At 40.3% G+C, this 72,089-nt stretch overlaps 3 pseudogenes; all 3 read left to right on the top strand.

Annotated features, from left to right (window-relative positions):
- The first annotated feature begins 35,462 nt into the window (after positions 1-35,462).
- LOC148015434 (cysteine proteinase 2 pseudogene) lies at positions 35,463-36,374 on the top strand (annotated as a pseudogene).
- Positions 36,375-37,638: 1,264 nt separating this feature from the next.
- On the top strand, positions 37,639-38,469 carry LOC148015433 (thiol protease aleurain pseudogene; annotated as a pseudogene).
- Positions 38,470-39,622: 1,153 nt separating this feature from the next.
- Positions 39,623-47,045, top strand: LOC148015432 (thiol protease aleurain-like; annotated as a pseudogene).
- The last annotated feature ends 25,044 nt before the right edge of the window (positions 47,046-72,089 follow it).

Raw genomic sequence — 72,089 nt, 5'->3', positions numbered from 1 at the left:
GTTAAAATCATAATTAAATTGTAGGTTGGAGTTCTATAACCTATGCAATATTGTCTTTGTATAATGATATATCATAGCTCATCTCTTCTCCTTATTTCTTAAAATTAAATATTAAATTGAATCTAAGGGATTTTGAAGGTCTTTCATATTTCTTTTCTTAAAAATTTTCTATATTTTTTGTAGATGGACTTGCATATACTCAGCGATACAAGTATATTCAAGGATATAATAATATAGAACAAAGCATTTGTCTGTATGAATAATTTTAATGGTTACTTTAAAGTATTGAAATAAAGAAACTAAGGTAAGAGTTTTAATTTGAAACTTTAGTGTTAAAAAGGAACCTTTATTTAAAATCCAGGATACATAAAAGCTATAACTCCAAACTCATTTTCACTTTCATTCTCTACTTCCCTACACTTGTGCTCTCCTCCCTTCTCTCTTTGTGTGCCATGGCTACCACTCCCGCCTTCACCGCATGGATTAGCTCCACATGCTATACACACATAGTAGATCAGATATACCCTAGATTTTGAGCGACCTTGAGTCTAGAGAGCTCACTTTCAGTAGTAGACCCTAGCTCTAGTATACTAGCATCGTTTTGTGATGCGCCGAACCCTCTTACATGCTCTATTCCGAACTCTGCTCTCATATGGGCCCCCATAGATTTCCTATATAGTTTACATGCTGGATCAAGCCATGGAAAGATAATAAATCGAGCCCTCCTGCATGTGGGATAGTATCTCTGCACCAGAGTAGTGCCCATCTCATCCCAGGACCATGCCATGATGGATCTCATCGAGTGCGATGCAGCATTTGCCATATATGTTTTGTGCACTGAGATGCAAGAGGACAATGAGGAAGACATTGACACACCCTCTCGACCAGAGCTAGAGTATTTTGAGAGGGAGCCTGAAGAGATCACACTTGATCCGAGAGTAGAGGTCGTACAAAGCTTAGCCATTGTGCACCCACCTCCTTGCCCTATTGAGATGCCAACAAGCGATGAGCCACCCCTCGCTTCTCTCCATGCTATCATCATCGAGGGGGTGGAATATTTACTTATGTAAGATGTACTAGAAATTTTGAAGCTAAGGGAAGAAGAGCTATATTGTATCATGGTGCATGATGCACTTGATAATTTTATAGATTTTGATATACAAGATGCGCTAGCACATGTTGATGAGGTGGCTCGATATGATGGCACGAGTGTTGATGACATCTCTGCCATTGTGAGCATCCAAGAGCAGATTGAGAATGCGGCGCCATAGTATGAAATCTCACATGAGGAGTTCGAGCGGTTGCAAGAAAGCATTTTTGGACCTCAACCCGACTACGTAATACCTTCCTAAGAGAGAGACAAGGGTGGCCCAGCTGCAGGAGCAAACCTAGATGCTCCATTACAACAGCAGATAGATGATACAGAGAAGGTAATGTTATTGGATTAATGTTATTGAATTTGTGTCAAAATTTACCAGTAGGGCCTTTAGGGCATCAGGAGTATGCACATCAAACTTTTCCGGGATCGAGCCCCCAGAGCTGCCTTAACTGGAGGCTCACGTTTGGGGGCTTGAATCTGCAACATCAAATTTTGTCAGGATCAAGTTCCCCAGAGCTGCCCTGGTCGGAGGCTCGCGTCTAGGGACCTAAATTTGGCAACTCTGGGGTCTCGATCCCAAGAAAATTTGATGTGCATATCCCCTAGGGCATTGGGAGTGTGCACAACAAATTTTGCCGGGATCGGACCCTCAGAGCTGCCTTGGCCAGAGGCTCGCATCTAGGGGACCTGAATCTACACCATCAAAATTTATTATGCACACTCCCGATGCCCTAGGGACCCTACTGGTAAATTTTGACGCAAATCCGATGTATATATCTTTACCACACTCCATGCATAGTGAGTTTGACACAGTGAGTTTGACACTGAACTTATGTGATGCAGGACATTGTCTATATAGATGAATTTTCATCTAGACAAGGTGGCCGATCTGGTAGCCAAGGAAGGGTGCAGGACTCGGCATTGAAGGAGTATATCGGCCAACTTATTTTTTGTATTCCATAAGACATACTCTCTGGCTTTTTCTAAGAACTTCTTGAAGTTGAGGGCACTAACAAAGGCTGGGCCCTTTAAGACAATCCCAACAAACTCTAGCTTGGAGAAAGTAGTATTGCTTTGATGTTCAAAGCTCCTCTACTTATTCTCTAGTACTAGGTCTGGGCCACTTTTTTCTATGGTGGCCCATGGCATGGTTACTAGTGTTGAAGACCCCAATGTCATTAGGCAGGAACTACTAAGGCAAAATGTGTTGTTGCCTATGATCAAGAATAGCTGTGACCATGGGGAGTCTAGCTCAAAGAAGACTTGGAGAGAGTAGATGTACTTAGTGCCAAATGATATCTCATCACCAATGTAATGTAATTTGTAATATTCTCTTGAAGTAATGAAAACCGATATTTGTTGGATTTGCATGCAATATAGTTTGTCATACGCGTCGTTTATTATTGTTTTTTACTTGAATATTATGTTTATTTATCATATTTATGTGCAACACGATTTGTACCCTAAATTTAATACGTAGTGCTTTATCAAGTTCGTACACAAAATGTATTTGTTCGAACGCATGTAACGATAACTCAAAGACATAAATAAAACAAATAACAAGTGAATAAACAAAAATAAGACGTGCCAAAAGAATTGTATTTATATTCATAACATTTTACATGGGATCCATTACAACCAGGGTTTTACAAAATCTCTTTGAAAGCTACATTCCGTATACTATGTTTTGGTAGTACACCCCTATCATTGTTGATCTCCGCGAGGACTATGCTTCCATCGCCAAAAGAACCTCACTATCCGCAAATCCCTATCGGTGACGGTGACTCTCCTTGCATGTACTGCTACATAGACCGAGTCCCTGAACAAGTCGATGGCATAATCTTTGGCAGCTTCCTGTAGTGCAAGGAGGGCTTGGGCAGTCCAGTGATCGGGTTGTTGCAAGCGTGTTCCATCTGGAAAGTGCCTCCTGCTGTTTTTAATGAGTATGCCGTCCATAATCTCACGCACTAGCTTATGGAATGGAGCCTTTGGTATCAGGAGGTGCGTGGTCTTCTGGTAATAGCAAATCTCACAAAGAGCCAATATGCCTGGCTTCCATCGATGCTTGTGACGCTTGCGTGGTGGTGGTGGTGGTGGAGCTGGCGGAGGTGGCCTTTGCATAGGATTTCTAGGGGGGTGTCTTCAGGCTGCTTGCTTGGTGCGTGCCATATCTTCTAGGAGAGAAAACCCAAAACTCAAAAGTGAAATGTGTAAAATGAGGTGAAACTTTAAACTTATAGCAGAACTTTCAAAAAACCCTTAAATCTGAATTAATGTATCCAGGCTTTGGAAAACTATGACCAGTGATCTGATTGATGTGAAATTTTACATGTGGACTCCTTTATGGTGCATCAACTACAAAAAAAAAATCCCTCATCAAAAGTCTCTAGGACACCTGTCCAGAGGTTGGCGTCTGGGGCCATGAATTTGGGGATTTAGGGCCCCAGACGCCAACCTCCAGACAGGTGTCCTAGAGACTTTTGATGGGGCCAATTTTTAAATATCCATGAGTTTTTATGATGCCCGGCATGTGGGTGAAGTTTCACCAGATTTTGATTCATTTAATTGACGGTTCAATCATTTTTTGAAAATGCATTAACTCGATTATACTTCATTGATAAACAGAAAAACTCACCACTGCACCGAGTGTACACAACTGCATACTAAATGTGTTGTCAACCAAACTATGTGGAATATTAGAAACTTAAAAATTCACAAAATATAAGTCATGGGTCAAATGGAATATCGCATATCGGATATAGTGTTGCCAAATCATTAAATACAGTAAAGATATAGTGCATCAGCCCATGTGCAATTCATCACTGATGTGTGTGTGATTGCGCATTGAACTTATCCTTATGTAATATCTCCCCCGTACCTTCCCCATAAGAACCCCCCCTTAAAAAATTTTAAATTTAACTCAGTTTTTTTTACTCTCCCTCTCTCTTCCCACCAAAAGCATGTCGGGGGGAGAGAGAGAGAGAGAGAGGGAGTAAAGAGAGAGAAGGGGGGCATGCACCCCCCCAGGTGGAGGGGTGACGGCCGTTAGACTTCCGTCTCCCCCCCCCATATACCACCCCCTCCCCATTATTAAGGGGAGCCCCCCCCCTCGTCATCTTTAGCAGCCCCCCCTCCCCCCCGTGATGATCAGCAGGCGCCGCCCCCCTGGGCCGTGATTTCAGCCCTCCCTCCCTCAGCTGTGATTTCAATGACACCCCCCCTCCCCCCGTGATTAGCAATGCCACCCCCCTTCCGCCTGATAGCAACCCCCCCCCCCCTCTCCTCATCATCATCGCAAGGAGTCGCCCCGGCACGCTGCTCTGATGACAAGAAGAGAGAGAGAGAGAGAGAGAGAGAGAGAGAGAGAGAGAGAGAGAGAGGGAAGCTTTTGGAGGGTTCTTGTTCCCCCCCCCTTAAAGAGAGGTCATATGCCCCCTCTAATATTTCCGAATATACATCCCCCTTTCATTATCTTTTCTCCACTCAAGGAGAGGCTGCAAGAATTTACTTAAAGTTGCATAGGAGAGTGCGAGAATTATATCTCTCATATGCACATCTTCGAGTATGGCCCTAAAGCGTAGATCTACAAGGATAGTCAAAAACCCTGCAAGAGTGAATGGCGGCTTGAATCAAGACGGTACCGCAACCACGAATAGTCTATCATTAGGCGTAAATACCACTCAAATCAAGACATCACTCCAAACCCAGATTGCTCTATTATTAAATCATAGATTATAATTATCATGGTGAAAATCATATTCACATGCATCACATTGATTGCGGATTGATGGGTAATTGTCTTGATATGAATTTAGTTGTGATGTTTGTAACAAACAAGATAAATTTCGTTGTAAGATGACATCATAATAGGTGAAATTGATTAGGTAATTGCATCGTAAATTTCCCCAAAAAAATTCTTGCATGAATTCTTGCATAAAGTGCATTGCTCCTTGCACAAGTTCTTGCAAAATACATTTCAAAGGACATCGAAAGAAGCAAAGTGCATCTCCATATCGCAAGATGGATTCTAAGGTACATGTAATAAACTGTAGAAAAGATTAAAGTACAACTAGACTCATACAATAATCACATAAAGCTATAAAGATCAAATAATTCAAGAAGGTTATAGATCGTGTAAATAATTACATAAAGGATAATGTTAAGATTGCATGCATAGAAAATACCTTCGCATGTGTGGCATAAAATATCGTATGGATTATATCAATATTATAAGCATTGAAATGAAGGCATGGCATTACGTTGCATGCATTAAAGTTATTGGAAAAATTCAACGTTGTTTATAATTTACCAAATGGGACTGAGATCCATGAGTCCCATGTCAAAGTCCTTGGTGACTTCAAGAGGGATAGGTAAAAGCTTAGTACATGTGAGCATTATTAAGAGGGCTTAAGAAGACTATACTTAAGACGGAGTAAGAATTGTTCTAAACAGAACCTTCTTGACCAATCATGGTCAAGGGAATAGAAAATCTTGATCAATTAAGATTAAAGATAAAGGTACATCGGTACTTTAAGGGATCTAGGAGATAACCAGCAAGTTGATCAACCGAGGACGACGGGGTTGTTCATGATCTATTTTACAAGGAGACCTAAGGTAAGGATAATTAGGGTTGGTAGGGTACAAACCCTAACCCAAAGAAAAAGGGGAAACAAGCAACCTAGCTTTCCAAGCCCTTGGAATCTTGCCAAATCGCGAACGATCCAGGACCGAATGCTGGGAGCATTCGGTAAGAAGGAATCACACCTTAGCATTTGGTTATACGAACGACCACAGAAATGATCGTGATTGTGTACTTAGGTACATTGTTTGAACTTCTTTGCTCAAGGAACTAATTCAAGGCCAAACACTTAATGCTTCACGTTAATAACGTGGAGGGAGAGGCAGGTTCAGTTACCTTTGGCTGTCTGCCTTGTCCTATCCAAGAGGGTTGTTAGCCGCGCCGAGTACATGGACCAAACTCGCCGCGAGAGGTCTCTTCGTGGGTACTGCTTGGAGCGGAGGACGCTTGTGTGTCAGGGGAGGCTCTGTCCGTAAATTCATTTCCTCCAGATCCTGCACAAGAGGACGACGTGACTCGAGATGGGAGCTCGAGGATCATGTACTAGTCTATGGGCAAAACTTGGAGCAGCAATCCTATTTATTGTTGGGATAGCCTTCGGGCATGACACTTGATGTATTAAAATCAGATATTTGAAAAAGGAACTTGCTTGACATTGTTTTTGTGTCAGTGCCTAAGTTGCGTGAAGAAACCAGTGTTTAAATTGGGTAATTAAGGAAGCTGCTTTTGCATGTCAAACAGAAGGATGGTCTCGATTAGCTAGGAACTTTTCTCAAAAGAGGTGATAACGAAGCTGTGAAGTCCTAGAGTTAGTAGAGTTAAAATCCCGATTTATGGTGTTTTAAGGGAGCAGAATGGGACTATGGCTTATGGGCAGAGAGGTTGAGCTTTGCATCCCTCTCGTTTCCCATTCTCCATGAACCAAGTACAGTATAAATCCGCTTCGACTCTGTTATTCCTACTCAAAGTGGGTCTTCTGGAGCTCAACGCTAACTACTTCCTAGAGACTTGGCTGATAGAAAAGAAACCCTGACTTCAGGTCTGTCCTAAGTGGGAACGGCCGGATACTTCCGCTTCGGGGTGAACTCGAGGAGACCTAGATCGCGAACCCTGTGGCATTCCTTGCATGTGCTAGGTGGCACTTTCTAGACTCCGCTCCCGATGGGCTGCTAAGACGTGTCCCACGGTGGACAAGCGAACACGTTATAGTTGGTATCAAAGCGAACCAACGAGATCTAAAGATTACAAGGGAACTTAATGGAGGAAAATAAAGGAAATAAGGGGATAAACAGGGGAAGGTGAGTAGAATAGAGTAGTGTTTTCTATTGAAATCATTTCTTTACTCACTTATGGATGCTAGATTGCAGAGTCACGAAGCATGGAGCAAGTTCTTGGTGTTCTAGGTCATGTTCATGACTGCAATGTATGCTTCAAATTATCGTCAGAGGCTTGGCATGATGAATATTCTGGACCGCATCTATAATCCTTTAACCCTATATGCCGAGCGGAGATGGATGGGAGACTTAGGAATATACTACATAGCAGCCCACCGACTCGCGTACCTTCAAACCAACTTGAAGAGAATCAAGTGGATGGAGGATTTAAAGATCGTGAAGCTGTTCATCTTTGTCGAAGCTCGCGTAAACGCAACTTTGCACATTAGCGATCGACAAGTCAAGCAGAACAAGTATGTCTATGAAGAAGTAACCCGTGTGATCTCTGCTGAACAGAATCAAAGTGTTAGGGCACTATGAGAAGAACGGGTATCAAAGGAAGGGATATCCCAAGCTTCCTATGACTTACCATTTCCTGAAAATCCATGACCCCACTCCATATTATTATTCGGTCCCTGTAGCTGATTGTAACACAATCCTATTTTCCCTGATGTATTAATCAGCCAGTTCTACTTATCCAAAATAAATGCACTCAAAGGGATATTCCCTCATGAATAAATAAGACTTTTTACAATTGTCTATCTTGATCATAAACGTTAACTAAGGTGTTAAGTGATTAAATCACTTAGCTAAAAAGCTGTGCTAGCCATATTAACATAATATGGGAACGTATGATAAGATGTTAACATAAGGAATCTTATTGTTTAGATGCAATCCCAAGCGCAGATTCCAAATCAGACTCCTGCACTAAGTCTAGCTGTGGCTCAAGAGAAGAATTTCCTTCTCAATAAATTAAGCCACCCAAGTTTGATGGCAAGGGAAGGACTTTTCAAGCTGACGCCAAGATCTGGATTGTGTCCATGGAGGACTATTTTGAGACAGCAAGAACTGCCCCTTCTAACCAAGCCATGCTCGCCAAACTTAAGCTTACCGGCAAAGTGAGACTTTGGTGGAAATAGTGGTGCAGAGACCAAGCGATCTCGGAAGGGACAGTCACTTGGGATAAGCTTAAGGAAGTTGTGCGAGGGAGGTATCTACCACCTGCCTACCGGACACAAAAGATGAATGAATTCTATGACTTAAAGCAATTAGGATTATCCCTTGAAGCATATTATTTGAAGTTCGTTTCACTCCTAAAGTATGCACCCCCAATGGATATAACATAGCTGGTGTCAAAATTCTATATTGAGTTGAATCCAGCCATAAACACTCGATTGGAATCAATGCGCACAACAGACCTACAAGACGCACTCATTCGAGCTGCTCCAATAATACATGAGGTGCAGACCAAACCAAGGAACAATAGGATTCGGCCTTACAAAGATCAAAATAAGGGCATGTCTAAGGCTCAGACTAAGAGAGTGCACGGTCAGAATAAGCATTAGGGGAGTTTTGAGGTCTCGAAAATGCCTTTTAGGATGTGGAGAGAGAGTGCTCTAGACCAATAAGAGCAAAGCCTCCGTAACGGAACTTCTATTAAAAAAATTAAAAATTTATTTTAAAAAATATATAAATATAATAATATTATGAATTTGTATTTTTATTATGTTTTCTTAGTCTCTTATATTCGTGATTATGACATCTTTTGCATTAATGGCATAAAGTCTTGGCTTTCAAATTGGTGAAAAGCATGGCGCTCAGTTTTTTCCCTCCTTTCATTTATTCCTCTATTGTTTTTCCCTCTGTTACGGTAGCCTAGTCCTCTCTCTCTCTCTCTATGCATGTCTCTCTCTCTTCTACCATGGATACAGAAATTCGACCTTAAACAAGGCGTCCAAGCTCCCAAATCACATCCATATCAGTGTTTAACTCATTCCAAACTGATGGAAGATGGATTCCTACTATCATTAGCAAAGGTAGTTGGATCACCATGCAACAAGCAAAACGTGGAAAAAGGCAACAACATGAGAGCTCGTTTATCTCTGCTTGGAAGGGCAGAATCCGAGATTTTAAGCTTGGAGCAAATAAGAATAGCATCAAAGAGGTACTAGTGCAACATGTGCTCATGCGTAGAGAGCTGTGTTTGAAACATGGATCTTCAAAGCTTCCAATGCATAGACCAAATTGTAAGAATTTGATTCTTAAAGTTTTTCATGTCTTAAACATGGTTTAGGTTTTTCCATTATAATATTTGTTTGTCTTGTAGATGTTTATCCCTCTAATCTTGAGGAATGGCAACTAGTGGAATCTATTATTGATGTTATTGATATTATACATGGTTCAATTGGAGAAGAAATATATAGAGGCAGAAAGAAGACAGAGCTTGCAGAGAATGGAATATTCTTTTATGACCATTCTTATGTTATTCCTATGCGTCGGCGTTGCCAATGGGGATCAATAAAACTCCTTCCTTTGCCAGATTTTTCAAGCTTTGAGTGGCCTTTGCCAAGTCCAGCTACTAGTGAGGGCTATAGATGTAAGATATTTTCTGAGATCCAGAAAGCACTAAAATCTAATATCTCAAGTAGGATAAGCAAAGTTACTTTATTTATGCCTATTAATATATTTATTGATTTCTTCTCTAATATGGAGATAAGAATAACAAAAACCATGCTTTCAGTGAAGAGACTAACATATGATCATATCATACAATTTGTTGATGAAGGATGGGATACAAGGACAGAAGGAAAAATTATATGTAAGATAGATCAAGACTCTATAGCTTGTAAATATATGATTGCTACTCAAAATTTTATCCTTAGCTTTTACTATAGTCGATGGCATTTTGTTGGTAGTAGTCTAGTTGCTTTAGACCAAAATCTTAATGATTTTAGCAAAGATCCTATAGTGGACCTTGATATTTGGTTCAACGAGGATATTATTGCAATCTTAAAGATCAGAAAATCATGTACGCTACATCAAGTGAGGATGGATTTACAAAATGAAGACATTGAACTACCATGCTCCTTTGTATTCCAACTTGACAAGAAACGAGTAAGTTTTCACATCATATTATATCTACCTAGATGTATATCAAGATCTCACTTTCTAACTAACAAACATTTGTAATTTATTTTTTGCAGATATCGAAAAGGAGAGAAAATAATATACACTGCAAGGACATTCAAGAAAATATATATTTACTATCAATATAAAATATATGTACAAATTTTGTAGCAGATGTCTATCTGCTATCTCTATGAGATATACAAGGGCTGAAGGGTAAATTTCTATATATGAAGGCTTACAAGGCGATATGGCAAAGCTATTTCTTTTTTGGAGAACTATCCTTTCTAGGAGTCCTTTTGCCTTTCTTTGATGTCTTGGGTATAGAAGGTGTTGAAGCTGTGGCTTCGCCTTCCATGGTTATAGGCACTGCATCTCCTTCATGGTGCAAATCCCCACCAATCTCTGTTGTTGGATGTATACAATTGACCATTATATACTTCAAGAGCTTTGCTTTGATGTACCAAACATGCTCAGATGTATAGCAATCCTTCAAAAACTGTCACACATTTATAGAAAAAAGTGTTTTAGTTCATTATTGTTCTTACAATAGACTATATTTTTATCATCAATGGACTATTTGCAATTAATATCTATCTTAAAGTTTAGCATCTTTCATATTACCTTTACATGTTTATCATCATTAAGATAAACAAAGTTAACCATTCTTCTAGCATTTGCAATCACCCTCCAGCACAAGAATGGCTATCATCCTAATGGGGACACCACAACCACCAACACAAAGTAAAACTATAAAGAGGACGGATGGTAGTTCATAGAATAAACTCATGTTTCAATTATTTTAATGAATAACTTACCGCAACTTGTCTATATTGCATTGTTGCAAGCAAATCAGACAGCATAGGGGGTCTTTTCTCTAGCTCTTCAATTAATCTTTTGGCACCTCTATATATAAAATATGTTGAAATTTAGAGTACTTAAAAAAAAAAGAATTGAAATATCAAGGAGCCCTTGGATAATATAACTTACAATTTAGCATTTCCATGGCTTCCTTTCATAGAGTTGATTAAAAAAATTGCTTATCCACAAGGTCTATTGCAATCAAGCTCCAATGAGAACTAAAAGCAATCATATCTCAACAAATTAGTAGGATAAAATATCAAAAACTCTAATAGAATATTGAATCACTTACTTTTCATTATATGGAATTATAAGGAGCTCCAAAGTATCGAAGTCAATCAGATTGAACCAATGCTCAATAAAACTTGTATCAAGCTCGTTCCTCATAAAGAATGAGATAGATGGATCAAGAACCTCAATTTTTTGTTGTATATCCAAAGGAAACTCATGCATTATACACCTAGAAAAGGCATAGAAATAGTGAGTATAAACAAGAAAAATCTTATTGTTAAAAAAATATCAAAAAGTATAAGTAATTATGGATGGATATACCTTAGGCCAACAAGAATAATACTGTCATTTACTTCTCTTCTTTTATCCTTAAGAATTTGAACACATACAGCATCAAAGGATCAAATAACCTCAGTTCTTTTGCCTAAGTCACCAGGTAAGAAACAAAACACACTGAATCCTTTTGGATTAGCTGCTTCAAGAAGGGTGGCTAGCTCATTTTCAAAGGACTCTAGTTGCTCTGTTTCCCTTTCTTCAACCCTTTGCCTCCTATACTCTTTCCATTTATCTGCCTGTTCCTCTTTAGCTTTCTCCTCTTTTTCATGTTGCCTTGTATCCCTCTCATGGGTGACATCCTCAACCCTGAGACCAGAATCATCTTTCTTTCTCCTAGCTGGGGGCACATTAAGGATATTAAATGTCTTCAAATCAGTGAGGGGAATTGGCTCAAGGACCTTTGAAAATCTATATCTTAGTCTCCTAAGAATTACCATATCCTTGTCCATGAGTGTGAGCCTATGAGCATGAGCAGCACAAATATAGGCATCTTGAAAAAACTCAACTAAAAAATCCTCTATGGCTTCTTGTATACAATTAAGAGCTGTTCTTGTCCATCTGAAACTATCCAAACTATATTTGTCACAAATTTCCCTGACAAGCCTCTGAAAAGACAACTTTGGAATTGCATTGTCAGGAGCCTTTATTGCCTTCCTAATATCCCTTAGGCACCTGACATTTTGAGAAAACTTTCTCTTTGGCTTTGACTTTCTAGAGAGCTTCTGAGGCTTTGAAGACTGATGAATCTTTGTTGTTAAATCCCTAGGATCAATCTTCTCCTTTCTTGTTGTTGCCTTAGTCCTAGCCATCTGCCAAAAAAAGACATGTTACTTCTTCTCCAGCATGTCCAGCGAAATGCGAGTCTCAGACAAGAGATATCCATGATGCATGTCGTTTTCGCGCTTCAGCTGGATTTTTCTCGAGCGTGTCCAGTGAAACGCGAGTGTCAAGCAAGGCGCCTCCTTGCAGCTGCTTCTTTTCGCATTTCACCGGACAACTCATGAATAGCAAAGAAATCGACAAAACCAAGAAAAAAGAGCTTTGATCTAAGGAAAGCTTTTAAAATTACATAAAATATCCACAGAATTAGGAAAGAAGTTTGAAGATTTCCTTAAATCTCCACAACATTAAGAAATGCTCCCACTGTGGAAAAAAATCTTTTGTAGTGCTAATAAGCTCATAATAGCATAAAGGATTAAGGAAAAGTATCAAAAGAATGCATTGAATGGAGCCTGTTATTGAAAAGCAAGATGTAGAAAACCATACCTTCTTTTTAGCTTATTCTTCACAATCTCAGCCTAATGATGAGAATATGCTCGAAGGTTTCCTTTGCTGGGGAAGCAGTGAAATGCTTGGAGATTGGAAGGAACACCAAAGGTAAAGGCGGAGTAGCAATGTTTTCTGCTTGCTGGAAATGCGGTGAAAGGCGAAGGCGGTGAATTTGCATGGACTCAAAGTTCTTGGCAAAGTGTTAAGTAACACATGTGTGACGTATTCTCGCTTACCGGAATGTTTTTATCTATGGTACAAGCATTACTTGGAAAAGTGTTATGTAACACACGTGTGACGTATTTTTGAAAAAAGGGAGTGTGTACATCTTCTGAGGAGTTTGATACGATGTGTTAAGTGAGACATGTGTGCACGTATTCTGAGGCATTTCGTGCATGCAAAAATATTGGAAATTTCATCCAAATTTGTGGTCTCGTTTATTTTTCCATCATTACACGAACTTTTTCATTGGAACTATCACCACATGCTTAACGGTCAATATAAAAGCATTTCGAAGCCATTTCTCCGACATTGTCTTCTTTTCTGCCGAAATTTCGTCTCAACTTCCCTTCAAGGTCCTTGCTTCCTGTGTGACGAGGAGTTCAAAAATCTTTAATAGGTAACAAATTTTTTTTATTGCAAGTATTTTAACAAAATAAATTTGATTAATATAGAAAGATTTTTTAATAACACTTGAATAATTACAGATGTTATGTGCTTTGTATCTATTAAAAGTAGCATAGCTTTTCCAGAAATGATTTTATCATAAATTTCTATGTTTCCATAGAATTAATTTATAGTTCATGTTTCTCTTCTTGATTTGCATCTTTTAACCGGTGAAACGCGAAATAATGTCCCTATTAGTGATATTTTGCTAAGTATCGCATTTCACCGATGAGATATTGAAATAATTTTCATCTTCAAGGTAGTGTCCGGTGAAACACGATTTCTTCACAGGAATTTGCCTTGGACAATTTAATTTTCGCGTTTCACCAGTCAACTAAAAAATTTTCTCCTTTTTTGATTTTTTTGTCTTGAAAAATGCAATTTTGGGGCCTCTTTCCATGGTTCCATCTTGTTTTATTGGATATTGTTGTTATTCTGCTTTGTTTTCAGGGATAAATCTTTTCCTGGTCAAGATGACAAAGAGGAAGCTATCTCTGGAAGGAATGGATGAGGAGGAGCTAATGGAGACATCTGATGATAGGCTCTTTGATTTCTTACACACCACTGGAAATTCTTCCAAGTTTGACTATATCAGGGAAATTTTCAATGTTCCTTTTGATTTGAAGGAGTTATTGGAGGATCTTGAAGATAAACTTAAGGAGTATAGATGTTTTTATGATAGACATGTGCAAGGTTTGGAAGTCAATGGATTTGTTCATTATAGTGATGTCATGGGAGCCACCAGTACATCCAGGTCAACTTTGCTAGGCAGGTTCAACCTCATTGATGAGGAATTCAGAAAGAAAGAAACATGTTGCTCTTTCCACAGGTATCAACACCAATGCCTTCTGATCCACAAGGACGTTGGATTTATTGTGTATCTTCAGTACATGGAAAATTCTTCTCCAGATATAGACCAACAGGGAAAGCTAGAGGATATTGCAAGTATGGATAAGGAGGTCGAAGAGAAGGAGGATATGTTCCAAGAAGATGTTGAGAATCAACTTGTCCAAGGTTTTGATGTAGGTTTGTTCAAGAGTGACAATATTACAATGGTGGAAGAAAAGGAGATCGAGCCAAGTGCACAGGTTGATGAAGAAGGTCCTCTTGCATGTGTTCCAACATTTTCCACTTATCTTATCAACAAGAAGAGATATGTGTTGCTAAATGATATTCAACATCTTTTTGATCTTAGAGAAGATTATTGCTTAGCAATCCTTGCAAGTTGGGGCAAAAATGACATGAATTTTATAGGTTATGAACAAGAACCACTAGCAAGTCTTGATGTTGAGGGAGAGAATTTCCAAGATAGCTCTATAGCCTTACATACATGTATTAATCAGATCATAGAATACGAAAAGGGGGGGCTACCTACAGAAGAAGAGTTCTTGCAGGTCTAGAAGAAACTTCATATTGATGATGTAGGGTATGAAGAGAGATTGAAGTCTCCATTAGATGAGAAGCCCAAGAGTTCAATAAATCTTTATGATGATAGTCTTCTTGAAGAAGACGAACACCCTAAGGTATGAAATATAATTCAAAGTTACCTAGTGAGTTTATGTTAGACTTTATTATGCATTATAGATAAATATCTTATATCTTGTACTGTTGTGGTTTGTTCTGTAGATTGAGATTGAAGATCTGGACAACTTTCTTGGAAGGGCCAAGGGCTCTAGGCCAATGAAGCTTGGAAAAAATCAAAGCCTTGGCCATTATATTGGAAACTTAAACAATCAAACAATTGCAATATATCATAGTAGATTGTCAAGCTCTCCAAGTCTACCAATGATGTCTTTGAGAGCTATCTCAAAGGTAATTGGATCTCAAGTTTTGAGCAGAGGTTTGGACAAGATCATTTTAGTGGACAAGGAAGAAGCCATAAGAGTTTTTGGCTTCATGCCTGGATACAGTGGATCTAGAGCTGGATATTTTGGAGTTCTTGGCTCCTATTTGCTCTCTTATGTAGGAGATAGTAAGAATTTGAAGCTTCTTCCAGGCTATCAGAAACAAGAGTTTTTGAAATACAAAGGTCTTATTGAGTGGGATGAAACAAAAGATTCCTCTAGAGGCCCTGTCGAGCTACCTAAAACCAAGGACTTCTCTGAAGGCCCTGTTGAGGTGCCTGAAACTAAGGACTCTTCTGCAACACAATCAGACTAGAAGATGCCAAAGATTAAGGGTTTCTTGAAACCCATATTTTCCCAACTCTTTGTTTGGTTTGTAACCATTTTGTAAATCTTTGCTTTGCGCAAGAATTTAAATATCTATCTTTTCTTCTTTGAGTAACAATTTGTATAGTCCTTGCTAAAGATGATGTATTGCTTCATGTGGTTGTATCTTTAAGCTTTAATTTATGCCAAATTTGTCGATAGAACCATTGAAAGACCTCTAATAAACTATTGCCTTTGTGTCTTCCACCTCCATGTCTTGTGTATCTGAAATATTTTGTTCTTGCTTGATAATGTGATTTTTCAATACCTTGGGTTGACCAGATAGATAGAGATCCATATTGTTTAATAAAGTATGGAGCATGGTTGTATAGAATATGTTGCATAGTCAACAAATAAATAAAGATATTAAAAAACATTATATGAGTTTGACAATGAAGAAACAAAACATATACAAACTTCTTACCATATAGTGAGTAAAGTGTTGATCACCCCAAGCTTCTGTCATCACCTTTTTAAAGTCTTTGAGATCATCATCATTCCATTCAGTCTTATCACAATAAAAAAACACTTTATCTAGTGTTTCCCAAACTTTAGCTTTTCTATTTCGAGCTTGTCCATTATCAGTGTGATCCTTAACTGCATTATGTAGGGATTTCCATTGATTAAATTTAATAGTTGAGCCACCATTTCTCGAGTTTATCTTGCCAAGTCTTCCATGAAAGCCTAGAAACCTTCTAGCCTTCACTCCACCAATAGATGGTTTTTTTGGGACACAATTACCATCCTTAGACTTTTGAAGATCTGGTTCAATAACAACATTGCCACCATGCAAACCAATTGCAGAGAGAACTTTTTCAACCTTTGTTATAGCATTTGTTCTGGTTGATAATGGCTTCAGCTTCCATGCAAATCCTATATAGAGATGAACAAGCTTTTCAATTATCCTGCAAAGTGCATGAAGTGTACAAATATGGGCATTCGCTAAAGGAATGTCCAAGAATGGTTTAAACTGTGGATCCTTATTGTGCCTAGAGGGAGCTCTATTCCAATTGCTTGAGTTTAACTCTGCAGCTGGTGACATGCAGTATAAGCAAGGAGATCTCGAGTTAGCTCCCTTTGATACATTATACATATATTTGAGTGTCTTTAGGTCACCAGCTATGTGCCACTCAATCCTGTAGTTCCCAAATCCTTCAACAAATAGCTCTTCTCCTGCTTGTTGCCTTTGAATAACATTAGGTATTGATGTTTGATGAAAAACCCAATATAGTATATCAAAATTCTCAATATCTACCTCAAATGCTCCTAGCCACCAGATGTTATATTCAGATTGAACACTAAATGATGTTGAGTGATTGCAATGACCTGACGAAAGTGCTCTATTCATCAAGGTGATAGAGATTCTCTCCAATTTTTTACATTTCAGAATCTCACTTTCATCAAGTTTAATCACAAATCTAGCCACTCCCTGTGCCTCTGCTACTGACAAGTCATAAAATTTGATCATTAAGCATTGTAGGGTGGGCAAGTCAAGGAAAATATTGTTAAATTCATTGAATGTAACCTCTTGTTTCTTGCCCTTGAAGCTAGCCTTGATATGAAAAGGCTCACCTAGAATCTCCATCGCTTTGTTATTAACTCTATGTCTGATAGTCCTAACCACAAATGGCTTCGGAAGCATGCAATTGCGTACCTGTCCTTGCTTCATATTTGATTGTAAAAGCTGGAAAAGTTGCATATAAGCATCTCGACTGATACCAATACTATCCAGTGTCTTCTGTACTAACTCAGAATCCAAAGGATGATCCTTTATAAATGACTCCAAGCATTGTTTCTTTTCCTTTTTGAATTTCTTCTTCTCCAAAATATCCTTTGAAACTACTGAAGGAAGAAGATGATAATAAAAGTGAGCTACTTTTAAAAAATAATCTCTTTCACTTGCATTTGGTTGTAGAAGATATCTAAGCAAAATTAACATCACAAATCAATGCAAGTAGTTTAAATAAAGCCATATTTAAGATTTTTCAAGTGAAAAAAAATATACCTTGCTGGTTGGATTCTTTTACCACAGCCTCCTCCTCCTCGTTTGAGATTCTCAATATTTTTAAGAGCTCTTTGTCGATTTCGAAGGCCTAATAAAGTTTTCTTTCGTTGATAAGCTTTGATACGCTTTTCCAATGAATGAATTTTTTGTTGACAATCCTCGAGCTTCTGCAACAACTCTATATTGTGTTTCATCAAAAGATGATTCTCTAGTCCAAGGATATCCTTTTGTGCAACAAGATTAAGTGTATAACCTAAAAATCCATTGTAGCCATCACCAATAAACCTCATTAATGATAAGCTATTATAGAAAGGAGGAGTGCTATTTGTGCTAGGATCTTTAGGATATAGTTTTCCATCTAACCAAAGATCAATATTCTTCTTTCCTTCAAACCTCAGTATATGTTTCATAGACTCTGTAACCGTGATAGATTTTGTTCTCTTTCTTATTGGTTCATACTCACTATCCAACTCAATATGAAGATGATAGAGAGGTCTTTTATGAGAGCTACAGAGATCATTAGATGATTGATCCATAGCTGAGTTACAGAGATCATTGGGTGATTGATCCATAGCTAAGGATATGATTAGAAGCAAGAATGAAAACAAAGAAGAGACTACTAAGGAGGAGAAAAAAAGAAGAGAGAAACGATGGAGGGAGGCAATCAAATATCCACCAAAATTCAAATTGAATATTACTTTTCACTTTAATGAGGAGAGGTAAGATCTTCATTATGACAACCTTGCCAACTTTATGGCGACCTAGATTTCTAGGTTTGATGTGACCACGAGAATATCATGACAATGACTTATTAACGAATTTTGATATTTTAACTTACCAAAATATAAACCTTTTAAAAATTCTATAAAATAATTTTATTTTTTAAATTGTTTTCTCTCTCTAGGATCTCTTACATGGCATTTTCGAGACCTCAAAACTCCCCTAATGGGCCAAAGAAAGAAAGCTAGAGTCAATGCTGTTAACAACTTTATTCTAACACTAAGCAATGATCGCAACCCACGTTGCTTCCATTGCAACGAGCCCGGACACTTCAAGAGGGAATGTCCCAAGCTTGGTAGAGGGCATCGCCAAGGGCAATTCCAAGGTCAAAACAAAGCTGCTCATGGCTAAGGAACCACCGTTATGGCCAGAGGGAGAACCTCTAGTGTTTCCAACAAGGAGCTAGACAATGAAGAAGATCCACCCATGGAAGCTGACATTGAGAGGGTATCGGTTCATGCCCCTGTTCACAAGAAGGGTCCGAATTGCCAATTCTCGATTATTCAAACTCCATCAGAATATTAAGGTAAAAGCTTTAAAACCTTGATTGACTGTGGCCGTACACATTCCTTCATCTCACCAATTTGTGCAAAGAGATTAGGGATAGCCACAATAGATGCACCTACTTTACTTGTGGAATTAGAAAATGGTCGTGAGGTCACTTGTACTAGGCAAATTGCTAAGGTGAAATTCCTAATGGGTGGGAAGCCAACTTCTGTGAGATTCAGGGTAATGAACCTAGGTATCCACGAATGTTTACTCGGAATGGATTGGATAATACCCAATGATGCCCACATCCACTGTGGGAAGGGCCAAGTCTCCTTCCAAAATTTTAAAGGGGAACTAGTCACGACTCAAGGTGAGGCTGGTAAGCCAAAAATACAGTTGGAAAAAGCAACACGGATAATAAAAGGTGTTCAAAAGGGTCTACCTGTCTATTTGATTAGACTGAATAAGCTAGATTAGAATCAGGAATCTGGAGAAGAACCTTCATGGTTAAAGGAATACGCAGGCATATTCCCTAAAGATCTGACAGAACTTCCTTCCCAAAGGGAAGTCCACCACAAAATCAAACTTGTGCCAGGAGTTGCACCTGCAAAGAGGCTGTATAAGATGTCCATTCTGAAAGCTATCAAACTAAAAGAGTAACTCAAGCAACTGTTAGATCAAGGCTACATCTGTCCTAGCAGTTCACCATAGGGAGCTCCAGTGTTGTTCCAAAAGAAGAAAGATGGAAAGCTTCGCCTATACATTGACTACAAAGGGTTGAATCAAGCAACCATAAAAAATAAATACCCCATTCCAAGAATAGATGAATTACTTAACCATTTTCAAGGGGCGAAGATCTTCTCAAAGATAGATCTCAGATTTGGATATTACCAAATAAGGATCAAAGAAGAAGATATCTCGAAGACTGCATTCAGTACAAGATATGGACACTTCGAATTCCTAGTGATGTCATTCAGGCTGACGAATGCTCCTGCTACCTTTAACAGATTAATGCAGGATATCATTAGGCCCTATCTTGATGACTTCGTACTTGTCCTTTTTGACTATACCCTAGTCTACTCAAAATAGGAAAATGATCATGAACCCCAGCTTCGTATTGTTCTTGAAACAATGAGAGCACACAAGCTTTATGCCAAGAAGAAGAAGTGTGCATTTTTCAAGCGACAGATTGAATATCTAGGATTCATTGTATCAGCGGAAGGAATTTCAGTAGATCCAGCTAAGGTCAAAGACGTTTTGGAATGGCCAACACCAACTTCTATCAAAGAAATACGAAGTTTTCTTGGGTTGACAGGGTGGTATAGAATTTTCATCAAAGATTATGCTTTGATTGCAGCACCTCTAATTGATCTACTAAAGAAGCAAGTAGCAATTGTATAGTCACCTACTAAATAGACCAGCTTTGACAAACCAAAGCAAAGCTTAGTATCAGCACCCATCCTGAAACTTCCTGATCTTAGTAAGGAGTTTGAAGTGGTAACTGATGCTAGCTCACTTGCTTTAGGATATGTACTTATGCAAGAAGGTCATCCCGTAGCATATTCTTCAAGAAAATTGAAGAGCCATGAAAGGAATTATGCTATCCATGACCTGGAGCTGTTGGCTATCATCCACGCTCTCAAACTTTGGAGAAATTACATGCTAGGTAACAAAATTTTCTTAGTAACGGACCACAACAGTCTTAAATGGATTTTCACCTAGAATTAGCTCAATCTGAGGCAACGTCGATGGATCGAAGCCCTAGAAGAATATGATTTTGAAATCAAATATAGGCCTGGAAAAGAGAATGTAGTTGCCGATGCACTCAGTCGCAAGGCATTTCTAAATTCTCTTATTTTGCAAGATCCATGAACAGCAAGGTCTCTAGCCACAAAGGTATCAATGCCAAACAACCCGATTCTTGAGCTAGCAAAAGAAGGGGTATATCATGACCCAGTCTATCAGAAAATGCTAAGGGAGATCCCCATCAAGGATCAAGACCCGAAGCTAAAGACGAAGTATCAAGAATTCTCCATCAGTAGTGGGCTTGTCTACTTTAGGACAAGATTATGTATCCCTTCAAGCCAAACTCTCAAGTAGAAGATACTTTGGAAAGCCCATGACTCCCCTTTCTCAAGACATCCTGGTTATGCCAACACCCTTAATACAATCAGAAAGAATTATTATTGGGAAAGATTCAAGGGAGACGTACTCAAATATGTCACAGAATGTTTGTCTTATCAACGCATTAAGGCAAAACATGTTAAAATCCCTGGGAAATTACAACCACTTGACATTCCACAAATGAAATGGGAGTTCATTAGTATGGACTTTATTGTTGGCTTACCCCAAGTTTAGGGAGGATATAATGTCAAGATTGTGGGAGAGAAGGAAGGAGTCTCGCTTGAAGCTTTCTTGCTTGCACAATGGGGGAAGACACACAAGGGTGGAGGCTGAAAACAGTTTTCCTCTTCTTAGTTGTGTAAGCCAAAAAGAACTCTAGTACAAAGAAATAGAAGAACCCTATATATGGGTCTCAAACCAAACTCAACTAACTAAGGTGGCATACTAACTGAGCCACGAACTAGAGTAGATAAGGATAGCTATCATGTAGCTATTATTCATGGGCGGTGTACCAACCGCGTCTACAACTGACAAGTCGGTGACATAAATGCACAATGGTCACCCTGGCATATCACGAGTGGAGCTCGATATCTCAACACTCCCCCTCGAGCTCAATCCCAATTCCTGCACACCAAGCAGGTCTCTGAACTTGCACAGCTTCTCTGCGCCCAATGCCTTCGTGAATATGTCAGCTACCTGATCCTCTGTGCTGACATAAACTAGATCAATAAGACCTAGTAAAACCCTCTCTCGCACATAGTGATAATGCACCTCAATGTGCTTTGTTCTAGCATGATAGACTGGGTTATTGCCCAAGTATATACTACTCATATTGTCACAATAAATGACAACTGGTCCATCTGTGGACTGATGCATATCATAAAGTAGCTTATGCAACCAAGCTACCTCACATGCAGCCATTGCTGCACCCCTGTACTCAGCCTCTGTGCTCGACAAGGTAACTGTAGGCTGTTTCTTGCTGCTCCAAGTGACTGCAGCACTCCCAAAAGAGAACACATATCCACTGGTAGATCGTCTATCAGAAATACTACCAGCCCAATCAGCATCAGTGTATCCATGCAACTGTATCTGAACCCCAGTCTCATAAAATAGTCCATACTGCAATGTGGACTTCACATACCTGAGTATGCGTCTAGCCGCATCCAAATGTGGTTTCCTTGGAGCCTGCATAAACTAACTTACCAATCCAACAACATAGCTCAAATCTGGCCTGGTAATAGTCATATAAATCAAACTTCCTACTATGCGTCTGTACATAGTAGGGTCTTCTAGAAGCTCACATGCATCTGTGCTCAGCTTCACATTCTGCTCCAAAGGAACTGAAATAGGCTTACAGCCTGTCATCCCATATTTGGACAGCATGTCCAATCCATACTGCCTCTGCAAGAGCTGTATCCCACTTGGTGATCTAATCACCTCAATGCCCAAGAAATAACACAGCTCTCCCAAATCCTTCATCTCAAACTTCTGCTTCAATAGCATTTTCACATGAAGGATATCTTTATCACTGTCACCTGTCATAATCAAATCATCAACATAAATGACAAGTAGCATAATACCTTTCTCTGTTTTTCTCACATAAAGTGAGAAATCTGCCTTGGAAATCTGAAAGCCAATAGTGGCAAGATACTGTCCTATCTTGTCAGACCATGCTCTAGGTGCTTGCTTCAAGCCATACAAGGCTTTCTTCAACCTGCAAACAAACTCAGGATGAACAGCATGCACATAACCTGGTGGCTGCTCCATATAGACCTCTTCTTGCAAATCACCATGCAAGAAGGCATTCTTTACATCCATCTGATGTAAAGACCATCCCTTTGATGCAGCCATAGCAATGACTACTCTTACGGTTGCCATCCTTGCAACCGAACTGAATGTTTCTTCATAGTCAATGCCATATGTTTGTGCATACCCCTTGACTACTAATCTTGCCTTATATCTATTCACAAAACCATCTGCATTGTGCTTCACCTTATAAACCCACTTACAGCCAATTGCATTTTTACCTTTAGGCAAAGATACCAATTCCCATGTAGCATTTGCTTCCAAGGCATCCATTTCTTCATCCATAGCTTTCTCCCATTTTTCTTTTCCCATGGCTTCCTCAAAAGAAGTGGGTTCTGGTTCCTGTATCACTTTAACCATATATGCATAGTGAATGGCTGTAAATCCATCATATTTCAGCCTATCCACAGGATACCTAGCTCTCGTAGACCTGCGCAAAGTAGGTTCACTCCCAGGTGCTCTCAAAACATCCCTAGTCTTCCTTACTCTAGGTGTAACAATAGAAGGAATACCCAACTCATCATCAATGATCTGTTCTGAGCCACTGGATTCACCATCCACATAAGAGTGACCTGCATTCACATCAAACATGGGCTGATCAACCTTCTCTTTTCCTTTTCGTGATACCTGCATACCACTATCTGCATTACTTTGAGAAGATTCTCCTGATCTCAATCTGCCTGTCCATGGCGAAGAATGTGAACCACTACTAGAGGACGCTCCAGGTCCACTAATATTTTGTGACTGCTGCTGTGAATTTTGTGCAGCATTACCATTTTGTGCATCTACATCATCAATCACATTTACTGGTTTATACCAGCTACTCATCTCATCAAAAACAACATCTCTGCTCACTGTAAACTTACGAGTAGAAGGGTTATAGCATCTATACCCTTTTTGCTGCAGAGAGTAACCAATAAAGATGCACTTCTCAGCTTTTGGATCCAACTTGGATCTCAACTCATCTGGCACATGTACATAGGCAATGCAACCAAAAATTTTCAAATGAGAAATATCTGGTTTCCTACCAGTATACCTCTCCTCTAGAGTCATTCCATGTATTGCTGCAGTGGGAGTCCTGTTCATTATGTAGACTGCTGTAGCAACTGCTTCAGCCCAATAAAAATTTGGCAAGTCTTTTTCATTGAGCATGGCACGAGATACCTCTCCAATATGCCTGTTTTTTTCTTTTTGCAATTCCATTTTGTTGTGGGGTATGACTGCATGAATATTGCTGCTTTATGCCATGCTCCTGCAGGAACCTTGCAAACTCATTTGAGAGGTACTCTCCCCCTCCATCTGACCTTAGGCATTTTATCTGCAAGTCTGTTTCTTTTTCAACCATAGATTTAAGAGTTTTGAAATGCCCAAAAACTTCACTTTTCTTTTTCATAAAATACACCCAACTTTTCTGCTATAGTTATCAATAAAACTGACAAAATAATGACAGCCTCCAAGAGATGCAGCTTTAGTTGTCCACACATCAGAGAAAGTGGTATTTGACCACACAGTCACTTCCTAGTGACGATTTTGCATCAACAGGCAATAGGGATGATTCTGTAACTCCCAATGTCTCTGCGCACAAGCATACAATGCAATTTTTACAGTAACTATTCACCAACCTGTAGAACAGTGGCTGCATAGCATAAAACTGGGCCTTTTCCTGAGTGCGTGCAGAAAACTTCCACCTCCAAAACAGGCCCCGAAATGGCCTCAAAAGGCTCTGATACCATGTCAAGATTGTGGGAGAGAAGGAAGGAGTCTCGCTTGAAGCTTTCTTGCTTGCACAATGGGGGAAGACACACAAGGGTGGAGGCTGAAAACAGTTTTCCTCTTCTTATTTGTGTAAGCCAAAAAGAACTCTAGTACAAAGAAATAGAAGAACCCTATATATGGGTCTCAAACCAAACTCAACTAACTAAGGTGGCATACTAACTGAGCCACGAACTAGAGTAGATAAGGATAGCTATCATGTAGCTATTATTCATGGGCGGTGTACCAACCGCGTCTACAACTGACAAGTCGGTGACATAAATGCACAACGGTCACCCTGGCAAATCATGAGTGGAGCTCGATATCTTAACATATAACTCTATTTTGGTTGTAGTAGATATGCTCACCAAGGTTGCACATCTCATCCCTGTCAACACGAACTATAAAGCTTCAGACATCGCAAGATTATTCATGAAGGAAATATTCAAACTTCACAGGTTACCCAGAAGAATCATTAGTGATCGTGACTCTCTTTTCATATCACACTTCTGGAGGGCTATCTTTGAGGCTATTGGATTTGGAACTCAACTCTGTTTCAGTACAGCTTATCATCCCCAAACTGATGGTCAAACATAACAAGTCAATCAAGTAATTGAATATATGCTTAGGGCATACTGTTGTCGCGAACCCAAAAAGTGGATTCAATACTTACCACCACTAGTTGAGTTTGCTTACAATGCTTCTTACCAATACAGTATTCAGATGACCCCTTTTCAAGCATGTTGGGCATGATTGTCGTACCCCCTTGAACTTCTCAGATCCAACTTTGAGGGTAGAAGCTTCAAGACTGATGCTGGAAGACATGGATAATCAAATCAAATCATTAAGACAAGACATTCAAGCTGCCAAGGATAGACAGAAGGCTTACGCTGACTTGAAACGGCAAGACAGATCCTTTATCGAAGGTGATATGGTCTTCATCCGTATATGCCCTAAAAAGAGTTCACTATCCTTGGGAGAGTACAAGAAGCTAAGTCCAAGATATTGTGGACCTTATAAGATCATCAAGTGCCTAGGGCCTAATGCTTACAGACTACAGCTGCCCGCAACTCTAAAGATTTATAATGTATTCCACGTTAGCCTATTGAAAAAGTATCTATCTAATCTGAATCATGTACTTGACGATCAGCAAATTGTAATTCCTAGCTAAGGAGTCCTTGAGCTACGGCCTGATAGAATCATAGATGTTAGGGAGAGGCATTTGAGATTAAGGACCTTGAGAGAATACCTCATCCAGTGGAAAGATTATCCAGAAGAGGATGCCACCTGGATGGATGAAAATACTCTCAACCAACAATACCCCTAGGTCTTCTCGAGATGAGGACATTTCGATTCCTCTAAGGGGGAGAGGATGTAATATCCCCCCCCGTACCTTCCCCATAAGAACCCCCCCTTAAAATTTTTTAAATTTAACTCAAATTTTTTTACTCTCCCTCTCTCTCCCTGCCGACAGTATGTCGGGGAGAGTGAGAGAGAGGGAGTAAAGAGAGAGAAGGAGGCATGTACCCCCAGGTGGAGGGGTGGCGGCTGTTAGACGGCCGTCTTCCCCCCCCCTCCCCCCTTCGCCTGACAGCAATCCCCCCTCCTCATCATCATCGCAAGGAGACACCCCGGCATGTTGCTATGATGGTAAGAAGAAAGAGAGAGAAAGAGAGAGAAAGAAAGAGAGAGAGAGAGAGAGAGAGGGATGCTTTTGGAGGGTTCTTATTTCCCCCCTTAAAGAGAGGTCCTACACCCCCTCTAATATTTCTGAATATACAGCCCCTTTCATTATCTTTTCTCCACTCAAGGAGAGGCTGCAAGAATTTACTTAAAGTTGCATAGGAGAGTGTGAGAATTATATCTCTCATACGCGCATCTTCGAGTATGGTCCCAAAGCGTGGATCTACAAGGATAGCTGAAAATACCACAAGAGTGGATGGCGGCTTAAATCAAGACAGTACCGCAACCACGAATGGTCTATCATCAGGCGTGAATACCACTCGAATCAAGACATCACTCCAAACCCAGATTGCTCTATTATTAAATGTTAGATTATAATTATCATGGTGAAAATCATATTCACGTGCATCACATTGATTGCGCGATTGATGGGTATTGCCTTGGTATGAATTTAGTTGTGATGTTTGTAACAAACAAGATAAATTTCGTTGTAAGATGACATCATAAAAGGTAAAATTGATTAAGTAATTGCATGGTAAATTACCCCAAAAAATTTCTTGCATGAATTCTTGCATAAAGTGTATTGCTCCTTGTACAAGTTCTTGCAAAATACATTTCAGAGGACATCGAAAGAAGGAAAGTGCATCTCTGTATCACAAGATGGATTATAAGGTACATGTAATACTGTAGAAAAGATTAAAGTGCAGCTAGACTCATACAATAATCACATAAAGTTATAAAAATTCAGATCATTCAAGAAGGTTATAGATCGTGTAAATAATTACATAAAGGATAATGTTAAGATTGCATGCATAGAAAATACCTTCGCATCTGTGGCATAAAATATCATATGGATTATATCAAAATTATAAGCATTGAAATGAAGGCATGGCATTACCTTGTGTGCATTAAAGTTGTTGGGAAAATTCAACGTTGTTTGTAATTTACCAAATGGGACTGAGATCCATGAGTCCCATGCAAAGTCCTTGGTGACTTCAAGAGAGATAGATAAAAGCTTTGTGCATGTGAGCATTATTAAGAGGGCTTAAGAAGATTATACTTAAGACGGAGTAGGAACTGTTCTAAATAGAACCATCATGACCAACCATGGTCAAGGGGATAGACAATCTTGATCAATTAAGATCAAAGATAAAGGTACATAGGTACTTCAAGGGATCTAGGAGATAACCAGCAAGTTGACCAACCGAGGACGACGGGGTTTTCCATGATCTATTTTACAAGGAAACCTAAGGTAAGGATAATTAGGGTCCGTAGGGTACAAACCCTAACCCAAAGAAAAATGGAAACAAGCAACCTAGCTTGCCAAGCCCCTGGAATCTCTCCAAGTTGCAAACGATCCAGGACCGAATGCTGGGAGCATTCGGTAAGAAGGAATCACACCTTAGCAGTTGGTCGTACGAACAACCATAGAAATGATCGTGATTATACACTTAGGTACATTGTTTGAACTTCTTTGCTCACGGAACTAATTTAAGTCCAAACACTTAATGCTTCAGGTTAATAGCCTGGAGGGAGGGGCAGGTTTAGTTTCCTCCGTTTATTTGCTTGGCCCTATCCAAGGGGGTTGTTAGCCGCACTAGGTACATGGACCGAACCCGCTGTAAGAGGTTTCTCCGTGGGTGCTGCTTGGAGCCGGAGGATGCTTGGGTGCCAGGGGAGACTCTGGCCATAAATTCCTTGCCTCTAGATCTCGCACAAGAGGCCGTCCTGACTCCAGATGGGATCTTGAGGCCCGTGTACTAGTCTACGAGTGAAACTTGGAGCAGCAGTCCTGTTCATTTGCTGGGATAGCCTTCGAGCATGATACTCGATGTATTCCAGGACTATGATAAATAAAGACCAGATATTTGAAAAAGGAACTTGCTTGACATTGTTTTTGTGTCAATGCTGCCTAAGTTGCATAAAGGAACGAGTGTTTAAATTGGGTAATTAAGGAAGCTGCTTTTGCATGTCAAACATAATGTGGTAAGTAATTAGATAACTAAGCAACCCGAGGAAAGTGCGATGGACATGACTTGGGTCCATCCTACGGAAGGGTGGTCCCGGTTAGCTGGGAACTTTTCTCAAAAGACATGATAACGAAACTGTGAAGACCTAGAGTCAATAGAGTTAGAATCCCAATTTATGCTGTTTTAGGGGAGCGAAATGGGACTATGCTTTATGGGCAGAGAGGTTGAGCTTCGCATCCCTCTCGTTTCCCATTCTCCATGAACCAAGTGCAGCATAAATTCGCTTCGACTCTGTTGTTCCTACTCAAAGTGGGTCATCTGGAGCTCGACACTAGCTACTTCCTAGAGACTTGGCTGATAGGAAAGAAACCTTCACTTCAGGTCAGTCCTAAGTGGGAACGGCCGGATACTTCTGCTTTGGAGCAGACTCGAGAAGACCTAGATCACAAACCCTGTGACAATCCTTGCGAGTGTCAAGTGGCGCTTTCTAGACTCCCCTCTCAATGGGCTGCTAAGACATGTCCCATAGTGGACAAGCGGACACGCTACACCTTAATAAAACTACTTTCAAAATTAAAAGCTTAGAAATATACACAATGCAAATCATGGAAAAATAGAATAACAAATATCAGATTTGGCATTACGAAACCATGAAATACATGGTAGATAATGCATTGTAAGAAGTACAACTAGAGCTGGGAAAAATTCAGCTCCATTTTGTAGACCACTACTATCAAATATTTGAAGGTTTACTGGAAAGATAAACCAAAACTAAGCTCCTTACAATCTATAACCAAACTTGTTGTGGATCCTACGAAAAAAAAACCATATCTATGGGCTTAATAGTGATACGTCGGGCATGAATGGCTAAAACTTGAGAATCACCCATTAGATCAATCAAGTAACTTTCAACTGCTTCTTGGAGAGCAAGCAAGGCTTAGCTTGACCATTGCCCCACATTCCTTGCCTGGTTCCTTGAAAAGAACTTGTGATGATGCCCTAACTACAGATCTTGCAGTATTTCTTGCACCAACCTAGAGAATGGTGCCTTAGGAATAATCAAGTTGGCACTCTTTTGGAATTTCCTTATCTCACGTAGCGCAGCTGTGCCTGGTCTCCATCTTCATTTCTTATGTGTTGGAGGACGTGTATTACCAGCTGGAGCAGTAGTGGGAGGTGGAGCAACTGGAGCACGTGGACCACCATTTCTAGACAATGGCAAACCATCATTATTGACCACACTAAGGCCACCATTGTTGGACATAGTAGCATAACTATTATTAGTTGCAGTAGGGCCACCGTTGTCGGCCACCAAGGGACCTTTGTCACTCACAGTATGCTCATTAGATTCAAAAGAGTGTTGAGCTCTTGCTGTTGCAGGCGCCTTCTTGATAGGAAGCTTGGAATGTGCCATGGTTGTGATAATGAAGGATAGAAAGGTGGAGGGTAGAGTGAAGAGTAATGGGAAAAAATGAAAGGAGAGACTTGACTTAAGTATGGAACTTTTAAACTTACTGTAGTGTAAATGAACTTTAAAATTAAAAAACATAGTTTGAAATCAACTTTGAAAAACATAGTGACAAACCTTCAAAATTTTAAACAAAATTTGCAAGACATCTCATGTTAAAGATAGGAGTATTGATGTGGCATATCATGGGTACCTATGCTCTCTTGTGGACTCTAAATGCATCAAAAGTATTATCTTTATCTAGGTCTCCATTTCTTGCCATCTCTCTCTTGGGTTGCCAACCATTCTGCCTGGCGTTGTCTAGCTGTGTTGTTTTCATATCTTGCTTTTATCACTTCATATATTGCCCTACTTATAATTTTTTCTTGAGAGGTTTTGGACTTCTTTTCTTTTCCTCGTATCGTATCTCTAGTCTCCTATATTACCATTGTAATAATTGCCTCATAGAATTGGAATCATTAATGCCGCCTCCATGATCAGTTGCCTTTTGAAAAGCATAGTGAGCTTGCCAATGAGATCATTCCATGCCTTGAGTTGACCATACTACCAAACTTCCTTGATCTGCAAAGTATGGACCATGTGCTTCAAGTATATGCTACACAAGAAGAGATATTAGAAACACAAAATAATTCCAAATGATGATCTTTTTTTGTAATGGTGACAATACTGACCATTGTAGTGTGTTATACTATATGTAGTCCATGCCTCCACTATGGACTTATGAAATTTAGCAATTGTCTCTTTAAATGTATTGGCATCACCATCCCTAAACCTCAACTTTTGTAAAAGACCTGCTAATCTATCTAGGTGTATCCACACTTTTGCCTTAGCAATCCTCATTTATCCCCCATTGCTCCAATCTGGAACAACAAGGTGCAACTTTTTCCATGCTTCATACTTCTTTGGTTGTTTTACAAGTATATTGCCTTCCTCATCTCGAGATGGAGATATAAACTTCCTAGCCTTGGGTCCACCAAAGCATGGTTTACAAGGGATATTTCCACTCTTTCCTAATTTTATCTCGTCCTTTTTTATTTCTACTTGGCCCCCGTGCAATCCAACTTCAGAGAGGACTTGTTCTACCTTCTTGCATATAGTATCAGCTTCTGACACAGGCTGCATCTTGTATGCAAACCATATATATTCATATACTAGCTTCTCGATTATTCTAACCAAACAATGCAATGTGCAAAAGTGAACCCTTGTTAGTAGTATTTCCAAAATAGGGCACCAGTTTGGATCCACTGGAACTAGCATTCCATTTCTCATGACTTTTTGATCACGTGTTGGAGCACCTTGTTGTCCTGCCTTGGCAAGCCATTCTTTCTTTCCATCTTTCCCTTTCTTCCTAGTTTGCATGTAGTATATGCATGGAGATTTTTCATTCGCTGCATTTGATAAACCAAACATACACTTCAATGTTTTTAAATCACCTGCAAGATGCCATTCAACTTGATAGTTCCCAAATCCCTCGATGTGTAAAATTTCTCCATTATTTTGCTATTGAATAACACTGGGTATATTTGTGAGGTTTAAAAAAACTTTAAGTACTTCATGGTCCTCCTTTTGTACTTCAAATGCTGTAAGCCACCATATTTCATTCTCTTACTGTACACTGAAGTATAAAGGATGGTTTTCATCGATGTTGGGATCCAATGCTTGATTCATAAGTGTTATACTCACACGTTCAAGTTTTTGCCCCTTAATAATCTCACTCTCATCAAGTTTGAGGACAAACTTAAGCTTGCTTCTACATTTTTCCATAAACATATTGTAGAACTTGACCATAGCAATCTGAACCCTACATATATCCAATACAAAGTTGTTGGATGCATTCAATACAAATGCAACTTCTTTGGAACCATACTTCAATATGTGTGTATTTTCTAGATGCGTTGGCTCACCAATTAGTTCTAAAAATTTCTCATTTAGTTATTTTCGAGCCTTCTTCACGTGAAATGGTTTTGGCAAAGGCATTACTCGCTTAGTTTTGAAGACTTGCTTAAATCATGTATCCAATTATTAATAGAGCATACTATATGACTCAGAACTCATTCCCACCTTGTTACATAACACCTGAGCATCTGTAGTAGTAAATAAGTTGCTCACATCCCTAAGATGTTCACTTGTGACACTATCTACAATGTCTGTGAATTTATGATTTTCCAATGCATTTTTTACCATATCCTTGCTTAGGACTTTGGCAATTGTATCATTCTCTACATGAGGGAACATATTTCTCATTGTAGCAAATTGAGCATATATCTATCTATGATATTGTCCACTTATTTTGGTTAATTGGTGAATTGGTTTAACTAATTGAATGCGCTGACGTGCTTCTTTGGTTTTTAAAATGGGCCCAATCTCCAAAGTTTTTGTGAGCTTCCTCTTTATGTTTTGATTCTCCTTCTCCAAGTCCATAACTTTAGACTATAACTCCATATTTTGCACGTGTGTAGCCTGCATAGCATCTTCAATGACAAACATTGCTTGTTGTAGGCTCTGGTTCTCCCTATCCTTCTCAGTCAATAATCTATTCTTTTCCATCAAAGACTGCATATTCCCTTGTAATCTTGTATGCATATTTGTCAAGGCTTGATGAACCCTTGCTAATCCTTATGTGACAAGTCTGCATGTGTATCCATATAATCCTTCATTGCCTTCACAAATGAACTTTACAAATGATGTAAGTCCCTTCAAATTGTGGTGGCCTTTGTGTGACTGGATCGGGTGGATAAATGCACCCATCAACCCAAAGGTCCACATTTTTTTTCCTTGCATTTCTTTCTTGTTGCATCTTGTATCTTATTGCATCATCGTTTTTTACAGTTCTTTTGAATATTGGTGCATATTCATCCTCCAATTGAAAGTGAATATCTCTCTTTCTCTTGGTACGTCCTGCACCTGCATCCTGTAAAGAAAAATATATGCCAATTTTAACAATACATAATTACACCCCTTTGATTAATAGTAAGCTAAGGAGTCGATGCCAATTTTCTGATCAATAGCAAGAACATCTAAATATCTTGGAGTAGTAGGTCAGCATCAATCTAGCAACATACAACTAATTCTGGATTGGCTCAAATCACACAATTACACCTCTTTGATTGACTATATCTGTGTTCTTTTTTACCTAGTTGGATCTTGTCTCTTTCTCTTGATTTCAGTCATGATAGACCCTAATCAATCCCTAATCTGCTTGTAATCTTAGCTTTTAATCTACCTCTAATCAGCATCTAATCTTATCTTATGTTCTATCCAAAATACACACACACACACACACACTCTCTCTCTCTCTCTCTCTCTCTCTCTCTCTCAAAAGAAGAATTGATCAAAGATATTTAAACACATTTATACAGAAGCTTGGCTAGTGGAGAACAATAACATCATCTTATCTTCTACCCTAATTTACTCTCTGTCACTCTATCACTTATTTTCCTAGTTCATCTCACACAGTCCTCTCTCTTTCCCCCCTCCCTTCTCTCTCTCTCTCTCTCTCTCTCTCTCTCTCTCTCTCTCTCTCTCTCTCTCTCTCTCTCTCTCTCTACGAATTGACACTTAAGGATTAAACAACAACTATGAAGAATAAAAACATCACAGAGATTAAAAAAATAAAGATACCTCCATTATCACTTGATTGCTTGCAGTATAGAGTGTTGAAGAGGAAGATATCTTATAGCACAGTACTGAGGAGGGAGATTGCTTGTAGTAGGGTAGAGAGTGTTGTAGATAGAGATTATTCACACAGTCCTCTCTCTTTCCCCCCTCCCTTCTCTCTCTCTCTCTCTCTCTCTCTCTCTCTCTCTCTCTCTCTCTCTCTCTCTCTCTCTCTCTACGAATTGACACTTAAGGATTAAACAACAACTATGAAGAATAAAAACATCACAGAGATTAAAAAAATAAAGATACCTCCATTATCACTTGATTGCTTGCAGTATAGAGTGTTGAAGAGGAAGATATCTTATAGCACAGTACTGAGGAGGGAGATTGCTTGTAGTAGGGTAGAGAGTGTTGTAGATAGAGATTATTTGATTTTAGCAAATGCTATCAAAACCACTCCTCAGATTGCTTGTAGCAAGGTAGAGAGTGTTGAAGACAGTACTGAGTATTGCTTCAGAAGAATTCTTATGCAAGAAACCATATTCTGGAGGGAAGGAGAAGAGTACACAAAATTTCAGACAAAACTAGAGCTTTGAGAGGGAATGAAGAAATGCCTAGAAATTGGCATATATTTTTCCAAAAACAATAAAAATTTACAAGGAAAATCTCGAGTCAAAAAGGTGTCTCTAGGTAAAAAATAATCTGAAAATATGATGTGTACGTCATTTTATATTGTTTTTTAACTTCTGCCCTTTTAAGAAGCAAGAATGAGAATGATTCTAATATATTTTCATGTTGAAAAGTCATGAGGGCATTAAAGAGTCGTACATTAATGATTGGCTCTGTTTTTACAAAAAATGGAATTGTATTTTTTTAGTTATGAGGATTTTGAGAAAAAGTGACCTTATCCTACAGTTTGAGAATACAATAATAGGTGAAATCTATTGAAAATAAAAATATGAGATTTTCTTGATTGTAGAAGATCTCTTATTCTAATATTATTTTGGAATCTCTTTTTAGAGAGAGAGAGGTGAGAGAAACCCCTTAAGGGAAAAAAAAGAGAGTCCATATTTCTCCTAATGCGGATGTAATGAGATGTTGTTTCAATGCACATTCCCTGGATATCTCAGTGGCAATTAACTCCTCAGCTACTTCGGAAGCCTTAATGAATATGAATTCCGACTCCTTCCAAGAGACAAGGAGTGTACACACTTCTGTTGCTATAGGCTCTTCCAAAAGATCTAAGTCTAGTCGATTGTAGCTTTTAGCCAGTGTCATGAAAGTAGCATCCAAGTGTCTAAGGCAAGCAACCAAGTCATCCCTCGTATTTTTAGCTAAGCTCATGCCCAAAGTTAGAATTCATCACCGCTCATAAGTGTTGAGAATAGCAAATGATTCTTGTATGTACACCCATAAAGGCTTGCCCATAAGTGACTTTGTATGAGAGTGAATCAATGATGAATGCTCTAGAAAGAGATCTCCAAAATCCCATAACCACGATGAGAAAGGTGGTACTTGACACTCATTTGAATTAAATGGTACTTTTCAGTTTGACTCAAGATTGTATTTATGAGTCCAAGCTAATCTATCTTGGAACCTAATTCACTCGAGTTACAATTCTTTATCTCAATTATGTTTTATGTTTATAATCTTCATCCGCCATAGCTAGCATAGCTCTAGATCCTTATTTCCCAACATGGTATCAGAGCCATGGTGAGCTATGACTAGCTTCATTAGAGTAGAGTCCTTCTTTAGCCCTATTTTATTATGAATGGATAGTAGGAGTTGAACCTACCTTAAGGCCTTTGTCTTATCCATACCTTAGGCCTATTCTCCATCTCATATCCTTCTCCTCACTTAAAAACCACCTAGCTCCCCTCCCATCTTCTTTAAAACACACAAGAAGCTAAAGCAAGCATCAACATGTCTCTTTTCTTCCCTTCTTCATTGACCCTCCTCCAAGCCACTTACGGTCTATCCTAAAGATAGAGGATTATCAAACATGTCAGACAAGGTCATCGTTTGAATGTTGTTCCCACTGCAATGGTGCTAGGACTGGTGAAGGCCCATTTGACGGTGCCACCAAAGTCCACTAGCTCCTCAAGAAGAAGGGTGACGCCCTTATTGTCCAAACAAATCATGAATGGATTGTCTTGGCAAAGGAAACCATGGGAGACTCCCTCAAAGCAGAGACATGGCTGCCTCACAGATGAAGCTTCTTTGCAGGATGCTCCTTCTACTATTTTTTCTGATGTTTCATCTTCGCAACTATGAGAACAAACATCTCTTCGAGACTAAGAAATATGTCGATATATCAAGCATCATTTGGGACTCTAAATTGGCACATCGATTCGCATCCTTTGCACACACGAATGAGAAGCATTACAGCTTTACCACCGCAAAGGTCTGCGATTGCTTCTCTGCATTTGTATGGAATGTTAAGCTTATCAATTCCACCAACATCAACAAGCTCCCATACACTCTCATTGTTAATCAATTTGCTGATATTACATGGGACGAGTTCAGGAACACCTACTTGAGATCTGGGCAACAAAATTGTTCAGCCACCAAGGGTACCCACCTCCTGAGGAGCTTCTCTACTGACCTTCCTACATGGAAAGATTGGCGTGATGATGGCATTGTGAGCCCTGTCAAAAATCAAGTGCACTGTGGCTCCTGCTGGACATTCACTACCGCTAGTGCTTTGGAAGTTGCACATGTTCAAGCCACTAGATAGATGGTGCTACTTTCTGAGTAGTAGCTAGTAGATTGTGCAAGAGATTACAACAACTATAGATGTAATGGAGGCTTGCCCTCTCAGGCATTTGAGTATGTCAAGCACACCGGTGGCTTGGAAATCGAAGAAGCATACCCTTATAAGAGAGAAGATGATGTGTGCTAGTTCAATGGAGACTCAATGGGTGCTCAAGTGTATGATGTTGTTGATGAAAGCTTTTTCAGCGACCCAGAACACTGTCAGCGATCAAATGCATGGTATATACTATCAAAAACACTAGTAGAAGCTTATGCTTGGAAGTTCTTGAAGGAACATGGCTTAGATCTGGTGAAAATAAATCCAACAATGGTTTTGGAAGGGCTTTTATAGCAGACCTTGAATACAAGAAAACACCTACAACATCAAAGCAATGTTTCTATGTATATGCATCACAAAAGCATTGGGCCAAAATATTGTGTCAATAAGACTAGAGTAAAAGGCACGTACCACATATCAACAAAGGGGTTAACCAGCACAACAAAATCCAAGAAGCATGAAGATAAAGAAGTCCAAAAAGATGAAGAAGATCAAAGGTTGCCAAAGAAGAAACAATTTTTTTTTAAAAAAATGAAGAAAATATTTTGCATTGCTGCAAACAAAAAATAATAATTTTAATAGAGGATCTTAATCTGCTTCCCATAGTGGATGTAAAAACCCTACCAATATATAAAGTTTCAAGCCTTAACTTGACTAGGCTGCCAAAGAGCTAGTCTCCTGGTCCATGTTTGCATGCAGGGGGGCAAAAGCCAGCAAGGGTAGACTCATCATTTGAGGAGGGCTGTTGAGAATAGCAAATGATGCTTGTATGTACTCCCATAAAGGCTTGCCCATAAGTGGCTTTGTATGAGAGAGAAGCAATGATGAATCCTCTAGGAAGAGATGTCCAAAATCCCATAAGCACAATGAGGAAAAGTGGTACTATCCAAAAAGCTATAAAGGCATGTACTTGAAACTCATTTGAATAGAATGGTACTTTTCAGTTTGAGTTACTCAAGATTGTGTTTATGAGTCCAAGCTAATCTATCTTGGAACCTAATTCATTTGAGTTACAATTTTTTATATCAATTATGTTTTATGTTTATAATCTTCATCCGCCATAGCTAGCATAGGTCTAGATCCTTGTTTCCCAACATGGTATCAGAGCCATGGTGAGCTATGACTAGCTTCATTAGAGTAGAGTCCTTCTTTAGCCCTGTTTTATTATGAATGGATAGTAGGAGTTGAACCTACCTTAAGGTCTTTGCCATATCCATACCTTAGGCCTATTCTCCATCTCATATCCTTCTCCTCACTTAAAATCCACCTAGCTCCCCTCCCATCTTCTTTGAAACACACAAGAAGCTTAAGCAAGCATTAGCAGGTCTCTTCTCTTCCCTTCTTCGTTGACCCTTCTCCAAGCCACTTATTGTCTATCCTGAAGATAGAGGATTATCAAACATATCAGACAAGGTCGCTGTCTGAATGTTGTTCCCACAGCAATGGTCCTAGGAGTGGTGAAGGCCTATCTAAGTAATGCCACCAAAGGCCAGTAGCTCCTCAAGAAGAACAGCGATGCCCTTACTGTGCAGTTCCTATAGATCTTGAATGGATCGTCATGGCAAAGGAAACCATGGGAGACTCCCTCAAAGCAGAGAGATGGCTACCTCATAGATGGAGCTTCTTTGCAGGGTGCTCCTTCTACTATTTTTTCTGTTGTTTTGTCTCCGCAACTACAAGGAACCAACATCTCTTCGAGACTAAGAAAGATATCGATATATCAAGCATCATTTGGGACTCTCAATTGGCACATCGATTCGCATCCTTTGCACACAAGAATGGGAAGCATTATAACTCTACCACCGCAGAGGTCCGCCATCGCTTCTCTCCATTCATTTGCAATGTTAAGCTTATCAATTCCACCAACATCAAGAAGCTCCCGTACACTCTCGTTGTTAATCAATTTGCTGATGTTACATGGGACGAGTTCAGGAACACCTACTTGAGATCTGGGCAACAAAATTGTTTAGCCACCAATGGTACCCACCTCCTGAGGAGCTTCTCTACTGACCTTCCTACAAGGAAAGATTGGCATGATGATGGCATTGTGAGCCCTATAAAAAATCAAGTGCATTGTGGCTCATGTTGGACATTCAGTACCACTAGTGCTTTGGAAGTTGCACATGCTCAAGCCACTAGATAGATGGTGCTGCTTTCTCAGTAGTAGCTAGTAGATTGTGCAGGAAATTACAACAACTATAGATGTAATGGAGGCTTGCACTCTCAGGAATTTGAGTATGTCAAGCACACTGGTGTCTTGGAAACCAAAGAAGCATGCCCTTATAAGAGAGAAGATGATGTGTGCTAGTTCAATGCAAACTCAATGGGCGCTTAAGTGTATAATGTTGTCAAGGAGATCTTTTTCAGCGACCTAGAACGCTATCAGTGATCAAAAGCATGGTATATGCTATCAAAAACACTAGTAGAAGCTGACGCTTTTAAGTTCTCGAAGGAACATAGCTTAGATCTAGTGACAATAAATCCAACAATGGTTTTGGGAGTGCTTTTATAGCAAACCTTGAGTACAAGAAAACACCTACAACATCAAAGCAATGTACCTATGTATATGCATCATAAAAGCATTGGGAAAAAGATTGTGTCAATAAGACTAGTGTAAAAGGCACGTACCACATATCGACAAAGGGGATAAGAAGCACAACAAAATCCAAGAAGCATGAAGATAAAGAAGTCCAAAAAGATGAAGAAGATCAAAGGTTTCCAAAGAAGCAATAAAACCAAAAAAAAAAGATAAAGAAAATATTTTGCACTGCTGCAAACCAAAAAAATGTTTTTTTTTATAGAGGATCTTAATTTGCTTCCCGTAGTGGATGTAAAAACCCTACCAATATATAAAGTTTCAAGCCTTAACTTGACTAGGCTGCCAAAGAGCTAGTCTCCTAGTCCATGTTTGCATGAGGAAAGGTGGTACTATCCAAAAAGCCTTAACTGAAAATCCCATAAGCACGATGAGGAAAGGTGGTACTATCCAAAAAGCTATAAAGGCATGTACTTGAAACTCATTTGAATGGAATGGTACTTTTCAGTTTGAGTTACTCAAGATTGTGTTTATGAGTCCAAGCTAATCTATCTTGGAACCTAATTCACTTGAGTTACAATTCTTTATCTCAATTATATTTTATGTTTAATATCTTCATCGGCCATAGCTAGCATAGGTCTAGATCCTTGTTTCCCAACATGGTATCAGAGCCATGGTGAGCTATGACTAGCTTCATTAGAGTAGAGTTCTTCTTTAGCCCTCTTTTATTATCAATGGATAGTAGGAGTTGAACCTACCTTAAGGCCTTTTCCATATCCATACCTTGGGTCTATTCTCCATCTCATATCCTTCTCCTCACTTAAAATCCACCTAGCTCCCCTCCCATCTTCTTTGAAACACACAAGAAGCTTAAGCAAGCATTAGCAGGTCTCTTCTCTTCCCTTCTTCATTGACCCTTCTCCAAGCCACTTATTGTCTATCCTAAATATAGAGGATTATCAAACATGTCAGACAAGGCCATCGTCTGAATGTTGTTCCCACTACAATGGTCATAGGAGTGGTGAAGGCCGGTATGATCGGTGCCACCAAAGGCCACTAGCTCCTCAAGAAGAAGAGTGACGCCCTTATTTTCCAGCTCCTGCATATCTTGAATGGATCGTCCTGGCAAAGAAAACCATGGGAGACTCCCTCAAAGCAAAGAGGTGTCTGCCTCACATATGAAGCTTCTTTGTAGGGTGCTCCTTCTACTATTTTTTTTGTTGTTTTGTCTCCGCAACTACGAGGAACCAACATCTCGTCGAGACTAAGAAAGATATCGATATATCAAGCATCATTTGGGACTCTCAATTGGCACATCGATTCGCATCCTTTGCACAAGGAATGGGAAGCATCATAACTCTACCACCACAGAGGTCCGCCATCGCTTCTCTCCATTCATTTGCAATGTTAAGCTTATCAATTCCACCAACATCAAGAAGCTCCCGTACACTCTCGTTGTTAATCAATTTGCTGATGTCACATGGGACGAGTTTAGAAACACCTACTTGAGATCTTGGCAACAAAATTGTTTAGCCACCAAGGGTACCCACCTCTTGAGGAGCTTCTCTACTAACCTTCCTACAAGGAAAGATTGGTGTGATGATGGCATTGTGAGCCCTATCAAAAATCAAGTGCAAAGGCCAATCCACCCAACCCCAACCCTTGCAAGGGCTTGTATACAAACTCAAAAAAGCCATCCAGCTACATCCATCCCCCCTTCCAACCACTACACATCAGTGCCATGGGACTCGCACTAAACTAGGAGGGGATGATGTTAACCTCAGCATAAGAAGAAAGTGAAAATAGTGGAAAATCACAAGTTGGGTCACCTAAAAGAGGTAGCCCAGGAAGGAATCAGATGCAATGGAAGATGCATGATGGAAAATGGCTAAAAGCACAAGGGCAGCCTCTAAAATCAAGTCAAAGGCAAAAGTGCATTTTTAAATGCAAGGCGCCCCTAAAACTATTGTAAAAGAGTGCCAGGCTCCCTCTTGTGCAAATTGTAAAAGGTAGGTGGGCATAGGTAAGAAATAAGGCAAATAGAAGGTGCATAGAAGGAAATGGAAAAATGAACTTGCCACAATGGCTGGTCATGTAAAAAAGGGGATAAGGGAATGACCGCCCAAAAAATTATTTAGGATTTTGTATATAAAGTTTAAAATTGAATGAAGAGCTCATTATTTGGTGTGTGGCAAAGTGGACTCTTCTTCTTCTCTCCTTCTCTTGTCTTGCTTGATTGCTTGTGAGTGCTTGAGGGAGGGAGTGTGAGTGAGTGAGGGAGTAAGTGTGTGAGGGTGAGGGATCTTGGAGGGAAAGCCCTCCACCATCTCCTCTATTCTTCTTCTTCTTCTTCTTCTTCTTCTTCTTCTTCTTCTTCTTCTTCTTCTTCTTCTCACGCGTGGCTATGGAGGATGGATCTTGGAGCTTGGAGGAAGAGGCTTGAGGATGCTTGAGCTTGCATCATGAATCATGGAGCTATCGGAGTGCTTGAGAGAGGAAGTAACTCAATCGAGCATCAATGTAAGCTCACGACACTCATAGAGAGGGATAACACATCGGCTGTGTGTGAGAGGTAGCCATTAGTGCTCTCTTGAAACACTTGAAGGAATAAGCGGTCTGTGGGTCTTGGTGGTTGAGCAAGATCTCCCTTTACGACTAGGAGCCATGATTGAGTTTATCGAGCAGTTGCTCACTCTCCAATGGACCTCTAAATACTCATGAAGACCTGCTTCAATCTTTGCATGTTCTTACTTCATATTCTTACCTTTGATGCATAAAAGCCTTATGAATTAACCCCTCATATACTACATCATAGCTTGCTTAAATGTCTATATGTTCTTGCGTCTTATTCTTAACTTCAATTTAGTTGTACTCTTTGGAGTCAACATTGCATAGGCTTGTTGGAATGCTTTTGAATAGTAGTGGCTAAGCTCCTTGGGTGGTCCTTGTACCTCCCTAGTGTATATATGGTTTACAAGTTTTAAATATACCAGTTTAGATCCACATCAAGCATAAGAATCCTTAATTCCAAATCAAATCATCTACATTAGTAATCTCCCTCATATAGTAAGGATATCTATCCTACATCTATGGAAGATGTTACTTCAAGGACAAGAGAAAATTCCCTCAGATGGAAGATCCAATGCTCAAGGTTGAGATTCAAGAGTTATGTATACATAGACAAAGAGGCAACTACTACTAGTGGTTGTTGTCACTGACGCTAATCTTATCTAAGATCAAAGCTACTACAAGTTCCAAACCAATGTAGCCATGTTTCCAATGATTGTTGACTTTATCCTAGGCATCTTCTCTCTTTAATCAATCTCCATGTTGCCACAGGAATTATCCACAATGTATGATGTATATGTCTTGCATGTCATGCTAAGAATATCCTCATACATGGGTTGGCATCCACTGCATACAACACCCTCGATATGACTGTCACAATAAGTAGCCCTCCAGATCGAGATTTCAACACAGAATTTTGATGTCTCTTAGCTTCATAAATTAAATATCAATAGCCCTCCAGATTGGGATTTCAACATAGAATTTCAATGTCTCTCAGCTTCATAAATAAATAAAAACCACTCCTTTTTAAGGTTGTCAATCAAAAGCATCAATTCGGTAATCTATTATGTGAGTTGTATGGGGTAATCTCACAGTGCATACAACTAGGAAATATCATCATTGTCACATTCAAAACTAGTCCCATCAATGCCAGCAACAAGTCCTTTATCTAAACAGATAATCTCATCAGTGATAGGTTTGAAATGCAGCCAATAGTGTCTAGAATAGATGAAAATATAGGCAACTAGGAAACACCATCATGGCCACATTCAAAACTAGTCCCATGAAAGTCAACAAATAGGTCCTTTACCTAGATAGATAATCCCATCAATCATAGATCTAAAATGCAAGTAATAGTTTTGGAACACATTTGAAATACAGGAAATAGTGTCTAGAATTGCAATCCCATCACATAGGTGGATTGCACCTCTCAACACTTGGAATCTCTAAGCTTAGTTTTCATGGCATTGATGACAAAGGTTTGTCACACCTCAAACATGGTTGCAAATCATCAGAAGTACTGAATATATGAAGATCTCAAATTTCAAAAGCTAGGCATCACTATGGATTGAATTGCAACCAGAGACAACTAATCATCTATCTATTGAGAAATATGTAATCATATCCATATGTGCCTCTTTGTATGGAACAAATAGGCAAGGAACATGCAGCTCAATGTAGGAAGATTTGTCTTTATCCCATAAGCACAATGTGGAGGAACGTGGTACCATCCTATAAGTTACTATAAAAGAGTGTACTTAGCAATCATTTGAATGCAATGCCATTGTACTTTGTACTTCCATCTTTCTAGTAAGTATTTTCTAGCGAAGTGAATGAAGGACTCTTCCTTTGCTCCTAACGCTTCAGGCTGGCACCTCACACTCAGACATTGATGCCTATCTGCTCTAGCATTGCGCATGCTTCAACTCACTGTCCACATTTGGCCACCTGCTAGTCGTACAATCCATACTACTCAGGCATGTCATGATCAGTCCTGTGAGTATAGGACATTTGAATCCCATCATGTGAGCTCTCTCCTCACTAGAGGGTTCATCAAACAATCTACTATACCTTCTACTACAAGAAAAAATCTAGTTGCTTGTGTAAACCCTAAAGTGGGTAGCCATAGCCACTTTCACCAAAGCTCATAAATCACTCTATTTTCTCAGTCTTGTCAACTCAACCAACCCAATGTCACTCTGATCTATTTTACCACTAAAGTTCCAGCAAGAATTACATATCAAATCAACAAGAAGGGGAGGATTTAATATCAATCATCAAAACATAGTGTCTTTTAACACTACTTCTAGTTGTGCCTCTTAACACAATTGGGTTCAACTTTTGTGTTGATCTGATTCAAAAGGTTTGTTCTTGCTCCTGTCATCTAGTATGGGCAATGATTCATTGTCATGTTGCTTCAAAGGAACACGCTTCCACACATGGCAAACAAGGATAAAACTACTATACATGAATAAAGGTCTATGGTCAATAACTAGTGGATAGGAGAAGAGACACCAAAATGATATCCAAGGATTTGAGTAAATGGAAGCTCTAAAATTTCATATATTTAGTCACTTTGCATTAGTTCCACATAGAGTCTGCATTCCAACCAATCATGTGGGCATGATGTTGCCTAACAAAGTATTACTTATTCATTTTTGAACATGTGTGTGTGTGTTTGTGTGTGTGTGTGTGTTTTGTTTTTCAAGAGTTTTAGATTGAAGAAATAATGTGAAGACAAGTGCTCTTAAGAGCCTATATGTGCTCCAACATAATATGCCAAATCTATTCTATATATTATTTAAAAGTTTGGTTTGAGAATCTCAAACCAATGAGAAAATCCCTAATCATATGTGATATAAAAGGGGAGGTTTGGTATGCAAAAAGATATATATATATATATATATATATATATATATATATATATATATATATATATCTCACATATTAGTGTGAAGGACTAATATTAGACCTTGGTGCTTTGAACCTTAGTGTGAAGCACTAGGAGAATAATAGTGTGAAGCATTAGGAGAACATTGACATGAAGCACTGAGAGAATCTAGGTGTGCAGTGCCTAGTTGCAATTATAGGACAATATTGCATATACATGTTGTGCTCCTTGACCAAGGCTTGATGACTTTTGTGATGAAAAGAAAGTTGTAAGTTTATACCCTTGTGATTAGGAAGAGGATTAACTTCTTCATTGCAACTTTTAGACATTAGTGATTGCAAGATCTTTTTTCTCTAATACTTTTGGAAAAGGAAAATAGGTTTCTATCCCTACATAAAGGCTATACATTTTTTGAGTTTGTATTTTCTATGGTTGAAAAGAAGAGAATAGAAATGTAACCTTCATTGAAATAGACAATTGGACTTTTGTCATGGTAGAAATTAGTTTAACTTAGGACTTGAACCTTGGTGTGGGCTTATTCATCCTCTCTCTCTCTCTCTCCATTCGTAGCAGGGAACTTTAGAAATTAGAAGGGTAATTTACCTAGTCAATTAAAGGAGTGCTACTTACTTATTGTACCAAGTTTGAACAATTCTCCAACATTAAATGTTTGAATGGAGGAAGACGCGTGATAGTTACTTTTGAAGAAAAAAGGAGAGCGATATTATCAAATGCGTGTAGAAAAAAGGACAGCTCAGGCTTACCTGAACTGGCTATTAAGTCCTTAATCAAGCCTTCTCCCTAATGGCTATTGGATGAAGGGTGCAAAGAGACAAGTGTTCAGATTACTAGGGGTACCTATGGGCTTTGGCGTCACCCTAAAGCAGAGATGGGATTGGGTACTAAGTAAAGTTAGGAAAAATTTGGAATATTTAAAAGTTCTACATCTAAATCTGGTAGGCACAAGGATAGTACTAAAGCATGTCGTTATCCCAACAACCATCTATTTTTTATCATGTTGGAAACCCTCCAAAATTGGTCTTAAAAATCTAGAAAATTTGGTGAGGAACTTCCTGTGGGCTGGTGACAGTGAAAAACTCAGAATACCTAAAGTTTCTTGGGAAACATGTACCTTAACTAAGGAAGAAGGAGGACTAGGTCTCCCAGACATATTAAGCTTAGCAGAGAAACTTGTAGCTAAATGGGTAGTTCGATCCTTTTTTCATGAGAATGAAGATTGGGCCATTCTTTTGCACAATAGCTGCAAAAACTTCTATCCCCCTAAGTGCAAAAGATGAAAGAATTTGAATGTCATCAGTGTTGCCTTCAATAAGTTAAAGCTAAAGATCCAAGGGAGTTCAGATTTAACCAAGAGCATCTAGGGGGACCTGGATGTCCTACAAGGAGTTGACTACTCTGCTCAATAATAAAAACTTTACTCTCCCATGGGCTACTCTGGACTCCATCTGGTTTAGTGTGTTCCATGATTGCATAGAAGAGGACCAGGTAAGTCAGGAGTTTAAATTAAATAAAAAAGGAGTAATAAGCTAGAAGGGCATATGGGATTAGGATAGGGGAGACTGGGCTACTTCTGACTCCCTCAAAGAAAGGTATGCCTTATCACCCTCATATATCACATTAATACAACAAACAATTCACTGTTGGGACCCGAGGGTGTGTAAGACTATTCAACTAAATATGAGATTTAACATCAGAGAAATCTGCTAGCCTGACAATAAGCCTCTACTACCCATCCCATATATGAAAACAAGAAAGAACTTCTTGTACATAAGGCTTAATAAGAGATGGAAAGTAAATTGGCACCCCATTCAATGGAAATAAGTTTGGAATGATTTGGAACAGTGTAAATCAACCCAAAATTTCAATGCAAAAGGTAGCATTTTAGGACTTCAACTGGGTGATCCGCTTCAAAATGGCGTTGGCCGGGACAAGGCGGTACAACACAGCGTCTGCAGGGGAGGACGTTAACGGCGGCGGGGCGGCGTTCGCTTTGTTCCAGTGCCGGGGGGGCCAAACCATCAATGGCAATAATCAGGGGGCGTCATCATCATCATCATGCCAGGAATGCGTGAGGGAGGCCACGGCGTCGCTGCAGGCCGGATGCTTGTCGTCGGTCGGGGCGCGCATCCAGCTCGACCCCTGCTTTGAGCGCTACGACAACACCTCCGACTTTTACTCGGCGTCGCCGCCGGACTTCAGCTGGGTGATCGGCTTCTGCTTTGCCAAGACCAGTGACACCGTGGCCTGCTAGGGCTTTGAGAATAGACTGGTGCCCTCTTTTACTTTTCCCTTTGCCTTCAAGGTTGTAGGCTGATGTTAAAGCCAACTTAATACCCAATTGATCAAAGAAGTTGCGTGCCTCATCAGCATCCAACTCTCCTCTATCTGCAGTTACTTTATCCACACAACCATATCTACAAAACACTTCTTCAATTAAAAAATAACAAACAGCTTGAGTGGACTTGGTTATTAAGGCTTTGCCTTCAACTTGATTGGTAGATCCTCTCTTGCAAGCACTAAATACTGGACATTGAGTACCACTAGTGCTTTGGAAGTTGCACATGCTCAAGCCACTAGATAGATGGTGCTGCTTTCTAAGCAATAGCTAGTAGATTGTGCAGGAGATTACAACAACTATAGATGTAATGGAGGCTTTCCCTCTCATGAATTTGAGTATGTTATGCACACGGGTGTCTTGGAAACCGAAGAAGCATACCCTTATAAGATAGAAGATGATGTGTGCCAGTTCAATGTAGACTCAATGGGTGCTCAAGTGTATGATGTTGTCGATGAAAGATTTTTCAGCGACCCGGAACACTATCAGCGATCAAATGCATGGTATATGCTATCAAAAACACTAGTAGAAGCTAACGCTTTTAAGTTCTCGAAGGAACATGGCTTAGTTCTAGTGACAATAAATCCAACAATGGTTTTGGGAGTTCTTTTATAGCAAACCTTGAGTACAAGAAAACACCTACAACATCAAAGCAATGTACCTGTGTATATGCATCATAAAAGCATTGGGAAAAAGATTGTGTCAATAAAACTAGTGTAAAAGGCACGTACCACATATCGACAAAGGGGATAAGGAGCACAAAAAAAGCCAAGAAGCATGAAGATAAAGAAGTCCAACAAGATGAAGAAGATCAAAGGTTGCCAAAGAAGCAAGAAAACCAAAAAAAAAAAGATAAAGAAAATATTTTGCACTGCTCCAAACCAAAAAAAAATGTTTTTTTTAATAGAGGATCTTAATATGCTTCCCGTATTGGATGTAAAAAACCTACCAATATATAAAGTTTCAAGCCTTAACTTGACTAGGCTGCCAAAGAGCTAGTCTCCTGGTCCACGTTTGCATGCAGGGGGGGCAAAAGCCAGCAAGGGTAGACTCATCATTTGAGGAAGGCTATTGAGAATAGCAAATGATGCTGGTATGTACTCCCATAAAGGCTTGCCCATACATGGCTTTGTATGAGAGAGAAGCAATGATGAATCCTCTAGGAAGAGATGTCCAAAATCCCATAAGCACGATGAGGAAACTGGTACTATCCAAAAAGCTATAAAGGCATGTACTTGAAACTCATTTGAATGGAATGGTACTTTTCAGTTTGAGTTACTCAAGATTGTGTTTATGAGTCCAAGCTAATCTATCTTAGAACCTAATTCACTTGAGTTACAATTCTTTATCTCAATTATATTTTATGTTTATAATCTTCATCTGCCATAGCTAGCATAGGTCTAGATCCTTGTTTCCCAACATGGTATTAGAGCCATGGTGAGCTATGACTAGCTTCATTAGAGTAGAGTCCTTCTTTAGCCCTCTTTTATTATCAATGGATAGTAGGAGTTGAACCTACCTTAAGGCCTTTTCCATATCCATACCTTAGGTCTATTCTGCATTTCGTATCCTTCTCCTCACTTAAAATCCACCTAGCTCCCCTCCCATCTTCTTTGAAACACACAAGAAGCTTAAGCAAGCATTAGCAGGTCTCTTCTCTTCCCTTCTTCGTTGACCCTTCTCCAAGCCACTTACTGTCTATCCTGAAGATAGAGGATTATCAAACATGTCATACAAGGCCACTGTCTAAATGTTGTTCCAACTGCAATGGTCCTAGGAGTGGTGAAGACCCGTCTGATCGGTGCCACCAAAGGCCACTAGCTTCTCAGGAAGAAGGGCGACACCCTTATTGTCCAGACAAATCATGAATGGATCGTCCTGGCAAAGGAAACCATGGGAGACTCCCTCAAAGCAGAGAGATGGCTACCTCACAGATGGAGCTTCTTTGCAGGATGCTCCTTCTACTATTTTTTTCTGTTGTTTCATCTCTGCAACTACGAGGAACCAACATCTCTTCGAGACTAAGAAAGATGTCGATATATCAAGCACCATTTGGGACTCTCAATTGGCACATCGATTTGCATCCTTTGCACATAGGAACGGGAAGCATTAAGCATACCCTTATAAGATAGAAGATGATGTGTGTGAGTTCAATGGAGACTCAGTGGGTGCTCAAGTGTATGATGTTGTCGATGAAAGCTTTTTCAGCGACCCAGAACACTGTCAGTGATCAAATGCATGGTATATGCTATCAAAAATACTAGTAGAACTGACGCTTGGAAGTTCTTGAAGGAACATGGCTTAGATATGGTGACAATAAATCCAACAATGGTTTTGGGAGGGCTTTTATAGCAGACCTTGAATACAAGAAAACACCTACAACATCAAAGCAATGTACGTGTGTATATGCATCACAAAAGCATTGGGCAAAAGATTGTGTCAATAAGACTAGAGTAAAAGGCTCATACCACATATTGACAAAGGGGATAAGGAGTACAACAAAAGCCAAGGAGCATGAAGATAAAGAAGTCCAAAAAGACGAAGAAGATCAAAGGTTGCCAAAGAAGCAACAAATTTTAAAAAAAGATGAAGAAAATATTTTGCACTGCTGTAAACCAAAAAAATATTTTTTTAAAGAGGATCTTAATCTGCTTCCCATAGTGGATGTAAAAACCCTACCAATATATAAAGTTTCAAGCCTTAACTTGACTAGGCTGCCAAAGAGCTAGTCTTATGGTCCATGTTTGCATGCAGGGGGGGCAAAAGCCAGCAAGGGTAGACTCATCATTTGAGGGGGGCTGTTGAGAATAGCAAATGATGCTTGTATGTACTCCCATAAAGGCTTGCCCATAAGTGGCTTTGTATGAGAGAGAAGCAATGATGAATGCTCTAGGAAGAGATGTCCAAAATCCCATAAGCACGATGAGGAAAAGTGGTACTATCCAAAAATCTATAAAGGCATGTACTTAAAACTCATTTGAATGGAATGGTACTTTTCAATTCGAGTTACTCAAGATTGTGTTTATGTGTCCAATATAATCTATCTTGGAACCTAATTCACTTGAGTTACAATTCTTTATCTCAATTATGTTTTATGTTTATAATCTTCATCTACCATAGATAGCATTGCTCTAGATCCATGTTTCCCAACAATAAGAGGGTCTAAGGCCAGAAGCAGGTGGTTGAGGTTTGATAGAACTAGAGAGTTTAGCAGGCTGATGGTTGTTGCTTGGTTTGCTTCTAAGGTTGTGGCTTGGCCTCATGTTCAATGGGATTGGTTGGAGCTGCGGGTGTTGCGCTACTAGGTGCTTCTGAGGTCTGAGGGACACTAGCGGGACTAGATTTGGGCATTTTGTTAATAGCAGGTTGTGGTTTTGGGTGATAGATTGGTTTAGGCCCTGCTGGTCTAGGCTCTGGAGGTTCTATGGACTTAACAGCATGATTCTCTTATGGCATGTGTGCCTGACTTGTCTAGATGTTTCATGTGGTTAGGTTTGAGGGTGGATTTTGAGGAGTGCCTTTGGCCATCTTGGCTTTAGGTACCTAGATATGAGTGTTACCCTCATAGTAGCCTTGCGCTTGCAATAAGGTCTTTGGGACCCATCACCGCTTGACCGTTTGTCAATATCAGTAGCTTCTTCTATGCCTCCTAGGTTTTGAGTGTGTGTCCTTAGCCTTGCGAGGGCATGGGTGTCTGCTCCTAGGCAGCTGTGCTTGCTGTTTAGGTGACCATTTGAACTGGGGTTCATGGGCTTTTGCTTTGGGTTCAGTGGGTTGTTGGCATTGAAGCTTTGGCAGGTTGTGACGAGTCACGACCCCCCTCCTTAGACTCGATAGTGGGATTCTCTATCGATGGCTTTGCAGACTTTGATGGAGTTACGGAGCCATTGCTGAAAGCTGTGACAGTACGTACGTTGCATGTGGCAAGGTGAATTCACTAGGACTCGTATTGGACAGTGCAATGAGTTTGCTTTTTAAACATGCGTCCTAATAGTGATTCTGTAAGTGCATCTTTAGTGTTTGGCAACAAATAGAAGATCATTGGCATGCTTTTAGACTCGATAGAGATGGCAACCTTGTACTTCCCCAAGAGTGCATGTGATCAGCCCCCATACGAACTGAGTTTGGCGTTAGTGGACTGTAGCTATGGTTTGCCGATTTGAAGCCAATGATTATGAGTCATGACATTAAAGTCAACTTCCTCATCCATCAATGCATTGAAGGTATATGTTTGCCTTGCAATTACCGTTATGCTTAGGTAATCTGGTTCTACGGCTTCCTCATCCTCATCGTCTATCTCAATGATAATGGCCACTCATACATTGGCAGGGACTCTAACATTAGAAGCTCATGTAGTGGGTGTGTGGGAGGGCAGTACCTCTTTATGTGGATGCCATTGAAGAAGCCTATGCCCTCTCCTTCTAGGGTTTCAAGTTCTACGTTGCTACTTTGTTTGATGACGCAAACTCTGAAAGGTCCTAGCCCCCAAAATTTAAATTTATGTTTATGTCCCTTGAGTGAGTACAGTAGTACTAAGTCACCCTATTCAAAGTCTCACTACTTGACATGCTTGTCAAACCAGTTTTTGTGTCTTGCCTTTTCGCATATTAGTGCATGGGTGGCTAGAAGCCGAGTCTCTGATAGGCATTCCAGCTTGACTAAGTGCTTTGTTCATGCCTCCTTTCCATCCCATCTCTCTTGAAGAGCAATTCTCAGGCTAGGAACGAAGAACTCTACATGTAGAATTGCTTTAGTTTCGTAGGTCAACATGAAGGGAGTTTGTTCCATATCTATTTTATAAGCTGTGTGGTAGGTCGACTAAGCGCTTTGTCCATGCCTCCTTTCCATCCCATCTCTCTTGAAGAGCAATTCTCAAGCTAGGAACGAAGAACTCTACAAGTATAATTGCTTTAGTTTCGTAGGTCAACATGAAGGGAGTCTGTTCCATATCCATTTTATAAGCTGTGTGGTAGGCCCATAAGGCTTCCATGAGCTTGTTATCCCAGTCCCTGCATGAAGTAGAGACTACTTTGGTCAGGACATTTACTAGAATTTTATTCATAGACTCAACCTGGCCATTAGCCTGAGGATAGTACGGTGAGGATTTTCGATGGATGATTAGAAAGGTGGATAGGAGATAAGCAATCACTTCATTGGTGAAGTGTGTACCTTAGTCACTAACAAGTTCAATGGGCAACCGAATCATGAGATCATTTGCTCCCAAAGGAACTTGATAGTGGTCCTAGCGTCATTCTTTCTTGTAGCTCGTGCTTCCACCCACTTTGTGAGATAGTATGTGGTGGCAACAATGATGTATTTTGCTTGTGAGTATTGTGCTATGAGAGTGATTGGCCCAATAAAGTCGAATTCCCATTTCTTGAATGGTTTCCTTGTGATGATCGGACTTAACCCCATTTTGTCCTTGCAAACTAGTACCTTGGTCCTTTAGCACTCATCATAGTGCTTTACGAATCGTGCTGTGTCTTGGAAAAGAGTAGGCAACCATAGCTGAGGCTACAGCACCTTGCGGGCTGTTGTGTCTCTACTGAAATTCTCTCCTACTATTCTGTCCTGTGCTTCTGTGAGTGCATCATGCATTTCATGCTTGCACACACATCTACACAACAATGTGTCTTGCCCTAGCCGATAGAATTGGCCTGCTATCAATTGATAAGGTTCAATTTTGAGAATGAGCTGCCTAAGCCAGGCTTTCACTATTGGCCGTTCAGGGAGTCCGTGCTCAAGCACTTGGACTATGTCATCTGCCTAGTAAGGCATCAAATAAACTCTAAACAAATATCTTTTGCTGGATAGATTGAATAGATGTGCATCAGGTAGTTTGTCTGCAATGCCTTGCCTAGCCGCTTCTCTTGTGGGGATGTGAGACATGTGGTCAGCCATATAATGTTGCTTTCCCTTACGCACAACCACGAAGAAGTCGAATTCTAAAAGTAGAAGTAGCCATTGAGTTATGCATCTTGTGGCGCATGGTTTATTTACAAGGTAGAGCATGGCTTGATGGTCAACAAAGAAGGTAAAGGGTGTAGCCAAAAGATCGTGCTGAAACTTCTTTACAACAAATACCATGACTAACCCCTCTCTCTCTGTTATCGAATAATTCATTTCTGTATTTGTGAGTTATTTGCTAGCAAAGCTCATAGGATAGTCTAAGTTGTGTTCACCAGACTAGCACAACATCGCTCTTGCAATGAATTTAGAAGTGTCAATGTGAACATGAAAGGTGATTGTCCAATCTGGTTATATGTATCCTATAAATATTTATGTCCCCCAATTCAACATGGGATTGTACTTCCCCGTACCTATATTATCCTTTGAAATGTTGAGCGGAGAAGTACCCTATGAGCTATACCTAGCAATAAGTCCTCTTTTTGTATTTGAGGGCAAAAACCTTTGGAGTCAAGATGGAATGTAAAACAGTGGAGATAGATGGATAGGACACAGGGTTAGCATGAGAATACATGATTACACTAATGGGGTATTTAAGATGTTGAGAGACCAAATTGTAGCATCAATTACCAATAATCAAGTCTCTTTTACCGTTCCTTTCAGCTTTCATGGAATCCCTTGTCTTTCTCTCCCTTTTCCTATCTTTCTCTCTCTTTTGCTAGTCTTTCTCTCTCTTATTCTCTCATCTTCTCACTCTTTCTCTATCCTCTCTATAGTCTCTCCCTTCTCTCCTAGTTCTCCTTCATTACAATGCTTGGACTCCTAAGCCCATGAGCCACTCATACAGTGCCCCCTTGTAGCCCAATTGGCCACTGACGAAGGAAATTCGGTATGGCAGCCTCTATACTATGCCAAACTCCCTTCTTCCACAAAGTGAATGAGATAAGGGCACCACCTAGTCATGGAAGAGCGGACTAGGACGCTATGCAAGAGGGAGAGGAGATTGTAAGGGAGAAGAGATGAAAACTAAGAGAGGAAGAGAGAGAGAGAGTGAGTGAGAATGAGAGAACTACGAAAAAATAGATGAATCAATAAACTTAAGAGATGGAGAACCCTCGGGACATAACCAATATACACAATATGGACACCAATATCCTGGGCTTATTACATTGTAGAGCATACATAAGCTATAGTAAGAGAAGGAATTCCATAAGCTCATGAAGGAGAATGGGGAAGGCTCAATAGGGCTGAAGGAGGCCTCTTTGCTCTCTCTCCTCTTCCAAATTACAAAGGAGAAGGCCTCTTTGCTCTCTCTCCTCTTCTTACAAATTACAAAGGAGAAGGCCTCTTTATATAGGCCTTGAGGGTGTTTAGGGAGGAGGTTAAGATATAATAGGAATTAACACCACCAAAGCTGCATTAAGGCGGTTCCACCAATATGGAAGCTCCATCTAGATGTTTTGTTGACCAATTTGTACTTAATCAAGCTCCATCATAGGTGAGTTGTCTCCATTCTCCCCCCCATAGCTTGAGTCCAAGAGCTCTCCTATAAAAAAATATAGAGAATCTTCATAAAATAAGATCATATCTAGCAATAATAGAGAGAGAGTAATGAGAGTTCATACATTACTACTACAACTAAGGATGATTTGAGGGTGATTTAGGAGGGGAGATCTAATGGTTTATTAGCTTGAGAGAGAGGATAAGAGAGGGAAAAGGGTTGGGGGTCTAATGAATGATGTTTTATGGAAGTGTTAAGTGTGGGGAAGAAAGTATGGATGTGTATTAAATTGGGAGGTGGTCTCCACTGCAGTTGGAAAAAGTTGGCATCCACCATTTTGGCCATATCTCCCGACTCGTAGCTCTAAAAAATTATTAAAAAATACCAACCGAAACTTCAGCTCACGCGCTACAACTTTCATGTTGAAAAGTTTTTTTGGATCGGAGTGGAAGTATTTTTAAAAAATCTTACAAAATCATGTGCCTGATTTTTCTTCCACTAATGCTTCCAAGAAGGGTCCCATTTGGTTGAATTGTCATAAGGCTCCAAAGTCATGACATTATGAGCCTCACATGCCCTTTGGATGGATCCAAATCCATTTCATATCTTTCCTTTTCACATTATACATTTTCCCTTCACCTTCCTCCATTGATCTTTACTCTTCACCCCCCCTTGGTAAACCGGTCCATGAAATATTTTCATCCAGTGATTTCTTGGATTTCCCAAGAGGTTGTTCCCACCCTCTTCTTTATTTCAAAGCTCCAAATGTACAAAAAATCAACAAAATGTTAGACAAATATTTTTTGTGATTTTCTCGGATCATATAGCCCCCCCCAACCTGGCTAGAGGTATTTATGCCTCTAGACACTCTTTGGTATCTTGAGCTAACCCCACCCTGATGTGATAGGGTTTTAAGCGCCATCCATTTACACTGGTCTTGTGAACTTTTCCCTCAATGTCTTGAAGTTTGTAGGAGCCATTGTTGAATTTTTTTGTGACCCAAAACGGTCCCTCCCACCGGTAGAGAAACTTGCCATCCTTTCTTTTATCAAAGCGATTGTCATATCGAAGCACTAAAGATCCCTCCTTGATGTTTTTATCTGTTAGCTTCTTGTTGAAATTTTTTCTACGCTTCTCAGCTTCCTGGGAGTAGTGGTTGATGGCTTCTTCACGATCCAATTGTAGCCTCTCTAGGTCCAGTAATCTTTGATGTAACTTCTCCTTTTGAGAGCCTACTGTGCCACCTAATACTCAAAGGCTAGCTAATTTTACCTCAATAGGCAAAAGAGCCTCTTGTCCATAAACTAGATGAAAAGGTGTGAACCCTAACATGGTTTTGAAGGAGGTTCTGTAAGCCCATAGAGCTCCACTAAGGTGCTTGTCCCAATCCCGGGGCCTTGAATGTACCTGTTTGCTGATGATTTTACAAATCATTCCATTTACCTTTTCGACCAATCCATTGCACTGAGGGTAGTAAGGGGTAGAGTGTCGTCGTTGAATATTTAGCTTTTGCATGAGTTCACCCACCACATTAGCTCTAAACCTTGGTCCTCTATCTGATAGTATTTCAAGAGGGGTACCAAACCTACAACAAATGTGGTCAAAGATGAATTTACTCACTTCCTTAGCAGTGATTCTTCTAGTTGGCATAGCCTCGGCCCATCTAGTCATGTAATCTACCCCCATGATAATATACTCTTTTCCTGATGGAGTGCATGGTAGAGGCCCTATGGCATCAATTCCCCACTTCTCAAAGGGTCCATAGACCTTGATTGGGGTTTGGGGTTCTGCTATGAGCCGTCGTGGTCCTGATTTCTGACATTCTTCACATGTTTGACACCAATATTTGACATCTCGGTGTAGACTGGGCCAAGTAAAGCCGGCTTGTAGAACCTTTCTACTTGTGATGTCATGTGCAAAGTGGCCTCCACACACATCATCATGGCAAGATTTTAAGATTTCTTCAATTTCCCATTTTGACGGCACTTTCCTAAGCACACCATCCTTACCAAGACAATACAAACTGTCATTTACTATGCGATATCTTGTAGCCTTCCGAGCTAGCCACTGTCTTTCTCCCTTACTCAGGTGTTTGGGAGCTTCTCCTTGTTCTAAGAGATGTAGAATATCTTCTAAGTCTTCCTTGCCTTGTCGAAGTGGGGGTTTGATCGCCACTGCTCCCACCATTGACTCATTCAGCTTTGATGATGCTAGATGGTCGGCATCTTTGTTCTGGTCTCTTGGCACATGATGTACTTGTGCCTCCCTAAATCTTCTCATAAGAGATTTGGCCTCTCTCATTTTACTAGAGAGGTTTATATTTTTGCATGCCCATGTACCTTGCATCTGCCTTACCAATAGCATGGAGTCTCCAAAAGCATTCAATCTCTCGATTGAATTACTAAGACACCAACAAAGACCATGAATTAAAGCTTGATATTCTGCCTCATTGTTAGAGTGGACACCTTCCAAGATGATTCCTTCACAATAGATTTTCTCTCCTAAAGGAGAGAAAACAACGATGCCTGCGGCTGCCTTATCCTTAGTTCTCTTGTATGCACCATCAAAGTAGAGGCTATAAGCATCTACAAGAGTTTTTATGGATGGGGGTGGTGGAAGGTTCTTTCTTTTCACCACGAGATTTTTCTCATAGCACCTATTTGTCAAAATATCAGCCAAGCATGCCCGAGTTGTTTTTTCAACCTGCACTGTATAGTCAAACTCTTGAAGTCGGACCACCCACTTTGCTATTTTGTCAAAGATTTCTATATGTTGTAGTGCATAGGGAAACATATCCTCCACAGTGATGATCACAAACCTCTTTGGAAGTAAATATGGCCGAAATTTGGTTACTGCAAACATGAGGGCCAACACTAGTTGTTCCATGGAGGTGTAAGCCTTCTCTGAGGCTTTCATGAGGCGGCTGGAAAAATACACAGGCCTCATGAAGGATGTTTTTGGATCTTTTTGTAGGAGAGCAGCACCAATGGCCTCTTCTCCCACACTAGGGTTTACGAAGAATGTTTCTTCCCAACAAGGCTGGAGGATTATAGGAAGTGACCCCAACATTTTCTTTATCTCCTTAAAATGTCCTTCACTTTGTTCACTCCATACAAGTGTTTCTTGGCGTGTCAGTTGCTGCAGGGGGTATATGGCCTGAGAGAGTAAGTGTATAAATCTACCCAAATATCTTAGCTTTTGTAAGAAGGAGACCAATTGTTTGATGGAGGTTGGGGAAGGTAGAGCTAGCAATGTTTCTACCTTATTTGGATCTACCTCAATTCCTTCAATTGACACTACATGCCCTAGTAGTGTAACCTTGCTTTCCCCAATGTGACATTTATCCTTATTTAGTTGTCCACCCAACATAGCTAAGCGAGTAAATCCTTCATCAACCTTGCGTAGATGTATGTTCCTTGAGCTGTAAATACAAAAGTCATCTATGAAAACCCTTATGGACTTACCAAAGTAAGGTTGGAAAACCATATTCATGAATCGTTGAAAGGTTGCTGGGGCATTTGTGAGACCAAAGGGCATGACCCGAAAGGCAAAACAGCCCCATGGTGTGATGAAAGTGGTCTTCTTTTGATCCTCCTCTGCAATGCGAATCTGGAAGTAGCCAGAGTAGCCATCACACACCGTATACCGCTCATGTCCCGCTACTTCATTCAAGATTTCATCCTGAAATGGGAGAGGGAAGTGGTCCCTCTTTGTTGCAGCATTTAGTGGCTTGTAATCTATGCATACTCGCCACTTACCATTTTTCTTTGGCCTCACTACTACTGGGGAGACCCATTCTGAATCTTCCACTGGGTATATGAATCCTGCATTCAAGAGTCTCTTCACCTCCATCAACAGTGCATCCTGTTGCACAACTCCCAGTCTTCTCAATCTTTGTACTATAGGTTTGCTTCCTTCTTTGAGTTGGATGTGATGCTTCACTGCAGTGACACCTGTAATGTGAGTATAATCAGAAATAAACAATGATGCATGCTTCACCCTCCCTTTCTTCATCCTTTATATCCTTGGATATCATCTTCTCTAGGCTAGCATCCCACACATCTTCTCCTTGGATTCTTGGGTTGTCTTCTGATAAGGTAGGTTCCTTTAAGGTGACGCCCATAACTTCGAGAGTGCTATCACTCTCTCCACTTGAACTCTCTTCCTCTTCTACTGATGAGGAACATCCACTTGAGCTCCACTCATCGGCAGACGTTTCTAGTTCAAGGTTCTCTTGACGCCCACTCTTCAAGTTGTAAACCACCTTTTGATCGTGGCCACCCACCTTACGTGGCCTCAACTCCAGATCTCCTGTTGCCCAATCTTGCCTAGCTCCGATGCCCATAAGCCAAGGTCTCCCTAGGATGAGGGGATATCCTTCCCCCTTTACTGGCATCACATAAACATCCACTGCTGCAGTGATTCCAAAAACAGATACTCTCAAAGCTTTCACTACACCCACACATGTGACCGCATCATTGTTGGCCATCTTTGCCCTGAAGGTTGAGGATTCCATTACTTCTAAACCTAATTGATGCATAAGTTTTTCTGTCACGACACAAACCTCTGCTCCACTATCCATGTATGTTTTTCGAATCCGTTGACCTTTAATTTGAGCCTCCACTATAGGCACTATATCTTTGAGTCCATATGCCTTGATTGCACTAACCATTTTACCTTGCCTTGCCCTTGTGCTTACCATTTTTGACCATTGTCGTCGTAGCTTTGGAGAGGCATGAAGTAGTTGTGGCCAAGTAATTTTTGGCCCTTGAGAGCTCACGTCTGCTACCAGATCATAAGGTTGTGTCCGAGAACCCAAAGGGAAGTCAGAGATATCAGTTTTAGACCTAGTTCGAGTCTTTCTCTTCTTCCCTTCATCTCCAGGTGCCCGTGATGTACTTGCCTCATTGGTTGCTTCCTTACTTGCCTCAGTCTGGACACGTACCCGCTTGATAGGCATGGTCTCTACTACATCTACCTTCATCTTACCTCTTGCTATTTCTTCTTGGAGCCTTCTATCCCTGACCACCTCCTCTATTTTTATGACATTAACATTTGGTTGAACAACAGGGGTTTCAGCTTGAACATAAGGTGGTTGTAAGATTGCAGGTCGTGACTGCTCTTGCTCTTGAGTCCTAGCACGAGGAGGGCTTACTTGTTGTCAAGGACCTCTGGCAGGGTGATCATATCTTCTAGGGTGAGGACAATTGTACATGCCATGTCCATTTTCTCCACAGTTGTAACACAACATCTCCCTTGCTTGTCGCCGCATTTGTGGTCGATTCCCACCATTCCCCTCGATAGGTCTTCTTGCACCTTGCACAAGATTCACTCTCAAACCCTCTAGTTGATTAGTAAGATTGTTTATTTGTTGGATCATGTCTTCTTGACCTCTAACAAGGCCTGGTGCATTAGATACATTTGGGGAAACTTGAGAGGCCTCCATAGTTGTGATGTTGTTTCCCAAACCTGTTTGGCTAGCTTGGGCTTGGTACAGAATCTTTCGATTCTTTTCCCTAGTGATTCTCAAAGCATCTTCAAAAGTGTTTGGAAATTTCACCTTTACCTTCTCCCTAAGCAAGGGATACAAACCTGAAATAAATCGATCCTTTTGAAGGCAGTTTGGAGCTCTCTCTCCAGGGTTTAGTGAGTCTGACCACTGCCCCCAAAGCTTCAAAAACCCTTCCTCATAAGTTGCATAACCATAAGGATCACTTTGATGGAGGGCCAAAAGCCGTTGCCATAACTCTTCAGCTGAGTTAGTTTGTTGAAATCTCTGCAAGAAAGCTGCCTTCAATCCTTCCCATTCAGCTCTTTGGGCCGGATTTAGAGTTTGGAACCACATTCTAGCTTCTTCCTTGAGCACCAAAGGAAAAGCCCTCAACTTTAATGCTTCATCATCCCTCCCAGCGACAAGGAAGGCCATCTCAAGGTTGTCCAAAAAATCCAATGCATTTTCTCCATTGCGCCCAAAGAAGCTTGGAAATGCCATGTTGCCTTAGTAGAGTACAAAGATGAACACGTCTAGACTTAAGTTGTATTTTATGAGGGGAAGGATGAATGGGTTTACAGATGCATTGATTTCAGCAAGACGTCTAGGCCCCAATATGCTTCTAATAATGCCTTGGAATCAAAGCTTTGTGCTAGCTACAATATGCACAGTTTGCATAGCAAGTGGACGGATAGGTCCATACAACTCGTTGTGATTCATGAGAAACTATTATAATAGGATAAAGACATGTACATTGAAGGATGCATTGTAGTCTAGCATTGGGAAGATTATAGGTTCTGGTGATACAAGAATCTCCCTTAATCTTTCAGCTCCAAAGTACATGACAAGACGCTGTTGGAAGAAAATCTTCCTACTGATGCATACATTAACTTGGATGTTTTGTACAGAGTGGAAGGTGTAGAAATTCGGGCCATTATTATTATTCATGAGTAGAAACTACTTAAGGGAGTAGAGGGAATGCACTTTCTTGAATTATGAAGGATTTTTTCCAGAATGTTTCTTTTTGGATCCCACCAACTTTGCTATACGGAGAATTTGCTCACCAGTGATTGTTCTTGCCTTAGTGTGTCCATCCTCGGCGACATATATTTCATAAGGTGTGATGGCCACCTTTTCAACCACACCCAACCTTCGAGCTAACAACAGTTGAAGGTAGTCTTCATACTTTGCACTTCTACAAAACTCCACACCGTTCATGCATAATTGTCCTCCTTTGATGTGGATTAGGCCAGAGAGAGAGAGGGATTTGATGATTTGGAGACGAGGACCTTCCGGAAGAGCCTTTACTTTGTTTGCAAAACACTCACCACAATTATGAGAACCTAGCAATTGATGGCAACATGATTTTTTCCATTGTGAGAGAATGGAATTTCTAAGGTGAACACCTTTTACCCGCATACGTGTCGTCATCCAATAGGCATACTTCCTTTCTTGGGCTTCCTTGGGAGACCATTGTGGGAGTCTTGGACTTCGATCAGCTTCAAAAAGAGTTGGTGAAGGCGTTGGAGAAGAGCCACTTGGAGTACTTGTTTTAGAGGATGCACCACGATGTGTTGTATCGTCCCGCATGGATGAGAATGTCCTCAGTGGGGGCACCAATTTATGACGAAGGAAATTCGGTATGGCAGCCTCTATACTATGCCAAACTCCCTTCTGCCACAAAGTGAATGAGATAAGGGCACCACCTAGTCATGGAAGAGCGGACTAGGACGCTATGCAAGAGGGAGAGGAGATTGTAAGGGAGAAGAGATGAAAACTAAGAGAGGAAGAGAGAGAGTGAGTGAGAATGAGAGAACTACGAAAAAATAGATGAATCAATAAACTTAAGAGATGGAGAACCCTCGGGACATAACCAATATACACAATATGGACACCAATATCCTGGGCTTATTACATTGTAGAGCATACATAAGCTATAGTAAGAGAAGGAATTCCATAAGCTCATGAAGGAGAATGGGGAAGGCTCAATAGGGCTGAAGGAGGCCTCTTTGCTCTCTCTCCTCTTCCAAATTACAAAGGAGAAGGCCTCTTTGCTCTCTCTCCTCTTCTTACAAATTACAAAGGAGAAGGCCTCTTTATATAGGCCTTGAGGGTGTTTAGGGAGGAGGTTAAGATATAATAGGAATTAACACCACCAAAGCTGCATTAAGGCGGTTCCACCAATATGGAAGCTCCATCTAGATGTTTTGTTGACCAATTTGTACTTAATCAAGCTCCATCATAGGTGAGTTGTCTCCATTCTCCCCCCCATAGCTTGAGTCCAAGAGCTCTCCTATAAAAAAATATAGAGAATCTTCATAAAATAAGATCATATCTAGCAATAATAGAGAGAGAGTAATGAGAGTTCATACATTACTACTACAACTAAGGATGATTTGAGGGTGATTTAGGAGGGGAGATCTAATGGTTTATTAGCTTGAGAGAGAGGATAAGAGAGGGGAAAGGGTTGGGGGTCTAATGAATGATGTTTTATGGAAGTGTTAAGTGTGGGGAAGAAAGTATGGATGTGTATTAAATTGGGAGGTGGTCTCCACTGCAGTTGGAAAAAGTTGGCATCCACCATTTTGGCCATATCTCCCGACTCGTAGCTCTAAAAAATTATTAAAAAATACCAACCGAAACTTCAGCTCACGCGCTACAACTTTCATGTTGAAAAGTTTTTTTGGATCGGAGTGGAAGTATTTTTAAAAAATCTTACAAAATCATGTGCCTGATTTTTCTTCCACTAATGCTTCCAAGAAGGGTCCCATTTGGTTGAATTGTCATAAGGCTCCAAAGTCATGACATTATGAGCCTCACATGCCCTTTGGATGGATCCAAATCCATTTCATATCTTTCCTTTTCACATTATACATTTTCCCTTCACCTTCCTCCATTGATCTTTACTCTTCACCCCCCCTTGGTAAACCGGTCCATGAAATATTTTCATCCAGTGATTTCTTGGATTTCCCAAGAGGTTGTTCCCACCCTCTTCTTTATTTCAAAGCTCCAAAAGTACAAAAAATCAACAAAATGTTAGACAAATATTTTTTGTGATTTTCTCGGATCAGCCACCACCTTGGTATAAGACAAGGCAAACGAGTCCAAGCGTGAATCACGATGGCCTCCACCATTGGACCCGCTTCATGGCCCACATGGTATTCTTGGAACTAAGGATATCCCCCTCTCCACATTCGAGATTGGTTAGCCTTCTCACAGTCAAGATGAGTCTCTCTTGAGCTATACCATCATCCATGCACCCAATCCCCTTGTAAGACCCCTGTCCCATACTAGCCAATCTTACAGGGGGATTGGGTGCATGTAAGACCCCAATATTATGTAAGACCCACTCTCCCCAAGAGCCCTAATGGGCCTTCTCTAGCTCAGCCCCATCATGGACAGCACGGCATTAATGGCTATAATGGTAATAATGGGTAGTATGGGTTCAATGCATAATATGGCATATATGGACAACATGGTAACATGGTATGCATGGATAGTAATACTACCATGGGTAGCAAATCCCCGACGAAATTCGTGACAAGATCATTCTTACCAAGTATAATGTGCAATCACCATCCCCATCGAATTTGGAAGAATGGACATCCAAATTAGAGTCCTATTTCAATATTTATCCACGCACTGATGATTAGAATTGGGAAGACTTCAAGATGCATATGATTCAAGTTTTTGTATCCCCAGTGGAGAAAGAACAATTAGCAAGACAATGGTATCAGATTGACCAACGCAATCTCATAGTATGGTAGTATATTGATTAGTTCATGAACTTGACCCTGTATGTTGAGAATATTAGTGATGATGTAGAATTGCATAAGTACATCTATGGGTTAGAGCTTAGCTTGTGGACTAATGTATTGGCTCAAAAGCCTTCCACTTTATTTGATGCAATCCAGTTGGTTGAAAGATATGCAAGAAAGTATTATAAAAATGAGAATTTTTAGCAAGGTTATGGACAGCCCTGCAACCCATTGAGGTCAGTCCCATATGGGGGTGTTTTTAGTTTAGAGGCAAACCCATGCCTAGTAGCAACCCCAAAGTACCTACTTACCCCCCTTAATGTTGAAAGAAAACATGGTACTTTTGGGACAGCACTTGGCTCTAATGGGGAGAGTAAATATGTTGAAAATAGACCCCAAACTATATCAACCTCAACTAATCCAAGCGGTCAAAAGTTTATCTCCCCAGATGTTACGAAGGAGCAGAAATAAAAAGGCCTATGTTCTAAATGGGGTGACAAGTACACGGCCAACCATGCCAGCTCATAGCATGTATGTAATGGAAGATCAAAATAATGAGAAGAAGGAATTACATGCAGAAAATGAGGAGTATGCTAAGGATTTGGACCAGAGCAGTTCTATGATCTAGACGATGGGTTTCCCTTTAACCTAGGTGGTTTCCCATCTCATGCTCTTGATTTGATTACCCCTACTGCAAAGCAAGTCAAAGATTTACTTAAGATGGGGTTTATTGAGTTGAGTTTCTCACCTTATGCATCTCCATTCGTGCTAGTTAAGAAGAAAGATGGCTCTTTCCACATGTGTATTGACTATAGGGACTTAAACAAGATATAGTTAAGAGCCAGTATCCCATCCCATGAATTGATGAGTTGTTGGATGAGTTGAAAGGGGCATGGTTTTTCACTAAGATTGATCTACACTCAGCCTATCATTGGATACGCATGAGAGAGAGTGAGGAGACCAAAATAGCTTTTAAGATTGATCATAGAATTTATCATTTTCTAATAATGCCTCTTGGATTGACTAATAACCCTATCACATTTCAAAGCCTCATGAGCAAAATCTTACACCCCTTCATGTTCAATTTTGTGCTTGTTTTCTTTGATGATATTCTCATTTATAGCAAATCACAAGACAAGCACTTGGCACATATGAGAAGGGTGTTTGATGTCTTGAGAGAGCATAGACTATTTGCTAAGGAAAGTAAGTGTATCTTCATGTAGACATTAGTGGAGCACTTGGGGAACATTGTTAGCAAGAATGGCATATAGGAGACTGACTCTAAAAAAGTGCAATGTGTTAAGGACTAGCCCATATCATCCACCACTACTTTGTTATGTGGCTTCCTTAGTCTTTTTTCATTTTATAAATACTTCATCAAGCATTATACCACTATTGCAATACCTTTTACTGATTGGTTAAGGAATCATTCTTTTGGGATGCTATTACTAAAATCGCAACTTTACGTAGTTGAGGAAAATGCTTACTTTAGTCCCCCATCCTCATATGCCATGAATTCTTAAAGGAGTTTACCATTCACTATGATGCTAGTGGCTGAGGTATCGGTGTTGTATTGCTACAAGAGCATGGTATGTTTGCTTTGAGAGTCATAAGCTTGATGATAAATAGATGCAAATGAATGTTTATGACTAGGAGATGTTGGCCATCCTCCATGGTATTAAGAAATGGCACCATCACCTATATGGCATCCAATTTAGAGTAAAGAGTGACCATCGAGTCCTCTAGTATTTCCTGACTCAGTCTAATTAGACTCCTAAGGAGAGGAGATAAGTGCAACCTTGCAAAATTTTGAATTTAATATCTCTCACACTGGGGGCAAAGATAACATAGTGGTTGATTCACTCTCAATGTGGATATGCAGAGTCTCTTCCATTTTAGAGTTGCATAGTGATTGGATTGAGAAGCTTCAAGAAGCCTATTTGTTGGATGAGGACTTCAGCCACATATTTAAAAAATTATAGCATGGGGTAATGGGTAAAAACTCCCAATATCAGCTCAAACATGGCCTTATTTGGTCCCATGGTAAGATTGTCATCCCCCACACTTCTTCTCCCTTCACGCGAAAGATCATGAAAGAGATGCATTATTACCCCACTGCTAGTCATTTGAGTGTTTTCAAAACATACGATAGGATTACTAACAGCTTTCACTAGAAGGGCCTATGGAGGGATGTTAAGGATTTTGTGGCTAGTTGTATCCCATGCCAATAGAACAAGGACATCAAGCTTAGACCCACCAGTCTTTTGCAACCCCTACCTATTCCTAAAGGGAAATGTACGCATATCACTATGGATTTCATTATTGGCCTCCCCATTACCAAGAAAGGATGGAACAGTATGTATGTAGTAGTCGACTACCTCACTAACGTTGCCCACTTTATCCCAACTAAGATGCAATACACTGCCTCTCAAGTGGCCACTTAGTTTATGAAGCATGCATTTAAGTTCCATGGGTTATTGCAAGTCATAGTGCATGATTAGGATGTCAAGTTTATGAGCAATTTTTGGCAAGCAGTTTTTATATCTATGGACACCAAGCTTGCTCCATCCACTACATATCGCCCACAAACTGATAGTCACTGAAAGGGTAAATGAATGGCATGAGACCTTTCTATGGTTCTTTTTCCATTATGTGCAACACAATTGGGATATGTAGCTCCACTTGGCTGAATTTGTATATAACAAATCCACCTACTCTAACATTGGTGTTTCTCCATTTGAGATATCCTTTCATTGGCACCTCAGTGGACTATGTGGAAGAGCTAACTCCGATAGACAAATAAGACATCATTTATTATATCCTTGAGGCAATCATTGGGTAGCAAGATAAACACTTGAGATCTCGATCCATCAAGGAATATCTCATCAAATGGCAAGGCCTGCCGTGGAAGAAGCCTCTTGGCACCCAGCCACCATTGTGGAAGAGTTTTCTCATCTTGAAGAGGCCCAAGGTGTAAGACTAGTTGGATATATCCCCTTTATTTGATCCCACACTACTTGCACAATGCACACTATTTTAGAATAGTTTTGTACATGTCTTAGTTATAGCCATGTGCTTCTTACATGGAATGAAACTGCCTATCTCATAAGCTTCGTTTTGATATGTGGCATGCCCTATTTAGAGTATTCCATCAAAAGTTATGGCAAATTTACCTCAACATGTCTGTAGTGGACAGTATGATGTCCATAGTCTTCACCCAAAATTTTCACTGTAATGTGGATTAGAATAGTATTCTACACCCCCAATCCTTAACCACTCTGTCAAGTTCCTCTAGTTGTCTTTTATTTTTTAGAGTAAAAACTTTCAAGGTTGAGATGGAATGTAACGAGTAAGATATACATGTAGTAATGAGCAAGATATACGAAAACTAGGGGTTAGATATCCAATCACATTGATTGGGATATATAAGGTATAAGAGACCGATTTAGGACATCCAGACATAATCAAGAACTAACTCTTCACCTTCTCCTTTAGCTTTCATGGCTTCCTTCCTCCTTTTCATGCCTTTCTCTCTGCTCTTCTAGTCTTTCTCTCCCTTCTTCTTCCTCTCTCTCTCTCTCTCTCTCTCTCTCTCTCTCTCTCTCTCTCGCTCTATCTATCTCTCTCTCTCTCTTCTGCTCATTCTCCTCTCAACTCATTCATTATAGCAACACTAATAGCAGTAATTTTCTATTGTTTTGAAAGGATGAAGAAAGAAGAATTGCTCTACCAGTGTAACGTGTCCACTAGAATCCTCTAGGACACGTCTTAGCAGTCCATCGGAAAGGTTGTCTAGAAAACTCCACCCGGCACTCCCACGGAATGTTGCGGGTTTTGCAATCTAGGACTTTCCGCGTCTGCCACGTAACGGAAGCGTCCTGGCCGTTCCCACTAGGATCGACTGGAATTGTTTGGTCATTGTACTAACAGCGACTAGCGTCAGACCCGAGCGAACTACTTTACGCAGAAGCGCCCGGTCTGAAGCGGATTCACGCTGCACTTGGTTCAAGGAGAATGGGAAACGAGAGGGATGCAAGGTTCGACCTCTCTGCCATAAGGCATAGTCCCATTCCGTTCCCCTAAAACAGCATAAATCGGGTAGGATGTAATACTAGGTCATCGTCCTCGTTATTCGCTTTGATGCTGAAGATCAACCTACTGTTCGTCGAAGACCTTGAGAAAAGTTCCCGGCTAACCGGGACCACCCATCCATAGGACAGACCCATGGTCCATCCTCCGCACTTTCCTCAGTTGTTTTAGTTATGTAATTACCTACCACATTAGTTTGACATATACAAACAGCTTCTTTGATTAACCCTGTTATGCACCGATTCCTTCACGTAATCTTATCACAGGACATAAAGAAAACAATGCCAAACAACTTCTTTATTATCATTTTATCCTTTTATCTTTGAAATACAAGGAGTTCCCGCCCGTAGGCGTATTCATAATCCGCCCGAAGGCTATCCAGTAATCCACCAGGGATCACTATTCCAAGTTTCCGCCCGTAGACTAGTATGCGGCCTCGAGATCCAATCCCGAGTCACGTTAGCCTCTTGTGCAGGGCCCGGAAGGCGAGGGATTTACAGCCAGAGCCCCCCCTGGCACCCAAGCGTCCTCCTGCTCCAAGCAGAACTCAACGGAGAGACCTCTCACGGCGGGTTCGGTCCACGTTCCCGGCGCGGTTAACAACCCCCTTGGTTAGGGTCAGGCAGGCAGTCGGGGGTAACTGCAGCTGCCTCTCCCTTCAGGCTTCAACCTGAAGTATTTAGATATCTTTTCATCCTTTAGTTCATTGAGCAAACAATGCAAACAGTCCTTTCTAAACTGTTACAAGCATAATCAATTTCAATGGTCATTTAGCTGGCAAACTGTTAAGGAGTGACTCCTTTCCTCCGAATGCAACCCGCATTCGATCCGGAATCAATTGCAACTTGGCAAGATTCCTATCATTCTTGGGTTAGGGTCATACCCTTCCAATGCTTAAGGTTTTGTTGTGGCAGGATCCAGCGACCATGTCGCTTTAGTTTATTGTCGGGTCATTCACAAATACCTAACTTTCCTTTTCCTTGGCAATTATTCCCCAAGAAAAGTGAGTAACGGGATGATTACTCATCCTCTTGTAAATTAACTTGCCACCCTCATTTCGAGAGATGACAAAACTCTCTTGTGGACAAATCTTAAGTCTATACGTTGTTGCAACCTTTTTGCACATGTGTTGCATCTAATTTCACGGGATCATTCCATTGCTTAGTGTTTTCCGTTCACGGAATTTACCCCAGCCGAGTAACACGGTTTAGGGTACCCTCCAACCTATTCCTAATTATGTTGGCCCATGGTCTTATAAATAGGCAACTCCGTCGGGGTTCCATCATTTTGAACGAATGATCCTTAGGTTAAAACCTTAGATCATTTTATGCATAAGCACCCAATTGACTCAACATTCCGAATGTGTGTAAGATCTTAGGGTTTGTGGTTCTAACTTGGCAACAAATGTAAAACTAGGTCAATTCTTGCCGCACCAAACCCTAGTTAGCACTTGGGATACTTATCATATCGACTGAACCATGCCCAAATGAATCCCTTGTGGTTTATGTGATTTAGACAACACAATATACTTGTCTTGCAACAAGGATGAACCTTTCCCAAAGGTAATAAACTAGGTCAATAGTTACAACTACTCCAATACGTGTAAACATGCGATTCATTGCTTCTACGCATCACATGGTTCACCATAACCCTATCCTTCCTTGGCAAAGCAAAAATGCCTGATAATCCGGACACTAACTTTCCTAGGTCCTACTAGGACTTACCTCAAATAATCATGCCTCTTGCAAGTCCATAGATCAATTTCGTGCCTTCTATTCCTTTTCGAATAACGTCTTATGGGTGTTAACTTTCCCTCATGAATCATTACAGGGAGGATTTATCTAAAAAGGTGACATGCCATTAATCTTTCCATGCCTAGTAAAAAAAGTGTACCTCAATAATTTCAACCTTGAAATGAGGCAATAGTTGTCCTAGGCTCGTCACTTTTGAATACACAAAAAGGAAACTTGCTGATAAGGTCCTACAAATGCATAGACACCTTATGCTCTTTTCACCCATTCCTTTGAACGTACCAATGATCAATTTTCATATCTTAAGCTATTTCTAATAAATGTTCAAATAGCCAATTCATTTTCCAACTGCATCTAACTTGACTAGTTGAATTCGAACATGCATGAGTGCTTCCTAATCCGTGAAGTTATCGTGATTAATTCAATACTTTTGTGTGGAATCCAAATAGATAAAAACCTGGACTTGCGGACTCCGGGAAATATCCACGTATGCTCGGGGTGAACCTTCCGCATCGCACCTTGTGATCTTTTTAGAGGCCATCGCGAATTCGATCTCCAGTTAGCCTTTGTGGATTTCAACTTTTGGCCTTGGCTTGCAGTCTTATGACCTAGGTCCGTCTCCCTTGTATGCGCAATTCTCTTTGATATATGGCTTCCTTGACCGAAGTTCCGACTTGCGGAATTTGCCTTGGGAAGGCCTTAGGGTTCTTATGAGGTCCTTTGGACAATGGAGGTTTGAGAACTTTAACCCACCTTGAAATTCCGGGTTTAGGAAGGATTTTGTGGGCCTTACGATGATGTTCGCGGAAAAAGGGCTCTTGCGAATGGGCCTTGCAAGAATGGAGACTTTAGAGTTCTTCTTCTCCTTCCCTAAAATCCAAGGACCGGCCTTGTAAGTGATTAGTGGGAGGGGCCTTTACGGCCTCCTCTCTTATTCTTCAAAATCCCGGCCCAGAGATGACTTCTTGGGTGATCGGTGAGAAGGCACGTAGCTTTTTTTCCCTTCAAAGTCTCGGGGGGGGGGGGGGGGGGTATGAATGGACTAGTGGGAAGGGGGGCTTAAGAAGCCCCCCCTTAGAAGCTTCTTGAAGAAGCTTCTAAGAAGCTTCTGGTTGACTGTGGCAACGTCGAGGAGGGGGGAGGGGGTCGTGATCAGGCGGGGCGGCATTTCATCAGCACGGCTACCTCCTGCGGCAGCACGGCGAGCTCCTTCTGCAACACCGCGGGCTCCCTCTGCAGCACCGCGAGCTCTCTCTCTGCATCACCGCGAGCTCCCTCACCTTACGGCCCGTCCTGCACACCCTCTAGCCTCCCCCCCTCTAGCTAGGGGGGTGTTTATATAGGCCTTGGGAGGGGTGGGGAAAGGGGGCCTCCACACACGTGGAGGACCTCCTCATGCAAACTGACCTTCTCCTCATTGGCCATTCCTCCCCCACACTCCCTCTCCTCCAGCCATGCATCGGCTGGGGGAAGGGATAATAATTAAAAAAAATTTGCCTTGAATATTTAAAATTGCCCCTCCCAAGAGGGTGTTTTTGTGAGACTTGCGGTTTTGAACTCCCGGATTTGATTTACCAATGCGGAGGATCCCATTTCACGCGTGCAGGTCACACATTACACTGCCAATAATTTCAATGCAAGAGATATCCTTTGCACAAGGTTTACGTCGTGTGCGGGACGTCAATATTTACGGTACGCAGTTGCGGAAATATTACAACCAGGGATGTTTACAAGGATCCAACTGAGTATAGCTATATTGTTTGTCCAACTAGACTTCATCTCCCCTATTTGAGGGGTTGATATAAATATGTATATAATTAATCTATTACTATATTTCATAAGAAGAAACAAATCATTCTTAGCTCAATTTGAGAGAAGTTTGTGAATTATTCCTAGAAGGTGAACCTCCCTGCAAGACCGCACCTACTATAGTTAATTATTATCTTCAATTGACATCTATGTGTAAGCATGGTTGATTCATCCATCTTCTATATTTTGCTAAGTCCTCTAACATAGTGAGAGAATAGACACACTCTCTCTTTCTCTTTTGTATTGAATTATGAAAAGGGGATATGATTATGAAAAGGGGAAAGGTGAGTCTTTGAATAACTGTATGTGGCCCTCCCTCCCTCCCTCCCTCTCTTTCTCTCTCTATTTATTTCTCTCTTTCTAGAGAGAGAGATGAATTTGTTTTTTGATTAGACATATTAAATGAAATGATATTTTAATAGTTGAACATATGCATGCAATGTATATATACTCTAAAAACATCCACAAATGCGCATATACATAAAAAAAGAGTTGAATTTCTTTTTTCATTGAAGATTATAGGATGGGTTAACAGTTTTAATTGTTGAACATATTCATGCAATATATACATACTCTAAAACCATGCACAAATATACATAGACTTTAAAAAGATATGAATAATATATGTACATATACACATGCAAGCATGTACACAGTCGGGTAGTTTACTATAGGTATATCCTCTATATCACATGTGTTCAAGGCCTATTTATAAATATCCTTAATTGTACATTTTTTCTTAATAAAACATAACCCTTTCCTATTCAATATGTAAGTAAACCCTTCATATGGGACCCTTTTGTATGTAAAAGTGTGTAAAAATGGTATTTTGAAACTCCCTTACGTTGAACTCATGTAATACATACATACATTTAAAATTGACCTCCTTGAGTGTACACACTTGTGCAAACACATCCACACATGTGTGCATATATGCACGTGTGTGTGTGTGTGTGTGTGTGTGTGTGTGTGTGTGTGTGTGTGTGTGTGTGTGTGTGTGTGTGTGTGTGTGTGTGTGTGTGTGGAGACATGCTCATACACATGTAAATATATATGAGTGAGAGAATATATATATATATATATATATAGAGAGAGAGAGAGCAAAGGGAGAGATAATAGACACACACTTATAAAATATGCACATACAAACATGTGCACATGCACATGTATAGACACACACATCCACATATACACATACATACACATATATGCATACAATGCATGTACACACACACACACACACACACACGCAAGCATACAATGCATATAGACATGTGAAATGGAGACCTATCAACATACATCTATTCTCGAATGGCAAACAAGAGCAATGAGTCTTCCACTCACCTTCGTTAA

The sequence above is a fragment of the Lygodium microphyllum genome, chromosome 24, assembly GCF_053477565.2.
Source record: "Lygodium microphyllum isolate KBCC chromosome 24, Lygodium_microphyllum_v1.1.10, whole genome shotgun sequence".
NCBI lineage: Eukaryota > Viridiplantae > Streptophyta > Polypodiopsida > Schizaeales > Lygodiaceae > Lygodium > Lygodium microphyllum.
This window is presented reverse-complemented; position numbering and strand designations above follow the sequence as displayed.